The sequence below is a fragment of the Nicotiana tabacum genome, chromosome 14 (assembly GCF_000715075.1).
Source record: "Nicotiana tabacum cultivar K326 chromosome 14, ASM71507v2, whole genome shotgun sequence".
Lineage (NCBI taxonomy): Eukaryota > Viridiplantae > Streptophyta > Magnoliopsida > Solanales > Solanaceae > Nicotiana > Nicotiana tabacum.
Genome location: NC_134093.1, coordinates 60,651,250 through 60,723,338, shown reverse-complemented (window position 1 = coordinate 60,723,338; position 72,089 = coordinate 60,651,250). Strand labels below are relative to the sequence as shown.

Here is a 72,089-nt window from a genome sequence, read left to right as displayed (position 1 = left end):
GTTGAGAGCACTTTGTCTTCAGTGTGAGGAGATTATAAACTCTCATGTGTACAGAGATGACAATTCCCCTGCTGATTCATTGTCTGTAATCATCCATGATCTTGATGCACTGACACAGTTCTTTAACATTTCTAATCTAACTCTTCATATGGGGAGCCAAATCCAGCAAGATTTTCTTGACACCCCTTCCTTCAGACACAAAAAGACTCACAAAATCATTTCACCACCACACCTGGCTTTTACCTATTCTCATGGTTATGGTTGACACAACTAAATTAATGGGAGCATAACACTTTGTCCAAGTGTACATCAAGAAACACCATCACAGTAGCCTGAGTAGAAAATGTGGTTCAGATACTTAGGCCATCACAAGAGCAGTGCAGATGCAACATCTCCTGTCAAAAGTTCTCAAAAGCAGCAGCAATAGCAACATTCACAACATCAGTAGTAACAGGGATAATATATTGATGGAGCAATGCTATAACCAAATCCTTTTTCAAAAGGTCATGATTGTCTGATTTTTACTAACCTATTTGTTCTTATGTGCAGATACAATGGACAAACTCAAAGCATTGATAGGCCTCCAAGGTGTGGTATTAGCACCTTGGGTGCTCCGACTATTGGAGGTCTTTCAATACTATAAAAAGTAGTGTCCTCTTGAGCTCTTACATGTAGATAACTTTCAATGCAGGTAGCTGAACTTACTACACCAACAATTACCATCACAGCCCCCTAACAACAACACACCCCCATCAATCCTTTACAATAGTCACATTAAGATCTATCCCCACCCTTAGGAAACTCAGTCCTCTTCCCTAACCAACAACTCACATCTCACATCAGCTCTCATAACCCACAAGAACTTGGGAGTAGAATTACATGCCCACAATCCAAAAATAGAGGACAGAAAGATCCACATCTCTAACCCCTCTCCTCTTTTTTGTAGGTAACTTTTCCAGTGGCATGCTCAACTATTTGATTTATTCTCAGTGTGTATAATCAGCAATCCCAATGCTCATCCTGTAGAGAGTCTATCAAAGGTCACAAGCATGTTAGAATTTGGCTCTTTGCTTAAATGCAGCTCCATGTACTTATCAGACAATAACACATGAATCCATGGACTTTCTCCCAAGTTGTAGCTCATATCTTAACTCAACTCTTAGAAACCACAAGAACCTAAGAACAACCCACCAGAAAGAGAAAAACACAATGTTGCAGATCATAGTCTGCGGAAGCACATATTGGGAGCTGAACAACTTGTTTTCTCTCCTTGGAGAAGGTCAAAAGGGAACTCTTCCTTCTAACCTATTTGTTGAATTTTGCAGGTACAAAGGGAAGGCCTAAATCATTGGTGATTTTTCAATGTGTGGTATCAGTACTTCAAATGCTCATTCTATTGAAAATTCATCAATCATCTTGGGAATGCCAACTTCATCATGCCACTTTGAATCACATAAGACAATCATTTATGCATGTCATGTCTAGGGGCTCAAACCTAGTTGTCCAATATGGTACAACAACCGGCAGGTTCCAGATGTTCACACACAGTGGCTTATGCCAATTGAGCAACCAACTGGACACAACTAGGGAACAAACCTAGTTGTCCTAGTTTTCTCTACAAGCAATCACCATATACAACTTATGGAATGATACAGCACACACAAATGTTTTCAAGCAATGATTAACCTGGAAAAAGTTAGGGGCTCAAACCTAACTGTTCAGTTTGCAAACCCTACTACCAGTCTTCAGGTGTAGAGAAATACACACATACAATCGCAAATAATGGATATGAAGTGCATAACCAACTTCTAGATGCCATCAACTCAACCTACTTCCCCTCTACTTTCCTGGATGAAGGCAACGACCATTCACCACACAGTGCAAAACATATTAATGCACTGGTCACACACAGAAAATACCTCATGCTTAAGCCCTCCTGTCAGCCACCACAAACAGAGGCAGCATGCTGCTCCAACACCATGGACCTTTTTGTTAGTTATCTTTAGTTTGGTTATTGATAAAGCTATGTTGAAGATAGTCACTTTCATTGGATGGAAGTACCTACTTGTTAGATGTAGGATCTACTATTTTTGGAAAGTCTCCTTCTAGCTCTTTTGCATAGTTGACATAAGTTTATATTGTATAGTTGACCTAGGCTCACTTCACATTATCTTTTGTTATCCAAATGTCTATCAAATATGGATAGACAGTTGGAAATTCACTATAGGTCTAACTTCACATAGGCTTCAGGATCCTTTTGATTGTTATGCTTGTACAATCAATTGGTATTCCACCATAGGTTTGGAGGTAACATTCATGTCACCCTCATTTGTTGTACTTTTTTTCATTTATATATATAAACAATAAAAAGGCACAATTCCTAGTGGATTCGGCCAAAACAAACATAGTCAAAAATCCTAAAAATAATATTCCGAATTCCATTATTAAGGTGTAAATATCCATGGAAAATCAAGATATAATATCAAAATCAAGTGAAAATCATCTACCCTCTTGCCTTGTGTAAAAATCCTTTTCAAAATCGCCTTTCTCCAAGTCTATGGTTCAAAATATGAGATAATGGGTCTAAGTCCCGAAATACTTTCTTAATACCTAGCTGCGGATGTCACATTTGCGACAAGGGGTTCCCAAATGTGAACAGGTTCCCCCAGCAGCTTTCCTTGCAAATGCGACCACGAGACCCGAAAATCCGACCAATGGTCGCAAATGCGGTTCTCCCTTCAGAAATGCGGATGTCGCATTTGCGGCTCTAGCTTAAGAAATGCGAAGCTGGCCTTCTCAGCCACCCTTCACAAAAGTGACCCCCTGTTTGCAATTGCGATCATCACAAACATAAGAAGACCTTCGCAAATGCGAGGTCTGTAGCACCAGCCATTCCTAGCTTCCCAAATTCAATCCAAAACCAATGCGAAACTCACCCGAGCCCCTCAAGCCCTACCAAACATCCACACAAGTATATAAACCTCACAAGAACTCACACCATAGGCTCAAATCATTTAAATAACATCCATAACCAAGAATTAAATACCAAAATGCATCATGTAAACCTTCAAGTTCAAGAACATTACATATTTACAACCAAGCATCTGATTCATACCAAATCAACTTGAACTAAAATCAAACTTTGCACACAAGTTTCAAACAATAAAACGGGCCTATTAAAAGTCCCAGAACAACAACCCAAACTCGATAGTCTCAAAGTCAACTCATGGTCAAACTTATGAACTTCGTAAACCTTCAAATTTCTAACTTTCGGCAAATGGAACCAAATCACCGTAGAAACCTCCAAATCTAAATCCAGGCATACACCTAAGTCCAAAATAATCATACGAACCTATCTTAACCATAAAAAAATAAATCTGAGGTTGTTTATATAGAATTCAAACCTTGGTCAACTGTTGTAACTCAAGCTTCCACAAATAGAACTAAGTGTTTCAATTCACTCAAAAACCTTCGCGGAACCAAACCAACCTTCCCCGTAAGTCATAAAATAACATTAAGCATACAAGAATAATCCAATGGAGAACGGGCCTCAAATACACAAAACAACTGACCAGGTCATTACAGGTACAAAACGAGAACAATGAGTTGATCTCAACTAGAATAACCACGGGTTGATGAATATGTATGGACAACTGGAAACTAAACAAGGCCACCCGAAGAGACCATTTACCCTTACCATTCATTGACCACATGTTAGATATATTGGCAGGGAGTTTCCACTTTTTCTTCTTGGATGGATACTCGGGTTACAACCAGGTCTCTATTGCCCCTGAGGATAGAGAGAAAATACTGTTCACATGTTTGTACGACATTTATGTCTTTTGGAGAATGTTATTTGGCCTTTGTAGTGCACTTGAAACATTTCAGAGGTGCATGATGGCCATCTTCATTGATATGGTCGAGGATATAATGGAGGTTTTCATGGATGATTCTCAGTGGTGGAAAATTCATTCGATGAGTGCCTTAAAAATTTGATAAGAGTGCTAATCAGGTGCATGGAGACTAATCTAGTGCTAAACTGGAAAAAGTGCCAATTCATGGTATAAGAAGGAATAGTCTTGGGACACCTAGTGTCAAGTAAAGGTATTGAGGTCGAACGTGCAAAGGTTGATGTGATAGAGAATTTTCCACTGCCCAAATCTTTCAAAGCAATAAGAAGTTTCCTTGGTCATATTGGCTTCTACAGGAGATTTATAAAAGATTTCTCTACAATTACTAACCCTTTATGTAAATTGGTAGAAAAAAATTACAGGGTAGCTTTTGAGGAGTTGAAGAAAAGGCTGGTGACTGCACCCATTATAGTTGCACCCGACTGGGAGCAACCATTTGAGCTCATGTGCGATGCAAGTGACTATGTCGTGGAAGCAGTTTTAGGGCAACGAAAAGACAAGGTCATGCACCCCATCTACTATGCTAGTAGGACCTTTCATGGTGCCATACTCAACTACATAGCGACCGAGAAGGAGATGCTAGCAGTGGTGTTTACTTTCGACAAGCTCAAGTCATACTAGATAGATTCAAATGTAATTGTTTATACTTACCATGCTGCTTTCAGGTACTTAATTGTGAAGAAGGAGTCAAAGCCGCATCTTATTCGATGGGAACTACTACTGCAAGAATTCAACTTAGAAATCTGTGACAAAAAAGGAACGAAAAACCAAGTGACAGATTACTTGTCTAGGCTTTAAGAGACTGAACAAAGGTGGAGATAGAAGAGATCTCGGAGACTTTACTAGATGAATAGTTGTTGGCGATGAGCCATGAGGTAGTGACATTGTATGCAAACATTTCAAACTACCTTGCGAGCAGTATTGTTCCTTATGACCTTTCCTCTATGCAAAAGAAGAAGGTCTTTCGTGATTGTCGTCAATATTATTGGGATGACCTTTTTCTATTTAGAATGTGTGTTGATAACATTATGCGGAGGTGTATCCCCGATAAATATAAAAATTATGTCTTGCAGGCTTGTTATGCATCACCATACGATGGACATTTTGGAGGAGTGAGACGGCGGCTAAAGTTTTAGAATCTAGCCTATACTGGATAACCTTGTTTAAGGATGCATACCACTAGGTGAAGAAGTGTGATGAGTGCCAAAGGGCGGATAATATTTCTCGCCATCATGAGATTCCAATGACCACCATTCAGGAGGTGAAGGTGTTTGACATGTGGAGAATTGGCTTCATGATACCATTTGTTAGCTAGTATGGAAACAAGTATATCTTGGTAGTTGTAAACTACGTCTCTAAGCCGGTCGAAGTTGTGGCACTTCCCACAAATGATGCTAAAGGAGTAATTCGACTCCTAGAGAAGAATATTTTCACTCAATTTGGCACTCTAAGAGATATAATCAGTGATGGTGGCACCTATTTCTGCAACTGAGCCTTCACAAAGTTGTTAGAAAAATATGGCGTTCGCTATAAGGTGGCCACTCCTTATCACTCGCAAATAACTGGACAAGTGGAGGTGTCGAACAAAGAGATAAAGAGTGTGCTCAGAAAGATCATAAATGCTACAAGAATGGATTGGGAAAGAAAGTTAGATGATGCACTCTAGGCCTACCGCACAACTTTGAAGACTCTAATTGGCATGTCCCCATAAAAATTGGTATTCGGGAAGGCATGTCACTTGCCGGTGGAGTTGGAGCATAGAGCTCTATAGGCATTGAGACAACTGAATCTTGATATTGTAGCCGCTGGCATGAGTGGAGTCACAAAGTTCCAGGAACTTGATGAATTATGTTTTTATGCCTTTGAGAGCACGAGGTTGTACAAAGAGAGAATGAAGTTGATGCATGACAAGAACATTATTAAGCACAATTTTAGGCCTAGAGACATGGTGTTTCTATATAATTTGAGACTAAGGTTGTTTGTCAGCAAATTAAAATCGAGATGGTCAGGATCATTTCGTATGGTAGAAATATATGTTGAATAGAAGGATGGAACTAACAGATTTCGAGTCAATGGGCAAATACTGAAGCAATAACAAGGCATTATTGGGGAAGAAAAAGTGATCTTAACCATTTACTTGAAGGATCCTTGATGAGGATTAGTCTACATCGTGTTGTGATCTCATCAGGCGTTGCATGGGAGGCAACCTATGGCTATAGTGTAATTCGCCGTATTGCGGAGTTAAATCAAGCTCTAGTTTGGAGGCAACCTATTTTTCTAGTTTTGTTTTTGTTTTCTTCTTTCTTTGATTGTAATTATGATATTTTGGTGTGTTGTTGACATGTTTGTGAGTGATTACAGGGATAGAATGATGCATATGAGCAAGGCTCGAGGTTGCGACCCTAAAGGAAAGTGGCCAAATTGGTGAAGAACAGAAGAAATTGGGTAGGCTTATGCTCGTTCAGGTCCTCGCTTCGCGCGAGACTACACGAACAAGAGCTCTAGCCAAAAGATTTTAGAAACGGTGAATTATAGCTAAAATGTGCGGCCACTGCTCGAGAGTTTTTTGGCTTCTATTTTTTGCTCGTACACCCTCTTACGTTGTGCGAGGGGGCACAAGAAAAGGTAAGTTCAGTTTTTTTTTAAATTCCTCTTTCCCTTTTATTTTCCACCACAACCAACTGTGAAAAAGTTATTACTTTGTTCCTGTACCTTTTTTCTTCTCTCACGCGACGCAGCAACACTGGTAAGCTATCCTCCTTTCTCTTTTATTCTTTTTTTTTCTTTTTCTTTTTTTATGTTCTCATTCAAATTCCCTCCCTCTAATAGATGGTAGTCTTTTTCCCCTTAGGTCAGACAGTTTTGTTTCTCTCTTTTTCTTCTAGTTAGGATTGTTTACTTGTTGCTTTGGGGAGTCGATTTGGTTTGAAAAATTGGTTGGCTGTAATCAAAGTGAGGTGAGAAACTAAAATTTCACCATCTCACTCAAATTGGAAGGGGAAACCATATACAAATTGGATTAAGCAAAAGAACTATGCACAAAAGGTTTTCGATAAATTGCCCGAATGGAACTTTCGAACTAGTTTTGCGAAGTCTAAGTAGCGAGACTAATCTTAAAGTCATTGTGAGCATCTCTTTAGTTTGGGTGGTCGTTTGGGGGTCTTTGCACTTGTGCGTGACTCGTACATTGCTTTTTCCTACATGAGAGTGGTCATAGTTCTTATTTTACAATTACTTTTCAGTTGTAATGGCTACTCGTGCTCCCTTTTTTGCACACTTATGCTCAAGATCTAAGTGGGGGGTACGATACACAGTATTTATGATTCGTGTTGAGATTTGAACTAATATGGATTGTTAGGTTTGTTCGCGTGTACTATGGTCGTGACCAGAGCACCTACTCGCATTCACGGAGCAAGAGGTGATGGAAAGCCTCCCCCAAAAAAGTCATCAACTGACAAGAATGTATCAGAGACAATAACTAAGGAGAGAAGGACAAAGTGGAAGAATGACTTTATGACACCTAGGAATTCTGAGTTAGCTACTAAGGCCACCACTATGAGCACTGAGCTACCCTCATAGACGTGACAAAGGGCACAACTACCATGGCCGTCTAGGCAAAGGCAATTCCATTCCAAATCCGAGAAGGAGCTTCTAAGTTGCCTCTAACTAAGAAGAGAAAAGGAGCTGAGAGGAAAGGAAATGGTAAAGAGAAGAAGAGTGCAGAGTCAGAATTTGAGTATGAATTTGATGAGTCTGAGGCTGAGATGGTAGTTCCATTACACAAAGGTGAAGACGATCCTAGTGATCCAAATGACAAAACAGTGTGGCAAGACAAGCACGTGAGTGAGAGATGCTTGGAAATTATGGGGTGACATTAAAAGGAAATATGAAAATCCCAAGATGTCTGAAAGACGGTTAAACATGAAGGCTACCGAAAAGGCCTATCCCAACATAATGACACAATAGAGTAGAGAGGGTGGAAACATTATACATAGGGACCAAAGGGCAAGGCCAACCTGACACTCCTATGAGAACTACATTCCAACTGGATCCTAACACAGGTGATTATATTTTTTGGGTTATAGGTCATGAGGTGGACATCTCAGTGGAGGCTATTATTAGGTTCTACAGAGTTCCAAAACGATCATGGCAAAGTATTGGAGAAGAGAGCAGAAACCTGATCGGACACATGTGCTAGAGGTTCTATGTGATCTATCATGTGGTGCTAGGTGGAGTAAGAACCAGGGCATGGATAAGAAGTACATGAATCAAGAGGCCAGATAATGGTTAAACTAGGTTTGCAATAGACTGATGCTCGCAACACACAAGACTATTGTCATATGGTAGCGTGTTTTTCTCATTTTTTTCTTTGATGATAGGTATTGATGTGAACATTGGTGAAGTGATGTGGAGCCATATGTACAAGATCTGGGATTACATGTAGTGGGGACTTTACTTCATGCACATACTGACTGCACTTCTGCATGAGTTTGAGCAAGCTATGAAGGTCGATGTCAAGTTGGCTAAGCAGGTCGATATGAAGCTGCATGTAATGGACAAGGCGTTACATAACATTTTAAGTGTGTAGGATCCATTTGTGGACGAAGATAAGAATAAAATCTCTTATGAGTGCTTGAGTGTTATGGAGGACGAGATCCATCAGTTGAGGGAGGAAATGGAGGAATGAGATTGTGCCTTGCTAGCCATGAAGGAGATGAGAGAGCAGTGGATAAAAGAGTAGTTTTCTTAGATACTTAAGGTAGCTCGTAGACTCACATTATGGAACATTGCGATCCTGACAGATTTTGAGGAGCCGTCAATTTTTGAGTTTATCGATGTGAGTACTACTGAGGAGCCATCTAGAGCTTGTGAGTAGGCTGTGGATGGTGTTATTATTAGAACTACCTCAACTAAGGAGGGTGAGATTATAGAGGCAGTCAACACATCTGGTGTTATATTGGAGGAGCCATCAACATCGAGGACCGAGGTTCAAGGCCGGTCCTCGCCACAGCTAGAGTGATTTTCAGGGAGTTTCATACACACACTCTACTTTTGTGCTTTATTTTATTTTTGTGATATTGTGCAATTGAGGACAGTGCATATTCTTAAGAGTGAGGTAGGGGTGTCATAATTGTAATTGTATAACTGTAGTCAGCTTATTATTGGCTTAATCCCAAGTTTATTTAAACCACGGTTCTTCCCGAGGATATCAATTTTCTTCAACTGGGTACTTTTAGGTAAAAATATTTAAACTTTGTAAAAAATATGGACTATTACCAGTGATGGACTTCCTAAGCAATTTTCTTGAGAGATCAAAGCCTAAGAAAATACAAAATAAATGCTTTTATTTTTAGAAATGATAATTGAATGGGAAGAGCTCGACTATTTGCACTTTTTGACATGTTTTATATCGGGGAGCAGAGCTGTTGCATTTGAACAGATTAACTTCTTCATTTTCAGTATGCTTATATTCCTTGAGAATATATGTGACTTTTTTTTTGACGCTTAAGCTCATTTGTTAACTCATATGATCACTTCCTATGTGTTAAAATTATTATGATGGTTGTGCTAGTTGCTTTAACCTGAAAGTCGGGTCTGAGTTGTACAGAGTGAGTCATGTACATTGTGTGAGGTAAAATCTTTAGTTGTACTCTGTGTCATCCCCTTCTAGTCAAAAACTTGCCATGTGTGTGAACGAAGCAAACTAATTAAGTCATGTGAATCTAGGAAATGACATAGGCATTTCTTTGATTGACCTATGGGCTACGAGCCTACCATTAATAAAATTATCCTTAGTTAGCCTACTTATGCCTATAAACCTTTTTCTTTGGCATCCGCACTATAAACTGAATCCCCTTTATTCTTAATTAAATCTTGTTGAATCTTTACCTCCGAAAGCACTTAAGTTGCTAGAAGACTAAGAAAAGAGATGGAGTAATCTCTAAGCGGGACTATAAAAAGGCCAAAAGATGCACGTATGTATTAAAAGAGCCACTAGCTGGAATTATCAACTTATGGAGGAAAAAAATAAATAAAATAAAAAATCACTAAAAACAAGAAAATACACCTCCATTTCATTTAATCTAGGCTAGTAGTTACATAAATGTGCTTAAAGAGGAATCGCACCTGCGGTGTGTGGTCGCAGAAGCGTGAGTGCAGAAGCGCTTGGTGGACCGCATATGCGGTGTGGCGCCAGTTGATGGGTTCTCGCAGGTGCCAGATTATGGCCGCAGAAGCGACCTTCTGACCGCAAAAGCAGAATTTCTGGCAGATTACATATAGTTCGAGGGTTTGCCCATTTTTATCATATTTTGAGTTGTAGAGGTCGGATGTGGGCGATTTTGGAGGGGATTTTCACTATTTGAATTGGGGTAAGTATTCATGACCTGGATTTTATTATATTTCATGATCCCATCTTTGATGTTATCATTTAATTAGTTATTTGAATATGAGAAATTGAGTATTTTAGTAAAAACTTTCTAAAATGTAAAAATAATTATTTAAAGGCAGATTTGATGTCGGAATTGGATAATTTTAATATGGTTGGACTCGTATCGGAATGGGTGTTCGGATTTTATGAATTTTGTCGGGTTCCAAGGTGCGAGCTTGGGGTTGACTTTTTGGTTTTCATTAATGATCAAAGATTTATTACCGAAATTGTTTCCTATAATTTTTAATTATGATATTAAGTTATTTTGGCTAGATTTGACCCATCTGGAGGTTGTTTCACCTGAGAAGGTCATTTTGGAGTATTGATTTAGCTTCTTTGAGGTAAGTATCTTGCCTAACTTTGTGTGGGGAAAATACCCCTTAGGATTTGGGTTGATTGTGTTATTTGACTTATGTGAAAGACATGTACGCGAGGTGAAGAGTGCGTACTTGGCTTATATGTGGAAATTGAACGGCTTAGACTCTTAAGCTTCTTTCATGTATTTATTTAAAATTATTAGTACATGTTACATATTTTATTTGTCATGATTACTATCACATGCTTTATTTGAGGTTGTTAGCACATATCATTTACTCTCACATGCTTTACTTGTCAAGTTTACTCTTATATGCTTAATTTGAAGTTGTTACCTCTTTTATTGTTAAGTGACCTCCTGAGTTATTATTAATTGAAATTGTTATTACATGATATCCTTTCGTTGTCAGGTTATTCTCATGCATTTAGACATAGTTGATAGTTCATGCCATCTCTTTCTTTGTTAGCTTATTTCACACACTAGAATTTGAAGTTTGTCATTTCATGAAAATACTTTCATTGTGGAGTTTATTTTTAAGCAATTAATTGAAGTTGAAGTTATTGAAAGTCATTAATCTGTTTTAGTTGAAGTTTTTGTTTAATGGGTTGTTATTCATTATTGAGTTACTTTTCCCGTTCATTTTATTGTATTGAGATTTTGTACACATCGTGTTTGAACCGTGGGCTATGTGATGTGGTGATATTGGTATTGTTGTTGTTAAGAGGTTGTGACCTATGGACACTTGTGATACGAGTTGATATGTCGTGATGTTGTGATGTTAGTACATGTGAATTTGTTGTGTAGATTGATTGTTGTTATGCAAAGCATAATGATGGTATCTCATTGTTGTCGTTATGCGGAGCATAAGGGTGGCATCTCACTGTTGATGATTGTGCGGAGCGATACGGGTGGCCATTGTATTATTGTCTGGGCAGAGTGATAAGGGTGGCTATTATGATGTTATCAATACGGAGAGATAAGGATTGCTATGTCAGGGATGATATGTGATGGCCTGGAGGCATTATGTTGATGATATTCGTGTGATGGTGTAATCTTCCTTGTGTATGTCATGCACCTTACGTGACTTGTTGTGTTACTTTCAATGAGTAACTCGATGTCTTTGATATTACTTGTTGACTTGGACTATGATAGTACACTCGTACAAGCATACACCGTAGCATACCACTTATACCAGTTCAGAAGTATGAAACTTGACATTCATTGATCATGCATATGTATTCTTATATTATCTGCTTCCATTGTGATAGTGAGCATGTGATCATGCCAGGTGGATTTTGGTATTGAGCCTGTGACCACGCCGAGCGGATTGTGATTGTGAGCCCATGACTATGTCGTGCGGATTGAGATATTGGTACGTGAATTGTCCATGCAGTTTGTGATAAATAATGTGGGCACGAGGTACCGTGAGTATATGATTTGTGGTTTGGGACTCGTGACCTGTGATTATGAGATAAGGTATCTCAGAGTAATGTTATTGTGAGACTTGTGTTAGAACGACTTGATTAATTGGTTTTCATTGTTTTCCTTATTTGGTTTCACTGGTGCTTTAACGGTGTTTGATTACTTTACTGCTTATATCGCATGTTATTCCTCATTATCATTTACTGCTTATTACTTCCATTATTAGCTTTATACTTATTTACTGCACAAGTTATTATGACTGGTAGATGTCTTGACTTGTACCCCGTCACTACTCCACCGAGGTTAGTCTTGATGCTTACTGGATACCGACCGTGGTGTACTCAACTACACTTCTACACATTTTTTACATATCCAGGTATTGGAGATATCGTACTTAGGCAAAGTTAGCTTCTTGATCGCGAGGATTCAATATAGAGCTGCTTGGTCGTCGCAGTCCCTTAGAGTTCTTTTCCCTTTTACTGTACTATCAGTTTGTTATCCGGACAATATTGTATTTTGATTTTTGAGATCTTTCTATATATTCAACTAGAGTTCGTGACTCTGTATTACCTAGTCTTGGGAGGTTGTTGTGATTATTGCCACGTAGGCTTGTTTCAACTTTATTTCAGTTTTTATATTAAATTTTGTTTTAAAATATCATTATTAAACTGGCTTAATTGTTGTAAAACTAGGTGTCATCACGACACCTAAGGCGAAATTTTGGGTCGTGACACCAATGCCAAATTTAAGAACTTACTCTATTTAGTCCTATTAATCTAGAATTTTCACTTTCAAGTTTAACTCTAAATTCATAGATAGAGTTTTACTTTTAGTTACATAGTAAAAGAATTAAGCTCAGGAATAAATAAACAAACCAATATAATAGGTATGATAAACGTTAATTCAAGCTTCAAACGTAAATATTCATATAAAACCCATAACCCTAGAACTAAGACGACTAGCCACTCATAGTCATGGTAACAAGCACATTAGTGTTTAAAATTATAAAATTATTAGTGAAAGATGAAAGAAAGAAAAACTCAATTCTGGTGTTGAATCTGAACTCCAGCTACACTGCTACGTTTCCCCTATTTTCTTTGCATTCCACCATGAAAGTCCCCTCTTGTCACGTGAATTCTGTACTTTCCTTTTAATAGTGTAAACAACTGCTGACATCTAATTTAGCCTAGGACTTGGACTTCTATTCTTTTAGCACAAAACATGACCAAATTGCCCCTTAATTGTTTTTCCAGGCTACGCTAGGCTTCAGGACAAAGTTTACCTTCTCCTAAACTTCTCTTAATCTTCTTTGTCTTCTCCTCAACAATTTCCCTGTCAGACTCTAAACGTGAAGCTAATACTCCCTTTTGCAACTTCCAAATATTTCCTAACTTTATTCTTCTTATTTAAACCTCCAATTATTGACAATTACATCTTCAAGTGTGCTTAATAAACAAAACAATGACAATCAGTGTAATAACAAATATTTAAGCTAAGTTAAGTATATGCAACATAAAATACAGTAAAAATACGAGTGAAGTAATGTCGAAACACATGTAAATATGCCCAAAATTATTTTACTTCTTCTTATGTGTCATTTTTTTTGCATCGCATCTTGGTATATCTTGTGAGTCACTTGATGTGCCTGTTTATGTGTCCACACCTTTTGGGGATTCTATTATCGTTGATCAAATTTATTGTTCTTGCATGGTCACCATTAATGGGTATGATACGTTAGTTGATCTTTTCCTATTGGATATGGCAGACTTAGAGGTGATGTCATGGATTGATCATCTACGTATTATGTTATCTTGAATTGTCATGCCAAGACCGTTACTTTAGTTATGTCGGGGTTTCCTAGATTGGAGAAGAGAGGGTCACTCCACAAGTAAGTGATTGTATTCTTGAAGGCTCAGCATATGGTTGAGAATGGATGTTTAGCATATTTGCCTTTCATTCGGGATACAAGTGTCGAGACTCCTAGAGATTTGATCTCGTTGGTGAGAGAATTTTCGGATGTGTTTCCTAGTGACCTACCAGGTAATGTCAATAGATAGGGATATTGATTTTAGTATGTACTTATTATTAGGCACTCAGCCCATATCTATTCCAACATATCGTATGGCTGAGTTGAAGGCAAAATTACAAGATTTACTTGACAAGGGATTCATTAGACCGAGTGTTTCCTCGTGGGGCGCACTAGTATTATTTGTGAAGAACAAAAATCATACTACGATAATGTGCATTGACTACCAGTAGTTGAATAAGATTACTATCAAGAACAAGTATTCATTGCCTCGTATTGATGATCTGTTTCAATAGCTTCAAGGTGTTAAGGTGTTCTCTTAGATTGATTTGGGGTCAGACTATTATTATGTGAGGATTAGGGCTTCTAACATCCTTAAGATAGTTCAAGGACTCGTTATGATCGTTATGAATTCTTAGTGATGTCCATGAATGTCACAAATCAAAATCCCACCTAGTTGTGATGGCACCTAATCCCACATGCTAGGTAAGCTAAACGATAAATAACATAACTCAAATGAAAGATCATATAAGAACAATAAATAAGATGGCGGAAAACCATACAACTATCCCAAGGATTGGTAGTACAAGTCATGAGCCACTAATATTTAGATTTGTAAGCTGGTATAAAGATTATATACAACATATGTTTGAAGTTTGCATAAACAGAATTTTAAGTCCTAAACCACCCTGAACAAGCGGTAGCTTGAATCTGAAACGCTAGTAAATCCCTAATGCTAGCCCCGTCATCACAGCTACTCAGTTACAAAATCTGCACGCAAGGTACAGAAGTATAGTATGAGTACAACCGATCCAATATACTTATTAAGTATCTTTATTAACCTCAGTAAAGTAGTGGCGAGGTTTTTAAGTCAAAAAATACTCACTTAGTATTTACATGTACAAATAGTAAGCAGGATAACAAGGCAAGAGATATGAAAAATAATAGTAAGAACATCAACTAGAGAACTAAGGAGCACGAGGATTCATAACCAAACATCAATAACAAATACTATTGCGGTGTACAATCTAGTCCCAATATCAATATAAATACCCTTGCGGTGTGCAATCCTATCTCAATATCAATATAAATATTATTGCGGTATGCAACCCGATTTCAATATTCATATAAATATTGTTGTGACGTGCAACTCGATCCCAATGGACCAGTTCATATAAAACCATCCAACAACAACCAAGCATGGGAAAATTCACAAGATAGCACAAAGTGATCAAATATGTAGAATTCAATTAGGAAATGCAAACTCGAACAAAGTATAATAAGCAACCTAGTATCCAAGATCTAGCCTCACACATATATATTCACAAGGCTCCAACAAATCATTAACACGCAAACAATCTAATAGTTACTCAATCTGACATAGTATAGAAGAGTAGGAAATAAAACGAGTAAAGTGTGTAGCAAGTAAAAATAGGTATCAACTAAAGGCATTTAATAAGTAAAAGCATGTAAAAGTAAGAGGCGTGTAGCAAGTAAAGGCATGTAACAAGTAAAGGAATGTGGAAATTAAAGGCATGTAATAGGTAAAAGAATGATATAGGTAAGAACATGTAAAAGCATAAATTAAGTAAAAAGCATAGATGTAATGGTAACAAATAGGGTAGGGACATAGTTATGATAGTAACATACCAAATATGAAACATAGAGGTAAACTAAGTAAGAAACATATATGTGAAAGTAACATACAAGATAGAAAATATAGATGTAAACCAAGGTAGAGTGTATGTATGCTTGCCGGGTGTTGTAACCGGGTCGGGAGACCCATTTTGCACGTGGAACCAACAGAGTTTCATATGCTTGGTACATGTATATAAAGGTAATGAGGCTCATTATCTTTCATTTTTATAGGAGTATCACTCACTACAACTCAGCCCAAAGTGCTCTCAAATTTCCTTTGAAGATTCAAAATAGACTAAACTGAGTCCGAAGACGATTATATTATGATTTTGCTTGAAGAAACTTGGAATCATTGTTGTAACACCTATCTTTGGCGGTACTGATTTTGAAGAATCATTAAAGGAAAAGTTAACACTCATAGAAGCATAAACAGTTCTTCAACAAGGTATGTAAGGTAACTTTCATTCTTTGCATGACTTATTGTAAGTATCTCTCTCCCACTATTTCTCTAAAGGATTCATGTATTGTAAGGATTTTGGTTGTTCTAAGTCCCCCCCCGATGGTGTTGCCCCTATTCTTATACATTCTGGTTGGTAGTATTCTTTTCAAAGTCTATAATGTTTCAAGTTGGTATCCTGTGGTCGGAAAATATGATTCTTCCTGAGTTTAAACTTGTTATCCCTTGAAGCTGTTGTTGTATTGCACTTATATACATGCATCTATTTTACCTTATCGAGTCGCGCTATAGTCGGCCAGGTACAACACCTATCGTGCAACCACTGATTAGTTGGGTATGATAAGACATGATATTAGATACTACCGAGCCATTGTGTGCCCGAGTACGACTGACCCTTTGAGTGGCCGGATACGCCCGAGCTCTCTATGTAGTCAGGTACGGAATGATGTGATGTAAGATGCTACTGAGCCCTCATGTGGCTGGGTACGACTGAGACCTCTTGAGGCCAAGTTCAACTAGGACCTCCTGAGGTCGGGTACGATGAGATGAGAAAAAGAAACTTACTGATTCCTCTGCGAGGCCCGGTATATATTGAAGTGATATGCCCCAAACGGGGCTAATGAATTTTATATTGAACTTAGTGCATGATCTCCACGAGTGGCTTAACCCCTCATAAAGTTTGTATGTTTTTAAGTCTATAGTTATATAGTTTACGACCCAGGTTGAAAGCATGCCCTCATATCTCTTATGTTATATCTCTGATTTACATGTTTAGCCTTACATACTCGGTACATTTTTCTTACGGATGCCCTTCTCTTTTTGGGTGCTGTATTCATGCCCACATGTGTAGATAGATCTGGTGACTCCCCTCCCCAGTAGGTGTACAATTCAACTATTGGTTGATACTCCGGAGTAGCTATTCAAAGGCCGATAGGTACTGAAGCATGTGATCTAATCATTTTGGGTATGGTGGGGCCCTATCCCGACCACGTTGTGTAAATGTATGTTTCTTTTGGTACTCTTAGAGACATGCAGGCTAGCGTTAGTGTTCGGTTGCATGTAATAGTTGAACATGACTATGTTGGTGACATCAATAATCATGTATAAAATGCCAATGTTTCTTTTGCTAATCAGTAGTACACATCTTAACCATGGTGCTTACTACTTGGAGGCCTCAATGGCCTAAATTTTGTGAATGAAGAGATATAAGAGCATACATCGGTTCGCACGGGCCTTTGCATATCGTGTGCCGGTCGCACCTCCTAAGGTTGGGATGTGACAAACTTGGTATCAGAGCAGGTCATGCCCTAGGAATTCTGCAAGCCGTATCTAGTAGAGCCTTGTTTATGAATATATTGTGCACCATACTTATAAACAAGAGGCTACAGGATATCTAGGATGAATATCCTTCTTTCTGATCTAGATCGTGCGATAGAGAAGGGTCGTAAGTATTCGTTTATGATCCCCATCTTGTTTATGTTGATAGAGATGTCTACCACGAGACATCAGGCACTTGTTCAGGGACTGAATGAGGAAGCAAAAGAAAGTACCACTCATGTGCCACCTACCCCTATGGGTCAACATGGACCTCACGATGAGGCTGGAACTCGGGCTTCGAGGACAGCACCACTACCCCCCGAAAAAACATAGAGGAGTTAATGTACGTCTTATTCCTCCTCTGGTTGCTATTGACCAAGATTTAGATATGAGAAGTGCGGTGCTGTTGTTAACTCAGTTGGTAGCCTCTCAGGCCCAACGTCAGGCCCCTACCACCATAGATAAAACATTCAGTACAAGTTTTTGAGATTTCATAAATTTGGACCCCCCGGTATTCATAGGAATAAATCCAAATGATGATCCTCAGAACTTTTTAGATAAAATGTAAAGGACTTTACGAGTGATGCATGCCACTGATACAGAGACTGTAGAGCTTGCCTCTTACAGGTTGAGGATATAGTTATTGTGTGGTATGAGACTTGGAAACAGTCTAGGGGACCCCTTGCCCCAGCAGCAGGATGGATGGAACTTTCTGAGGCATTCTTGTAGCAGTATATGGCCGTTGAACTCCGCCGAGCTAGACAAGATAAATTCTTGCAGTTGGAGCAAGATAATATGAGTGTCCGGGAGTACAACATGCAATTTAACTCCTTGGATAGGTATGCTTCATTAGTGGTGGTCGAGATGAGTAACCGGGTACATCGATTCGTGGCCGCATATGATAAACGAATGTACCACAGCTTCTCTGAACCTGATTATGGATATTGCTTGTATTCAGGCCTGCACACAGAACTTGGAGGATTGCAAGAGGCTGGAGCAAGCTACTCTAGAACATGACCAGGGTCAATCTAAGAGAGCCCAGTCCACATGATCTACATGAGAGTTTCGAGGCGGGTTTAGGTCCCTATTTCCTCGGCAGTCACCTAACTCGATGGCTAGCGTTCCATCACATCCCAGAGCCAGTATCGAGAACGGGCCACTTATTCCAGTCAAGGCTGAACCTTCCGAGGGCAGAGTTCACAAAATAGTAGGGATCTTAGCAGGACGAGACCCCCGATGCTATGTTGTGGATGATATGGTAGGAATAAATTTAGGCATTGCCGCTAGGGTTCGGATTTGTGTTATTCTTGTGGGAAACTCGGTCACATCATGCGCTTTTCTCGAGTGAGAAATGTGGGTGGCGTGATCCCACTAACGGGATCAGCAGCAACTTCTTCATCAATAGCATATCCTCGTGAGCATGGTATGCAACCTCTGATGGGAAGGGGTAGAGGTAGAAGTGGACAGTCAAGTCATCAGAATTTAAAGTCTTCACCAGACGTTGTCATAGGTATATTATCTGTGTTTTCCATTAGTGTATGCTTTGATAGATCTAGGTTCAACCCTATAGTATATTACTACATTTGTTGTTGGTAAGTATGGTAAAGTACCTGAATTGCTACGATAACCATTTGAAGTGTCCACGCCTGTGGGCAAGTCTATGATAGTTAGACGAGTGTATCAAGATTGCAATGTGATCATTCATGCTCTCCATACCTTGGCTGATTTGAATGAATTAGAGATGATAGAATTTGATGTTATTATGGGAATGGATTGGCTGGCCTCTTGTTATGTTGTAGTAGATTGTTAGAAGAAAGTTGTTCATTTTATATTTACGAGCCCGTTGTCGAATGGAAGGGTGATGTTGCAGCGCCAAAAAGGAAGTTTATTTCTTACCTTATGGCCCAAAAGATGATCACGAAAAGATGTTTCTATCATTTTGTGTAGGTGCAAGATGCGAAGGCAAAGCCTCCTCCCCTTCAGTTGGTTTTGGCCGTTAGTTAATTTCCCGATGTGTTCCTTGATGAGCTCCCGGGTATTCCACCTGAAAGGGAGATTTAGTTTGCCATCAAGGTGCCACCCGACATGCAGCCGATATCAGTTCTCCCGTATAGGATGGCTCCTGCTTAGTTGAAGGAACTAAAAGACTAGTTGAAGGATCTTCTTGAGAAGGGCTTTTATCCGACCCAGTACTTCTCCGATGGGAGCCCAGTGCTATTTGTTCAAAAAAAATATGGTTCGTTAAGGATGTGTATTGATTATCGATAGATGAATAAGGTGACCATCAAAAATAAGTATCCGCTTCCAAGGATCGATGATTTGTTTCATCAATTGCAATGTTACTATGTGTTTTTCAAAGATCGATCTTGGATCTGGGTATCATCAGTTAAGGATCAAAGAAGAAGACGTTCCAAAGACAGACTTTCGGACCAAATATGGCCATTACGAGTTTCTTGTTATGTCTTTTGGCCTAACCAACTGTCGCGACTCAAAATTTCGCTTCAGGCGTCGTGATGGCACCTAGTCTCTAAGACTATATAAGCAGATTACTTACCACAATTAAGCCAATTTAACAATGATCTTTAAATCAAAGAATTATATAAAATACCGAAAAAATCGTGAAATAAGCCTACGCGGCAATAATCACTATAACCTCCCAAGACTAGGTAATACAGAGTCATGAACTCTTGCTGAATACATGGAAAGATCTCAAAGATTGAAATACAATACTGTTCAAATAACAAGCTGACAGTACAACGTAAGGAAAGGACTCCAAGGGACTACGACGACCAAGCAGCTCTACCTTGAATCCTCACGATCAATAAGCTAACTCTGCCTGAGTCCGATATCTCCAATACTTATATCTGCACAAAAATGTGCAGAAGTGTAGTATGAGTACACCACGGTCAGTACCCATAAATTATCAAGACTAACCTCGGTGGAGTAGTGACGAGGTACAAGTCAAGACACTTACTAGTCAAAATAACATGTGCAATATAGAAGTATAATGCTAATAATGAAAGTAAAAATCAGTAAATGGAAACAAGAATCAACATGTGATATAAACAGTAAAGTAATAAGAACACCGTGAAAGTACCATTGAAACAAAATAAGGAAGACAAATAACAGCCAATTAATCAAGCCGTTCAAACACAAGTTTCACAACGAAATTACTCTGAGATACCTAATCTCATAATCACAAGTCACGAGTCTCAACTCACAAATCATATGCTCACGACACCTTGTGCCTACATTTCTAATCACAACCACACGGACAACTCACGTGCCAATATCTCAATCCGCCCGGCATGATCGCAGGCTCACAATCACAATTCGCCCGGCGTGGTCACAGGCACACTATCACAATCCGCCCGGCATGGTCACAGGCTCAATATCACAATCCGCCCGGTATAGTCACAGGTTCAATATCAACATGAAAGCAGATAATACAAAAATGCATGGGCATGATCAATAAATGTTAAGTTTCGTACTCCTGAGCTAGCATAAATGGCATGCTACGGTGTATGCTTGTGCGAATGTACTATTACAATCCAAGTCAACAAATAAAATCAAAGACATCGAGTAGCTCATTGAAAGAAACACAACAATTCATGTAAGGTGTATGACATACACAAGGAGAATCACACTATCACACGAATATCATCAACATAATGCCCCAGGCCATCACAGATCATCCCTGACATTGCCACTATTATCCCTCTGATAGCCACCCGTATCACTCCGTCCTGACAATATCATTAGCCACATGTATCACTCCGATAGCCACCTGTATCACTCTGCATAATAGCCACCGTTATCACTCCGTCCGGATAATAACATAATACACTTGTATCACTCCACACAATCAACAACAATGAGGTGCCACCCTTATGCTCCGCATAACAACAGTAGTGAAATCCCACCCTTATTCTCCGCATAACAACAATAGTGAGATGTCACCCTTATGCTCCGCATAACAACAATCAATCCACACAACAATTCTCATGTGCTAACATCACCATAACACGACATATCAACTTGGGCCACAAGTGCCACTATGCCACAACCTTTCCAAAAGAACCAACAATATCAATATTTCCATAACAATTATCCCATGGCTCAAACACAATGTGTATAGAATCTCAATAACAACAAAATGATCGGGAAAGTAACTCAACAATGAACAACACCCCCTTTAAACACTACTTCAATTCAAATAGATTAATGATTTCAACAACTTCAATTTCAATTAATTGCTTGAGGATAAACTCGATAATGAAGGTATTTCCATGAAATAGCAAACTTCGGATTCTAGTGTATGAAATAGGCTAACAATGAAAGAGATGTCACGAACTAGCAACTAAGTCTAAATGCATGAGAATAACCCAGCAACAAAAGGATATCATGTAACAACAATTTCAATTAAGAATAACTCAACAATAAAGGAAGTCACATAATGATAAAGAGGTAACAACTTCAAATAAAGCATATAAGAGTAAACTTGACAAGTAAAGGATATGACATGTGCTAACAACTTCAATTAAAGCATGTGAGAGTAAACATGACAAATAAAAGATATAACATGTGCTAACAATTTCAAATCAATATATGAAAGAAGTCTAAGAATCTAAACCAGTCAATTTCCATATATAAGCCCGAGTACGCACTCGTCACCTTGCGTACACAGCTTTCACATAACACAAATAGCACAAACGACTCAAATCCTAAGGGGTAGTTCCCCCACACAATGTTAGGCAAGATACTTACCTCAAAGAAGGTAAACCAATACTTAAAAATGACCTTCCCATGTGAAACAACCTTCGGACAGTTCAAATATAACAACAATAACTTAATATCATAAATAAAAACCATAGGAAACAATTTCGGATAATAAAGCTTCGATCTTTAATGAAAACTAAAAAGTCAACCAAAAACGTCAACCCCGGGCCCACACCTTGGAACCTGACAAAACACACAAAATCCGAACACCCATTCCGATATGAGTCTAACCATATAAAAATTATCCAATTCCGACATCAAATGTGCCTTCAATCCTCATTTTATATTTTTGAAAGTTTTTACAAAAATCCTTAATTTCTCCAATTCATATCACTAATTTAATAATAAAAATAAAGATGGAATCATGAAATATAATCAAATCCGGGTAAAGAACACTTACCCTAATCCAAAGTGTGAAAATCCCCTCTAAAGTGATAAAAATATCATAACCTTCGAAATAGAGTACTTTATATTCTGCCCAGTGATTTACTCATCGCGATCGCGAAATTACCTTCACGATCTCGGAGACAAAAATAATAGCTGACCAAACGTTCTTCGCGAATGCGCAAAATGTGTCGCGAACGTGACGCATGACCTACAGCAACTACGTGAACGCCTTGGCAACCACGCTATCACGGATAATAAGCATCTGATGCCCCTTCCAGGTTTTTGCTTATGCAAACGCGGAAGATGTATTGCGAACGCGGACCATAGCTAACTGGACCTTTGCGATCACATACAGACAGTCGCATCCATGATGAACAAAAATGCAGAGCTCCCAGAATCACTTCACGATCGCGGCTTCATCTTCACAATGGCGGAGAACAATAGACACACCAGTAAACTAGCAACTCTAAAACATGAAGAAATGACCCGTAGCCCATCCGAAACACACCTGAGGACCTCGGGGCCCCATCCAAACATACCAACAAATTCCATGACATAACACAGACCTGCTTGAGGCCTCAAACCACATCAAACAACATCTAAACTATGAATCGCACCTCAAATCGAACTTAATGAACTTTCAACTTCTACAACTCACGCCGAATCATATCAAATCAATCCGGAATGACGTCAAATTTTGCATGCAAGTCCCAAATGACACAATGGAGCTATTCCAACTCCCGGAATCACAATCTGAACCCGATATCAATAACGTTAACTTCTGATCAAACCTCTCAACCTTCAACTTTCCAACTTTTACCAAAATGCATCAAATCAACCTACGGACCTCCAAATCCAAATACAACGTTCACCTAAGTCCAAAATCACCATACGAAACTATTGGAATCATCAAAACACTATTTCGGAGTTGTCTACACAAAAGTCAAAATCCGGTTAACTCTTGCCACTTAAGCTTCTAAAATAAGAATCATTCTTCCAAATCAATCCTGAATCATCCGAAAATTAAACCCGACCACACACGCAAGTCACGATGTACAATATGATGTTGCTCGGGACCTTAAGCCACCAATCTTAAAATGACCAGTCGGGTCATTACACCAACGCACCAGCATCCTTCATGGATCTAATGAATCGTGTATTCAGACCATTCTTGGATATCTTTATGATCGTGTTCATTGATGATATTTTGATGTACTCTTGAACGTGGGTAGAGCACGCAGAGAAATTGTGAAAGGTTCTACGCACACTCCGAGATCACAGGTTGTATGCCAAATTTTCCACGTGCGAGTTCTGGCTAAGCTCGGTGGCTTTTCTTGGCCATATAGTATCGAGAGAAGGTATCAAAGTTGATAGTCAAAAAGTTGAAGCAATTAAGAATTGGCCAAGGCCCACAACTCCTATCGAGGTACGAAGTTTCTTGTGCTTGGCTGGTTATTATCGAAAGTTTGTGGAAAATGTTCATCTATAGCTGCTCCATTAACAAAGGTAATGCATAAGGCAGCGAAATTTTGGTGGACCGATGGTTATGAGTGGAGATTCCAGGAGTTAAAGGACAGGTTAACCTCGGCACCGGTGTTAACTCTTCCTGAGGGACCCAAAGGGTACGTCATATATTGAGATGCCTCTAGAGTGGGATTGAGTAGTGTTTTAATGAAACACAGAGAGAGTTATTGCATACTCTTCAAGGCAACTGAGGAAACAAGAGCAAAATTATCCGACTCAAGATCTGGAGCTAGCGACTATCATTTTTGCTCTAAAGATATGGTGTCACTATCTGTATAGAGTTCATGTTGACATATTCATCGATCACAAGAGATTACAATACATATTCAAGTAAAAAGAGTTGAATTTGAGGAAATGGAGGTGGATTGAGTTGTAAAGTACTATAATGTTGATATTTTATACCACCCGGTAAAGCAAACGTTGTGGCTGATGCGTTAGGACGGAAGTCTATGGGCAGCTTGCGGCATGTGGAGGAGCAGAAGTTAGAGATGACTAAAGACTTGTACCGGTTGGCAAACCTAGGTGTACGATTGCTTAATACTGAAGAAAGAGGAGCCACAGTTTTGAATACGGCCGAGTTCTCGTTAGTAGCTAAAGTAAAGGCACAACAATTTGATGACCCAGCCATGGTGAAGATAAGAGGAAGCATCCGCTTTCAAAAGAAGCAAGTGTTTGAGTTATCCGAGGATGGGGTCCGTAGATACGAGGACAGGCTATGTGTACCTAATGTCAAGGGTCTCCGGGAGCACATTATGGTGGAGATTCACCAATCTTGGTATTTCATTCATCCGGTGTCAACCAAGATGTACCAGGATCTTTGACGGCTATACTGGTGGGATAGAATGAAGAGGGACATTGCTGAATACGTCTCTCGGTGTCCAAATTGCCAACAAGTTAAGGTTGAACATCAGAAACTGGGAGGGTTGCTGCAACACATGGAAATTCAAACCTGAAAATGGGAAGTAATCAATATTGATTTTGTTACCAGACTACCATGATCACGCCAAAGATCGGATTCCATATGGGTCATCGTTGATCGACACACCAAGTTAGATTATTTCCTGCCAGGAAACACTACTTTCTTGGATGAAGATTACACTGAGTTGTATATTAAGGAAATAGTTCAACTTCATGGGGTTCTAATTTCCATCATATCAGACAGAGGTGCCCAGTTAAAAACTAACTTCTAAAAATCATTCCTAAAAGGATTGGGAACAAGGATCAACATTAGCATAACTTTCCATCCACCAACAGATGGTCAGGACGAGCGCACTATTCAAATGCTCGAGGATATGTTACAAACTTGTATTTTAGACTTCAAGGGAAATTAGGAGGATCATCTACCACTCATCGAATTTGCTTACAACAATAGCTACCATGCGAGCATTCAGATGGCACCATATAGGGCCCTATATGGACGAAGGTGCAGATCTCCTATCAGCTGGTTCAAAGTTGGAGAAACGAAGTTGTTGGGTCCTGACTTGGTGCAGAAGGCCGTGGAAAAAGTGAAAATAATTCGAGATTGATTATTGTCCGCTCATAGTAGGCAAAAATCTTACTCAGATAACCGACAGCGAGATTTGGAGTTTGTTGTGGGATACTGGGTGTTCTTGAAGGTGTCACCTATGAAAGGCATGATGATATTCGGTAAGAAAGGTAAACTAAACCGCCTGTACATAGGACTACACCGAATTATTCATAAGGTTGGCCAAGTGGTATATAAGCTGGAACTGCCCCCGAAACTGGAAGCAATGTATCTGGTATTCCACGTATCTATGCTTCGAAAGTGCTTGAGTGATCCATCTCGTATTACCCTTGTTGAATATATTCAAGTCACAAAAGATCTATACTATGAAGAAGTTTTGGTGGCTATTCTAGACAGTCATATCCGTAAGTTGCGATTCAAAGAAGTGTCTTCAGTTAAAGTACTTTCGAGGAACAACAGTAAGGAAGCAATTATGTGGGAAGCTGAAGAAGATATGAAATCTAGGTACCCCCATTTATTCCATACCATGGGAGACAACAATGACACCATCAGGATGGGCCACGATTCAATATTTGAGGATGAATGTTCACATGGGGGTGATGTAACACCCCATACATAAAATGAAGCTTGGTAAGTTTGACCTCTAACGCGGCCAATCTGCCAGTGACATATAGAGATAGAGGGGTCGAAAAGGGATGACACCTTTCAGTCGACTAACGCCAGTTGGTTTGCCGAGTGCTGCAACTAGGGCAGGGTGACCCATTTTTCATGTGGAGCTGAAGGAGTTTCCTATGCTTGGTACATGTATATAAAGGCAGTGAGGCTCATTTCCTTTTATTTTTCTAGGAGTATCACTCACCACAACTCACCCAAAGCACTCTCAAATTTCCTTTGAAGTTTCAAAATAGACTAAACTAAGTAAGAAGACGGTTCTACTAGGATTTAGCTTGAAGCAACTTGGAATCATTGCTGTAACATCTATCATCTAGTGGTATTGATCCTGAAGATTCGTTTGAGGCAAAGTTAATCTCCCAAGCGTAGATAGTTCTTTAACAAGGTATGTAAGGCAATATTCTTTCTTGGCATGACTTGGTGTAAGTCTCTCTCTCCCTCTTCCTCTAAAGGATTCCTATATTGCAAGGATTTAGTTGTTCTGCCCCCTCCCCCCCCTGATAGCGTTGCCCAAGTTCTTATACATTCTTGATTATAGTATTCCTTTCAAAGTCTATAATGTTTCTAGTTGGTATCCTGTGGTCAGAAAATATGATTCTTCTCTCTCTCTCTCTCTCTCTCTCTCTCTCTCTCTCTCTCTCTCTCTCTCTATATATATATATATATATATATATATATATATATATATATATATATATATATATATATATATATATTTTACCTTCTTGAGCCGCGCTATAGTCGGCTAGGTACGACACCTATTGTGCAACAACTGATCAGTTGGATACGATGTGAAATGCTACCTAGATACTATCGAGCCTTTGCATGGCCGAGTATGACCAAGTCCTTACGTGGATGAGTACGAACGAGCTATCTATGTAGATGGGTAAGGAATGATGTGATAAGATGCTAACTAGCCCTCATGTAGCCGGGTATGACCGAGACCTCTTGAGGCCAGGTTCAACTGGGACCTTCTGTGGCCGGGTACAATGAGATGAGAGAAAGAAACTTACCGAGTCCTCTGCGAGGCCGGGTACGATATGAAGTGATATGACCCAAAAAGGGCTAAATAATGTTATATTGAGCTTGGTGCATAATCTCCATGAGTGGCTTAACCCCTCATAAAGCTTGTATGTTTTTAAGTCTACAGTTCTACAGTTTATGCCCCAGGTTGAAAGTATGCCCTCATATCTCTTATGTTATATCTCTTATTTGTATGTTTAGCCTTACATACTTAGTACATTTTCCGTACTGACGCCCTTCTCTTTTTGGGCGTTATGTTCATTCCCACAGGTGCAGATAGACCCGGTGACTCCCCTCCCCATTAGGTGCACAATTCAACTGTTGGGTGGTTGATGCTCTCCACTTCTCCAGAGTAGTTGTTCAAAGGTGGATAGGTATTGAAGCATGTGTTCTAATCATTTTAGGTATGGTGGGGCTCTGTCCCGACCAAGTTGTGTAAATGTATATTTCTTTTGGTAGTCTTGGAGGCATGCATGCTAGTGTTGGTGACTAGTTACATGTAATGGTTAGGTATGACTATGTTGGTAACAGTGATGATCACATATATAACATGCCAATGTATTCTTTTGCAAGTTCGTTGTTCACATTTTGAATTATGGTGATTACTACTTGGAGGCCTCAATGGCCCAGATTTCACGAATAAATAGATATAGAGCATACGTACATCGGTTCGCATGGGTCTTCGGGCATCATGTGCCAGTCGCACCTCCCAAGGTTGGGGTGTGACACATAATCTCTTATTATGAATATACAAGCTCAAATCGCACAAGAATAATAGATATAGATATGTGTAATGATATAGGTATTGCTACGGCCGAATTAAATACATTGACAATCTCAAAAATAGTCCATCATATTCAGTTAAGATGTAATGAGCTAAAACAATGTGATCTCTAACATGGATATCGCCGAAATGAACGCTTTGGTCTGTACCAAAATGGAGAAGAAGTCTGAGCTCCTTCCCATGCTAAGAGCCTTTCTAAACTCTTGAACTTGTTACTCATTTTATCATAGAAATCAAGTAAAACATAAGTCAAGGAGATCACAAAGTTCAAAAAGGTACAAAGAAGCATATAATATACCCCGAGCATGGATATTCCTGGCACATGTATATACGCTCGTCACCTCGCATATGCATCACCCCCACATATATCAAATAATATCATTTATTATGAAAAAATTCTTCAAACCAAAGCTAGGCAAGACACTTACCCATATGGGCTAGTTTGCAACCTCAAATCGCGTCAAAACCTCGCTCTATCCATCGAATCATGCAAATCCAAGACAAACATCATCCATTGAAGTAAAAAAATGCTATCAGAATCGATCACAATCCATAAAGCTTCAATCTTTGAAGAATTCCCAAAAAACCAACAAAAGTCAACTCGGGCTCGCATGCTAGAAATCTGGAGCCAATACCAAATTCTAATGACCCATAACCTACCTAGTAAAAATATATAATTAGTTATCAGAATCGAGTCCAAAACAGTACTCAAATACCCAAAATACACTCTCTTAAAACTACACAATAACCACAAATTATATCTCAAAATTCCAAGTTTTAGGTGTAGAAATCCATAGGGAATCAATATATAAAGCTAAATCCAAGTGAAAACTACTTACCTACAAAGAAGCCAAAAAATCCCTCGTAAAATTCTTCTCCTCTCGTGCTCCCCAATTCAAGAATAGTGAAATTGAGCCGCTTCCCAAAATTTTAGACTAAAATTATCCCTTATAGAATTTCCTTCAACGTGTTTACAACCTCTCCCATGTGAACGCAAAGCACATTCTCCACTGACCCCTAAATCCTTCTCCGCAAATGTGACTTCCATCTCGCGAACGCGAAGAACACTCGCCAGCAAACCCACGCAAACATGTCTGACCTATCGCATCTGTGAAGACATATCATCTAAGCCACAAACACCTTATGCGAACGTGTTAACTAACCCGCAAACGTGAAACACAAAGGCACCAGCTCCCAAACACCTTTTGAGAATGCGGTCCCCTTCCCGTGAATGCAAAGAACAAAGTCCCCCCCTCCCCCCCCCCCAAGTCCATTCTCTTTTTTTCCGTTATTCAAAACTGACACAAACAAAACCAGCAATGCCCAACACTGCCAAAATAGTATGAAACCATCCCAAATTACACCCGAGTCTCTCGGGACACCGTTAAATCATACCAACAGGTCCAAGTACATTATCCAAACTTATACAAAGCCTTGAAACACCACAAATAACATCAAAACAGTGAATTAAAGATCAAATCATTCTCTTAACTTTCAAACCTTCAAACTTCGTTGAACGCGTCCGAATCACACTTAGACATTCCGGATCACAACCAAACATCGCACACAAGTACAATCAACTGAATGCACCTATACACTCAAAGCCACAATATGAGTCCAATAACACCAAAGTCAACTCCCGGTCAAACTTATGAACTCTCCAATTCTTCAAATTGCCAACTTTCAGCAAATAGAGTCAAACCCTTCTAGGAACATCCAAATTAAAATCCAAACATACGCCCAAGTCTAAAATCACCATTGAAACCTATTGGAATCATCAAATTACCAATTCGAGGTCGTTTACTTAAAAGTCAAACCTTAGTCAATTCTTTCAACTTGAAGCTTCCAAATTGAAAGTCACTCTATCAAATCCATCCCGAACCCTTCAAAAATCAAAATCAACCATACACGCAAGTCATAATATACCGTATGAATCCACTTGAAGCCTCAAATCGCAGAATGAAATGCTAGAACTCAAAACAACCGGTCAGGTCATTACATTCTCCCCTACTTAAACATATGTTCGTCTTAGAACGTGCTAGGAGTCGTTCCAGCGCTGTCCAATCATGGTACAACTCATTAGACACATCACCATGAGTGATATCACATCACCTCAATCAATATAAGCCCGTCAACACAATTCTAACTGAAGATTCTTACCTTAACCTTAGCTTACAATCCTTAGAACCAAATTCCAACTCCTAGAACTCCCTCTATGTTTCCCTTCTTGCATATATACACTGTATCCATCTTAAAAACATCCATCAAGCCATCACTATACTTCCTTGATCTCACCCCACGATGTACCACAACTTATGTACTCTTAGCAATAACTCTTAACCACAATAGCTGCTAATTACAAAACCCACCACCAATAATACACCTCATATCAAACAAAGGCTTGCTCCAAACCCTCACAACACTGCTAAAGATGAAAGAAATATGTAGAAACTCATAACCACTCATCGAATCCATAAGTTGTGGAGTTCTCCCGCTCGACAAGAACCACTTTCAAATTCTGAGCTGACTAATGACATTCTTTTTCCAAACATACTTTATCCAAATCTGATTGCACTAATTCCAAAACAGATAATCTCATATCGCCTAGTACAAGTTTCTCAACTATCAAGTCGTACTAAAGGCCACATGGAATCTCACACAATGTGGTCCGTGCACCAAATAAGCAATAGCTCGAATATGACCAATAATGGAAAGAAAACCAAATAAGAGAACTATACAACAAGTTTAACTGATATAACAACAAAAGCATAATGCCATGAACTCATCCCACAAAGGAAAAATCAAAATATACGAAATAAATACAAGGAAGGTTATCCCAAATAACTCCATTTCGGCGCGCAGCCCAATCCCAAACATATCAATCCACATAGAGATACCCATCGATCCATAATGCCCGTGCTCACTAAATACATGTGCATCGACATCAAGCATGATAGAGTGCACAAATACAACTACGGGGAGATGAATAAGCATAATACACCATGGAAAAGGTAAGCACGGCTAAGGTGCAATAAGCAAATCAACATTACAAGAGCCATCTCGCTCATATATCGCCAAAGCCTAAGCAGCACCACAATATGGGTACAAATATTCAAGTAGACTCACACCCATCATAGAATAAGAGAGTAGCATATGAAACAGATCAGGGCATGGATAACATGCATCCCGCCTGATGACATGCCCACAGTAGATGTTGCGCAAGAGTAAGCAAACTCAATCTGATATAGAATATTCATTCTCATTAGGCCTACCAGTAGGCACCAAATCAATTCTGATCATCCCAAAATAGGTAAGTAACCTTCCAAAAGTCCACAGTGACCGATACATAACACATACAATCAACTGTCTAATCCTTAACACACCTTCAAAGTTCGCAACCAAGGAATAATCTGCCTCTGAGAACATATAAGCTCTAAATCTCAAGAATACAGGAAATCTCCATATCTGATCTCCAACTCTCCCACTCAAATGACTGATATGTCACTCATGCACAGTCACCTAAAGAGAATTACTCCCATAAATCTTTTGTGACATGTAGTAAAACCTAAACATCAACAGTCACCAACCATGTGATTTCTGTAATACCAGTCAAGAATCTACAAATCAATACACAGTGCGTCTTCTACAACATGCGCCCCTCCGGTAATACAAGATAGAGCTAGCATACACTTAAACATCTGAAATCCCTCGTTTTGTCTATAACTCATGACCTTCCTTTCAAAACTAAACTGAAACCTTGTCCATTCAATCCCAATGCCTCACGCGGATCTCTGGATCTACCATGCTACAATACAAAAAATACGAGAATCTCATCATCAACTATGAATCACGAGTAGTATAAACATTCAATCAACCAGAAACCTTCCACTTTACTCTATCCAGGAGAACATCACAACACGTAACTAACCTTCGATACCCGTAGAAGACATCAACCTCGTGTCGTGATCAAAACCATCATGAACTCTTTGAAACCCATTAGCACATATCCAAGCCATAAGAATTGAATCCATATAAATCAACTAAGTCACACAGACTACCAAACCCAAAAGTAGCTCAAACCGAAATGCTCCCTCTAAAAAGACCTTCTGTGAATCCGAAGTTATTTATTCCATCTCTCTAATACTACCATGTAGAATCAATAATGATATAGAAACACTGCAAGTCTCAACATCATCCAAGACAAATCTCAAATCCTTAGCCACACAACGAAATTCGGCAAATCATTAAGTACCACCTCTTGGAACTTAAACCCACCAGAACCTCTCTCGAGAGTCATCCACTTTGCACAACCTCCGAATACATAGCCAAACATGCCGAATAGCAATTGCTCTATTAGGACATGAATACTCCAAAAGTAACTTCACCCTTTGGCAACTGAGTAAATCCTTTCCCTTGCACACCTCATCCCCGACGAATATCAAACCTGAGTCATTCCACAACCTTCATAGATTAATAAGGTCTATTACATCAATGCATCCTGCAAATTCCTTTCCCAAATCATCCTCGATGACCCTTTTCTCAAACCATATCCAATCCACAAATGTATCCTAGTCCAAGAACTATAACAACACATGCACATGTGACCCAATCATTGATGCTAGACTCCCCCACTCGGTTTGAAGCCACAAATATATCATCTTATAACCCACAACACTCTTCCTTCTTAACTGCCATGGCCTCACATTGTTATCCAGCAGAATCACCTCATAAGCTCATGTAGTACTAGTCATCGCACCTTCCAATCATTAGCCAAGTTCATACTCATCCTCGTGATAGTTGTGTGAACGTCCTTGAGTGATCGAAACTCTAATCATAATACGTTCATTCCACTAAATAGAAGGAAAATTCTCCACAAAAGTCTGATAAGAATCATACAACCTCAAGCCTTCTCTCAGGAGATAACCCACCTACTAGCCTCAAACATCCTTCTATGACCCTAACATGGCCACAACCATATGCATTCTAATAATCTTCACGAGTCTATACTCATCAACAAGATACAAGAATCAATTTCATCCACCGATGAACAGCTAAAAATGCTACCAACACATCCACATCTTAAGACTATACGACACATCGAGACAATAATCAAGCATCAAAAATCCTTCGCATCCCAAGCAAATCCTTCTTATCACATCCAAACTATCTAAGCGTAGTTCTCAATTACATAATACTCATCACATAGTTATTTTGCCGCTCACTGAGCCATCAATCCTTAAGACTGGCTTGCCTCATAACACAGGACAAATATCCGCAGCTCATCCACGACATCACAAGCCGTCGGTGCACAACTGGTATAGAGTACTCAACATTGCATATGAATCGAAGAGAAAAAAGCTAAAGACTTAGGTTTCAAGCTAAAACAAAGTCACACGATGATGAAAGAAAGACGATAAGTTTTCTAGATGCCATGTAGCCTATCGAAGATAGGTATGGACAACAACATACCGATCCGCAAGACTCTACTAGACATTTGCTCATGGCCCATAGAACCTATGAACCTAGAGTTGTAATACCAACTTGTCACGACCCAAAATTCCACCTAGTCATGATGGTACCTAACTCCATATGCTAGGTAAGCCAAATAATAAATAATAACCTGAATGAAAGATCATATAAGAACAATAAATAAGATGGCAAAATAATCCATACAACTATCCCAAGGATTGGTAGTAGAAATCATGAGCCATTAAGATTAAGATTTACAAAGCTTGTACGAAGATTAAATACAACATCTATTTGAAGTTTACATAAACAAAATTTTAAGTCCTAAACCGCCCTGAACAAGGAGTAGCTTGAATCTAGAATGTTGGTACATCCCCAATGCTAGCCTCGTCATCCACAGCTGCTTAGCTCGAAAATCTGCACGCAAGGTGCAAAGTGTAGTATGAGTATAACAGACCTCATGTACTAAGTAAGTATCTTGAATAACCTCAATGAAGTAGTGATGAGGTTTTTAAGTCAAAAGAAACTCACTAATATAATGTGTGCAGTTAAATTTGCAATAGAAACAACACTAGAAATAGCAAAGTAGATTAAAAGAATAAATATGAGAAGTAGTAAACGATTAACTAAAATAAATGACGATCAGGTTCCTCACTATCACAACCAATCCTTTTCTAATATTTCAAGTCATAAGGTTAAAGAAATAACCACTGAAACAACACAGTAAAACCATGAATCTTCATAATAAGAAGAACCTCGGATTCAACATCATTGCAGTTGATTATGGAGGTGTTGAGGGATTATGAGGTAGCTTCTGGCCAGTTAATCAACAAGGCAAAATCAGCAATATATATGCATACATCTACAAGTCTGGAAGTTGCTAATAAGGTGCAAAGAATTACGGGAATAGGCAGGCAGGAATTTCCTTTTACTTATCCCCGTTTTCTATGCAAGAAGAAGGCTAGATTATTATCATGGACTTATCAACAAAGTGGTGGATAAATTGTAATCATGGAAAGGAAAACTACTCTCTATTGGTGGTCGGGCAGTCTTGATAAAACATGTTCTTCACGGTATGCTAATACACCTATTATCTGCTATCAATCCTCCTCCAGATGTTATTAACAAGATTCATAAATTGTTTGCTCGTTTCTTTTGGAGCAATTCAGTTGCAGGAAAGGGCATACATGGGGCCTCTTGGGACAAGCTTTGCCTACCATATGAAGAAGGAGGTGTTAGGTTTAGATCATTACATGATGTATCCAAAGCTTTTTTTTGCAAATTTTGGTGGAACTTTCGAACCAAACCTACACTATGGAGTTCGTTCATGAGCCAGAAATATTGTAAGAAGATGAATGCTATAGTTGTGCCATGGAGAAATGGATCTCATGTTTGGAGGAAAATGCTTGAATGTAGAGATGAGATTGAACATCAAATAATATGGAAACCAAGAATGGGCTCTTCTTTATTTTGGTTCGAAAATTGGACAGGTCTAGTGCTTTATATTTCATTACTCCTCCTGATTTCTTTTGCGATGAATCTATAAATAATGTATATGATGTGGTGTTGGATAGTGCGTGAGATGAAGGCAAGCTACTAGAGATTCTTCCACAAGATTTGGCTGAACATATTATAAAGAATATCAATCCACCAAAAGCACATGACAAGCTTGATAGTCCATACTAGATGCTGGAACCTAGGGGCAATTTTATCGTGAAATATGCCTGGGAATATACAAGGAGGAGAAGGAGTCATAACGTCATATACAAAAATATGTGGGTGAAAGGATTGCCTTTTAAGATTGCTTTTTCATGTGGAAAATATGGAAAGGCAAGCTTCCATTAGATGACTACTTTAGCAGGTTCGATTATTTTATGCCATCTAGGTGTTGGTGCTGCCTTAATCCAGAAGAAAAAACTTTGGCCCATGTGTTTTATAGATCTTATGCAACTTGTACTGTATGGTTCTATTTTATGTCGAATACTGGAATTAATATGGATGGATTGTCACTGCAACTGACTGTGGTTTAAGTGCTGGACAATCGAGGTTTTATTTAGGATGAAACCTATTTTTCAAGCCTTGCCATCGATAATCTTGTGGGAAATTTGGAAGAAATGGAACAACATGAAATATGGGGAAACTGTCTCAGTCAGCAGAGTCATATATTAGGTGTTCTCAACACTCCAAGCACTAGTTACAGTAAGGAAGCCTAGTCTTCAAAATGTGCCACACAAGTGGCCGGAGTTACTGTATATGACGGAAATGTACACTCCAAAGCTGAAGTTTACTAAGGTGTTATGGGATTTTCCTAATCCAGGGTGGATAAATGTGAATACAGATGGGGTATCAAGGGTAACCCAAAATGGTTGATGGTTTGTTAGCATTAGCTGACATTTCCGAAGGATATTGCAAAGGTGGTAATAGTTCTCCTTGTGAGACACACATATGGTGCACTCTAGAATAGTACATTTAGATATGAATACTAGAATAATCATCCAGGTAAGAGTTCAATCGAATTTGTCTTAAGGGATGAAGCAGGAGATGTAAGGTTTGCTTTAGGAAGAGAGATTCAGGAGGTTACTAATAATGAAGCAGAGGCAATTACTATTCTAGAGGCGCTGAGATATTGCATGCAACATCGATACACACACATCCTGCTACAAACAGATTCCATGTTAATGAAAAATGTGATTGATGGTACATGGATAGCACCTTGGGCAGTCATTACATATGTGGAGGAGATCAAAGATATCATGGAGGAAAACAACTTTAGAATATCGCATATCATGAGGGAGGGCAATAAGCTAGCTGATTATTTAGCTAATTATGCTCTTGATTTGTGAAATTTTTGAAGAAAACCTAGAAATGGTATTTTTGGATACTGACCATGAAATTGTACATGGAATTGGGAATAAATTATATATTTAACTTCGTGGCGCTATGGGTAATATTTATCTTCAAATATTTTCGGAATCCGGGCGCGTGGGCTTGGTGGTTGACTTTGTTGACTCTTCGTGTGGAGTTGGGAATTATTATAAACTGTTAAATTATGGGTCCTTGGATATATTTTGATTGTTTTCACGTCCTTTGACTAGTTTTAGATCGGTTGGCAGTGGTTTGAGGTATTAGAGAGGCGTTGGAGCCGGTTATCAAATTTCAGAGCGAGGTAAGTTTCATGTCTAACCTTGGGAGGGGGAATGCACTCCGTAGGTGTTATATTTGTTACGTGTTACATGTTATGGTAGCTACGCACATATGAGGTGACAAATTTTAGTACGTATGCTAGAATTCCTGATTAGGTCCGGGTAGATTTAGACTCACGCCATGTTTTAATTGTAATATTTGAGTTATTCATTCATGTTTAAATGCTTTAATTTACATTTATGCCTGAGACTAGACTTTCATAAAGTATTAGACTTGATGTTTTAGATATTTGGCGAGCTACTTGATTAGCAGTAGAATTGTACTTCCTTTTACGAATTTCTCTCGCGTTGTACGAAATTATCCGAAAAGTTTCTAAAATTTCATAACTCACACATATATTTATGAGTAGGGCCAGTGACCCGTCAAGTTTCACTATTCCTATGGGATCAGGCTAAATACCTTAGCAGTACTATCATGGATCGGGTCGTACGACCGCAACAGTATTATGAGATACATCTATGGTTCGGGCCGGTCAACCATCGGCAGTGTACACGATTATTATAGGATTTGACCGTATGTCATAGCAGGAAATCATGTCATTACTCTTATGGGATAGGTCCATTCGTCTCGGCAAAATCGTGCGAAATATTTGATAAGGAGTCAACGTACTTATGAGTCTTACTAGCTTGAAATGTGACCTTTTATTTGGTGTTGACCAATATGTATTCCATTTGAGGAAGTATCCAGTATTTGAGAACTTTGTGTTTACTCTTCAGTTGGGGATCATATTATGTACCTATATTTGTTTTCACTGTTTTACTTGGCATGCCTCATGCCTATTTACTCTTATTATACTTGATTTATTGGACCACTAGTAAGTGTCGATGTTGACCCCTCGTCACTACTTTTTCGGGGTTAGGCTAGATACTTAATGGGTACGCATTGATTTATGTACTCATGCTACACTTCTGCATTGATTGTACAGGTATTGAAATAGGTACATTTGGTGGTCATCATGGCGCATAGGCACAACTACTGAGGAGAATCAGCAGCACATGGAGTCTCCATCTTATTTATTTATTTTACCCTGTCTATTTTATATATCCCAGAAAGAAGTTGTAGCACTATTATACTTCCTAGTAGATGTTCATGCACTTGTGACATCGACTCTTTTGGGGTTTCTAGTGGATGTTCACAGTTGTACTTATGATTATATTCACTTCATTTCATGTATTATTCCTATTCAGTATTTTGGTAAAGAAATCCGTATGTTTCCATGGGTTCTGGATTTAAATTCTAATTATTTAATGAGATTTCTAATTTTAAAGGATAAAAAGGATAATTAAGTTTGAGGTACGCTCATTGGCTTGCCTAACAGCATTGTTGGTCACCATCACGACCTATTATGAGATTTGGGTCATGATACTTTAGATTATTACAACTTGATTAAATATGATGGGCTATTTGTGACGCTACTTGGTGTGCTACACTTAGTCGTAGCAATTCCTATATCATGAACATATGTGTATGTCTGTTATTCTTGAGAAACTTGGGTTCCATATTTATGTTAAAGATCATGTTTGAGCTTTGTTGAGATACTTTCACAATGGGGTACTTGAAGTTTATTGATTTGTTTTTTGGTGCAAAATCTATGATTATCATTCACGTGGTGTATTATGCTTAATCACTCTTCTTGATGTTATTTATGCTTCATACATTGCTTGTGTTGGTGTGATTTAAAAAGGTAGTGCAGTCCTCTTTTCTCTCATTCTAGAAGATATCACCAACATCAGTTCACCCAATATGCTCTCAAACCCCTTTTGAATTCCTCAAACAATCTAAGGCTAAATCGGTGGTGAATCTAGTAAGATTTAGCGTGTGGAAGCTTTAGTCATCAGTGTAACATCTGTCATCTTACTGTTTTGATTCTGGAGGTTCGTTAGAGGCATAGTAAACCACCATAGAAGTGTAGCTAGTTCTTCAACAAGGTATATAGGACAGCTTTCTTTCTTGGCATGACTTGGTATGAACGACTTTTTCTCCTTCAAGGATTTCTGTGTTGTGATATTGGTTTGCTTTAAGGTCTCCTCAATGGTTTTGTTTCTATTTTTGTACGTTGTTCTTACCGGTGGCACTCCTTCCAATTTCAAGTGTTTCTAGATAGTACCTTGAGTTCGAAAAAAGATATGATTCCTTCTGAGTTCAAATCTTGGTATTTCCTTGAGATTGACCTTCCATTGTACTTATTTATATGTATCTATTTTACTTTACCAAGCCGCGCTGCAACCACAAATCAGTTGGGTATGATGAGACTTGATATGAGATATCATCGAGCCCTTGTGTGGCCGGGTACGATGATGTGTGTAGTGAGGTTACCGAGTCTTCTTGGGGCTGACTACGCCGAGTCCTAATGAGGTTGGGTACAACCGAGTCCTCTATGAGGCCGGGTATGGAGTGATGTGTGGTGTGAGATTACCGAGTCCCCTTGAGGCCGGTTACGCCGAGTTCTGCTAAGACCGGGGTATAGCCGAGACCTTCTAAGGCCGGGTACAACCGAGTCTTCTATGAGGCTGGGTAGGGAGTGAAATATGATGATATGCTCCAAAGAGTGGCTGAATGTGTGTGTGTGTGTGTGTGTGTATGTTGTAATTAATGCATGTTATGTGTTTTTATTTCTTATGGTATACCTTTGATTTACACACGTTATCTATTTTACATACTCAGTACATCTTTTGTGCTGACGCTCTTCTCGTTGGGCATTGTGTTCATGCCCACAGGTATAGACCCGGTGACATCCCTCCCCAGTAGGGTGTTTGTTCTAGACGTTGCTTGTCGCACTCCACTTCTTCGGGGTAGCTGTTCAGAAGTCAATAGTCACAGAAGTGTAGAATTCAGTTACTTTGGGTACGATGGGGCCCTGTCCCGACAAAGTCATGTACTATGTTTTGGCACTCTTAGAGGCTTGCAGGCCAGTATTAGGATGTATGTAATGGTTAGTTATGCCTTTGTTGGCAACAGTTGTGAAGTTGTGTATAATACTAATGTTTCTTTCACAGTCAGTTATGAAATTTTATCAAACACCTGATGTCGCATATGAGGGCCTGGTCGGTTCAAATTCGGTAGAAAGGATGTGAGTATGGATGTCAGTTCGCATGGGTGATACGCTCAAATTACACCTAAATAAATGGTGTAAGGCGGTCGATGTCAAATATAATAACCCAACTAGGTTGGGGTTGAATCCCACAGGGAATATGTGAGAAAAGGTTACTTGAATAGTGTGAAACTTGACTTAAGTCGTAATCCTACTCTGTTAGCTTAAAAGAGAGTGTTATAATTATGAGCTATCAAGAAAACTATTTTGTTATGAGAATGTAATTAATGTGATTAAGTAAACCAAGGTTGTGTCCCCATCAATGGAATGTAATGCTATCGATGTTAATATGATATATTTCTAATGGAAGGTCTTTTGATATGCAAATGGATTCTACGTGACTACCCAATATTTCCCAACAGTTGGGTAGTATTTTCTCTTTATGATTTTTCCAAATATAAAAGAGTTCCAATTAAGAATAACCAATCTATGTCAAATAGAACCCACTTATTCCTAGGCGAATCTATTAAACAAGGTTTAAAGCCTTGAGTTTTTTATATTCAATTCTACCGAACCCTAACCCACTTTTCCAAGTAAAGATAGAGTGAAATGGAATTAGTTAATGTTTGCAACCACTAACAATAAATGAAGCATAAGAAATAAACAAATATCAACAAACCATTATATATATCTTCAATGGTAAATACCCATTAACATTACACCCATTTAGGGTCCACAACCTTAGAATTTAAAACTAGCTACTCATACTAGAATTCAAGAACAAAGTAATAAATGAAGTCATAAAGCTTACAAAGATACAAGATTCTTTCTTCAAAAGCTTCCAAAACAATGGTGTATTCAATGTTCTAAAAGTAGCCTCTTTTTTAGACAAGATGTCCCACAAAAACCCTAGTAAATCTATTTATAATGGGCCAAAAGTCGGGGTCAAATTTAGACAAAAATGCCCCTGCAAAACACATCTGCGACCGCAGAATGGGTCACAGATTGTGTATGCGGTCCACAGAATTACAAGGTCACCGCATAATTGCATGCCCAGTTGCCCAGTTCCCCGTCGCAGATCCATTATGCGGTCCGCATATAGATCATGCGGCTGCAGATTGCATCGCAAAAAGAGCTCTCGTAGAATCTCATTTGCACTTATGTAGTCATTATGCGGTCTGCAGAAGCATCATGCGACCGCATAATGGACCGCATATTTCTCTCTTCAAGAGCTGGACCACCTGCTTCAGTCTGCGGTTGGTTTGCGGCTCGCACAACACTTCTGCGGTCAAAGACCTGCTGCATTTCTGCCCTTCTGTGGGTTTTTGTCTTCTTTTCCATGTTCTTGGTTCTTCAAGTCTGGTACACTGCAAAACACCAAAACTTGATAAGAAATAACTAAAAATGCTTTAAAAGATGAATTAAAGTCTATGTAATTTGTATCAAAAGTGCCGAAATTCTACGGCACATCAACACACCCAACTTAGACTTTTGCTTGTCCTCAGGTAACTAAAACAAAATCATCCTATCATACACTACTCTATTTTCGACAGATCACAAAACAGCAGTGACTGTAGATGGTGCTGACTGTTAGCTAACAAGCATGCAACTTCTTTTATTCACCCTTCGTGGAAGACAACGATCATCTAGCAATTTGACCAATCAACTTGTAAACTTCGAGCCTTAAGCAAAATGACAGAATGCTACCCATAGCTAAGTACACTTGTATCCTACTTCAAAAACCAACTTCTGCTAGATCTTGTAATTCATGCGTGCTCACAACAAAGAAAATCTCCAACTCACAAATATGTACAGGGGATATTATCAAACACACTTGCACTCAAAAAGAAAGCTAAATGCTACAAGTATCAGTCCATATGCTTGCCCTTATTTTAACTCGCTGCTATCTCAGGAATAATTGGTTATAGATCACCAAGGACTTAGCACGGGTTGTAGTGTAGGCTTCGGGATGGGTTGGACGATCATTTGGGATGTAGTGGCTATACCCTCCTTGAACTCTACATACACTTTGATTCTTTACCATATAGTACTTATTGACCTCGAGTTACCGACATAGAACCACCTCAAAGTATTTCTTCAGTTTTCACAAGACTCCACTCCATTTCTCTTCTCTTCTTTTTTTTTTATATACAAATGTTTTTCTTTTGTTTTTTTTTTTTGGGAGCTTGAGTATCCTCATACATACATCTTTGAGGCTTTTGTGTTTTTCTTCTACACACATTAGGCAACCTTATCAATTTCCACTTAACGCTGGCACCCCCAACTTAGGCTTTTAGCCTCATTCGTAACCGTTCAAGGAGGGATGGGTTCAAAAGAGGGAATTATTTCACAAAGGGGTAAAGGTTTGTAATGTGGTAGCCAAATAAAAGGTTAAAGGCTCAACGGGGGTAACTAGGGCAATTGATGTACCAGGGAGGTCAATTTGGTCAAAATTAGCTGGCAATCACAGAGAAAGCCTAAGATCATTTCAGCACCCAATCATTAACCTGAGAGTTGCATTAAGAAACCAACCGGGCAAGTTCTAGACATCACAAATTAAGCATATGCATAATTTATACAAATCCTCACTCACTCACAACACATGAACTGTTCGACTCAGCATAATTTCAGCCCTCAAGTGAATGTAAGGCAACTCAAAGCTTCATCACATGATATTTAAGATTCTTAGTAATCATAAAGTCAAAGAGCGAGCCTCGAGTGCACAAGAATGACTAACCATTTATTTACCAAATTAGAGGGATGCAATTTATTCAACAAAAACTTATCACATGCTTGAAGCTAGAACAACAACACCAAAAAAGTCAAAACATTTTGTGCTTCCGCCATGGTTCTACTATTACACCCTTGAAAAAGAACCCGGTGAAGAAAATATGGTTCTGCATCTACTCAGCATTCCTGGAGGCATCATAAGCAGCATAGAATTCCCTAACGAGCGTCTCGTTATATTCCCCACGGGACTTGAGTGAAGAACTCCCATTGCCTTTTTTTAATATTTTCAAGCACATGAGGGTAATGTTCTTTTAAACCGTTCAGGCCTAGCTGCTTCTCTTCAATGATTTGTCTCCTTGCTAAGCCATCTTTGTACATGTTCCAAGATCCGGGAACCCCAAACCGTATATCTTCACCACTTTTCCTTCAGCATGGAGATCAATGGATGGCATAAGATCAGTCTGTGCCTCCTCCTCTTTAGACTAGGAGGAGTGCTTAGATGTGCTTCTGGCTGTTTCAGGCCTTGGGTGTTTGGATTGTTGTGCTTGTTGACTAAGGGCAGCAGCCCATTTGTTTCCTCGAGCGGGAGGTGATCGTGATGCGAGAGACTTCTTTGGTGCCATTCCTATCAATGAATCAATGGGTGAGTAGTTGACATAGCATTGGAAACATATTGAGAGAATTTAAAAGAAGCAAGAAGCATCTGCGATGAGTTATGCGATCGCATAACAATTCTGCGTGCCGCAAACCCATCACAAAATTACACCACTCAGAAGCCAAAGCAGGAATGCAATCACAAAAGGGGCCGTATAACAAGTTATGTGACTGCATAGTGGTTGCATGTTTGCTCACCCGATGTGGCAAATTATCTGCCTCAGCCTGCGGCACTTCCGCGGTCCGCAAAATGATTCTGCGATCATGAACCCAACCGCAGAAGTTCTTCTCAACAGGCTACCTAGGGCATCGAATATGACGACTATGCGGACCACAAACCAATTATGCGGACCGCAAAGATCGTCATCCTTAATCAAAAGGTCGACCCACTCAATTTGCAGAGCTTCTAACATCCAAATTTGGACATTGCACACCTATGACATGGAAAATTTTCCTACCCTGTTCTTTACTCCTATTATGCAGATTAAATTCTTGAAACCCAGTTTACCCCCAGTATCAGTATCCCCCAAAACAATGATTCTTGCACCAATTATGCACATATGGATACCCACAGCAAGGGATTGAGAAGAAGGGGAAAAAAGATGTAGACACATATTTTTCTTCAACGTAATTAAGCAAGAGAGGGAGGAACATTTACATACCAGATATCTGAGCAGTTGAAGAATTTGTTCTGATATACGAACCAGGTGACCTCTTTCTGTGCAATTCTATTTATTTTTTTGTGATTTTGTGTAGTCAAGCCAATGTTTTTGGTATTTTCTTGTTCTTCTTTATTTTGTTGATCTCGTTTGTGTTGTGCGGTGCTTGTGTGTGAGTGAGAGTGAGGGTGTGCGACTGAACTGTGGAGGGGATTAGGGTTTAATACCTAGAAGTTCTGCGGTGGAAAAGTGGATCGCATAACACATTATGCGGTCGCATATGTGTTATGCGACGAGTTAGTGACGACTTGGCTAAGATCCACTTCGCGACGCATTATGCGGTCGCATAATTGTTATGCAGGCCGCAGAAATAGAAATCCCACCGCATTTTGGAGGACCAAAATTGCATTTTCTTCTGAGTGTGTCCGCAACCACTATGCGTTCCGCAAATCCATTATGCGACTGCATAGTTGCCACAGACCACAGGTCATTCTTTCCTTCATTCTTCTCAGTCCTTTGCACCCTGTTTCATTGTATTTTGGGCTACCTGCATTCTAACACACACGTCAAACTGCTCAACACTAACAAATAAACCTACAGAAATTAAAATCTAACGAAAGAATGTTACCACACATGGGTTGCCTCCCAAGAAGCGCTTGATTTAACGTCGCGGTACGACGATGTTGACCCCATTTGGGCTAATCAGTGGTGGGGACTGGTGTAGGACTATCCTTGAGTGAGAATTGTTCCACCAAGTGCCTTTCTCCTGTGGTACCGAGGTAATACTTGACCCGTTGGTCATTTACTTTGAAAGTTCGAGTCCCATCCTCCGACTCCAATTCAATAGCGCCATAGGGGGACACATTCACAACTTTGAATGGGCCAGGCCATTTGGATTTGAGTTTGCCCGGAAATAACTTGAGTCTTGAGTTGAAGAGTAAGACTGAGTCACCGGATTTGAATTCCCGCTTCTTGTCATGAACAAACTTCATTCTCTCCTTATACATGGCTGCACTCTCATAGGTATGGAGACGGAATTCTTCCATCTCATTGAGCTGTGTCATTCTTAGGTTAGCAGCTTCGGCCCAATCAAGATTCAACATTTTCAATGCCTACAAGGCTTTGTGTTCAAGCTCCACTGGCAAGTGACACGCCTTACCAAAAACCAACCGGTATGGCGAGGTGCCAATGGGAGTCTTAAATGTTGTGTGATATGCCCATAATGCATCATCTAGATTCCTTGACCAGTCAGTCTTGTTTGCATTAACAGTTTTTGCTAGGATGTTTTTGATCTCCCTGTTGGAAACTTCAACCTGGCCGCTCGACTGAGGATGATAAGGGGTGGCCTCCTTGTGCTTGACTCCATACTTTTCGAGCAGCCTGGTGAAGGCCTTGTTGCAAAAGTGAGAACCACCATCACTAAAGATGGCCCTGGGGGTACCAAACCGCATAAATATGTTCTTCTTCAAGAAAGCAGTTACACTTTTTGCCTCATTGTTGGGCAAGGTGATTGCCTCGGCCCATTTGGAGACATAGTCCACAGCCACCAAGATATATGTCATGCCATAAGAGCTCACGAAGGGACCCATGAAGTCTATCTCCCACACATCAAAGATCTCGACCTCCATTACAAAGTTCATAGGCATCTCATGTCTTCTAGAAATTGACCATTGTCTTTAACATTGATCATATGCCTTGACATTTGATTTGGGTCTTGGTAGATCGATGGCCAATAGTAGCCACATTCAAGCACTTTTGTCGCAGTACGGTTTCCACCATGATGGCCCCCAACCGAGGAGTTATGACATGCCTTGAGAATCTGCATTACCTCATCTTCCTGAATACAACGCCGAATGATGTTGTCGGCACAAATCCGAAACTGAAAGGGTTCCTCCCAATAGTATTGCCTACACTCCCGCAAGAACTTTTTCTTTTGATAAGCTTCCAATCCGTCGGGAATAAGGTCACTAACCAAGAAGTTAGCGATGTCAGCATATCAAGGGGTGAAGGTTCTAGACAATGCCAATATGTGTTCATCTAGAAAGGCATCGTTAATTTCAAGATCTTCTTTTGGTCTCCCTGCCTCTTCAAGCCTAGATAGGTGATCCGCAACTTGATTCTCTACCCCTTTCTGATCCTTGACTTCAAAGTCAAACTCTTGCAACAAAAGGACCCACCTAATCAATCTTGGTTTAGTATCCTTCTTCGCTATAAGATAGCGGAGAGCAGCATGATCGGTGTAAAGTATCACTTTGGACCCCAACAAATAGGCCCGGAATTTTTCAAAGGCATAAACAATGGAAAGAAGTACTTGCTCAGTCATAGTGTAATTCATTTGTGAGCCATTGAGTATCTTGCTTGCATAGTAGACAGGATGAAAGATCTTGTTATGCCGTTGACCAAGTACCACCCCAATAGCTACACCACTGGCGTCACACATGAGTTCTAATGGAAGGGACCAATTAGGTGTGACAATAATAGGTGTCGTCGTGAGCTTTGCTTTCAATTCCTTAAAAGCTTTGAACACTTCTCATCGAATTCAAACTTTGCATCTTTTTCAAGGAGCTTGCACATGGGATTTGCAATTTTTGAGAAGTCCTTGATAAAACGCCTATAAAAACCGGCATGGCCCAAAAAGCTTCAAACACCTTTTACTGAAGTGGGAGGAGGAAGCTTGGAAATGATTTCGATCTTTGCCCAATCTACCTATATGCCTTTCTTGGAAATTTTGTGGCCCAAAACAATGCCCTCGTCCACCATGAAGTGGCACTTTTCTCAATTTAGCACAAGGTTCGTTTCCTCACATCTTTTGAGCACTTGTCTAAGGTTGTCGAGGCAATGCTCAAAGGAGTCACCAACTACAGATAAGTCATCCATAAACACCTCTAAGAAATCCTCCACCATGTCCGAGAAGATTGACATCATGCACCGTTGAAAGGTAGCCGGGGCATTGCATAGCACAAATGGCATACGGCTAAAGGCAAAGGTTCCATACGGGCATGTGAATGTTGTCTTTTCTTGATCTTCTAAGGTGATGTTGATTTAGTTATTGCCGGAATAACCATCCAAGAAGAAATAGAATGACCTTCCCGCTAGCCGATCAAGCATTTGATCAATAAAATGCATAGGGAAATGGTCCTTGCAAGTAGCACTGTTGAGCTTCTGGTAGTCCATACAAACTCTCCACCCGGTCACCGTCCTTGTTGGGATGAGCTCATTTTTGTCATTTTGAATCACGGTTATGCCTCCTTTCTTTGGCACACACTGCACTGGACTCACCCAAGGGCTATCGGCAATGGGGTAGACTACCCCGACATCTAACCATTTTATGATTTCTTTCTTCACCACCTCCTGGATGGAAAGGTTTAACCTTCTTTGATGATCCATGCTAGGTTTGCTCTCTTGCTCCAATTGTATCTTGTGCTCACAAATACCAGTGGGAATCCCTCGTATGTCCGCTATTGTCCACTCAATGGCTTGTCTGTTCTCCCTCAGGGTATTCAACAACTGTTCAACCTGAACATCATTCAACAAAGAAGAAACGATCACAGGTAGAGTTTTATTGGAGCCAAGAAATTTATACCTTAAGTGCGGTGGAAGTGGCTTGAGCTCAAGTTGTGGCAGCTCGATGATTGAAGGCTTAGCGGGAGGAGTGACTCTATTCTCTAAGTCAAGAGAAAGATTCTTTGGTGCATAAGTGTAGGACCTAAGCCCTTCTAATGCATTTACTGATTCCATGTATCCTAACATGTCTTCACCATCAAAATTAACCAAAATAGCCGCCAATGCCTCACCCAGGCATTATTCTTCCATCTTCACCTCGACTGCATCCTCTACCTCATCAACAATATCAATGACTAAGATACTTTCGTATGCATGTGGCAATTTCATACTCTTACTCGCTTGAAAGGTAACCTCTTCGTCATTAACTCAGAACTTGATCTCATTTCGTTGCGAATACATGAGTGCTCTTCCGGTAGCAAGGAATGGTCTCCCTAAGATGATAGGGATTTCTTTATCAACAGCACAATCAAGGATAACAAAGTCGGCAGGGAGGAGGAACTTCCCCACTTTCACAAGAACATCATCAATAATTCCCACCAGTCTTTTTATTGAACGGTCAGCCATTTGCAACCTCATACTTGTAGGCCTCGGCATACCTAACCCCGCTTTCTTGTAAATATCAAGAGGCATTAAGTTGATGCTAGCCCCATTATCACAAAGAGCTCGTGCAAAATCACGCAACCCGAAAGTGCATGGAATGGTAAAAGCTCCCGAGTCTTCTTCCTTTTGAACGGTGGTTGTTGCAATGATGGAGCAAACCCGGTGAGTCACATTCACCACTTCATTCTTGGTGGTTTTCTTCTTGGTGATTAAGTCCTTCAAGTACTTAGCAAAACCCGGAATCTCTTGAAATGCTTCCACAAATGGAATGTTCACCGATAATTTCTTGAGAATGTCATAGAATTTCTCGAGTTTGCTATCATCAGCCCTCCTAGCAAGTCTTTGAGGGAAAGTAGGGGAAGGTCTAGGAATTGGTGCTAGAGATTTTGGTGCCTCCTTTACCTTTTCCTTAACCTTTTCACGGTTCACTTCTTGAATTTTCACATCCTTTGGGAGTCTTTCAGCTTCAACAACAATTGGCACCTCAACTTGTGCCTCAACCTCTTATTCTAGATCTTCCACTTCGACCACTTGTTCATTCTCTCCTTGAAGTATTTTCCCACTTCGAGTTGTGATTGCCATACAATGAGAAGTCGGACCATTCCCATTACCTTTTGGATTTGTTATTGTGTCACTTGGGAGTGTGCCCTTTTGCTTTGGATTTTGCTCTCTTGATAGATCTCTCATTTGCATTTCTAACTTTTGTATGGATGCGGCGCGAGAACCCACAAGCTCAGTCATGTTTTTCATTGAAGTGTCAGATATTTCTTGATTTTACAACACTCTTTCAAATATGTTCTCCAATTTAGACTCACTTGAAGAACTTTCCTTCCAATGCGAAGAGTTAGAGTGTTGCCCCTTTGGTGGAACATAGGGGTTTGAACTCCGATTTGAATAGTTGTTGTTGTTGTTACTCCAATTACCTTAATTTGAACTACCTTGATCATTTTGCTACTGTTGATGGCCTTGCCCTTGCGGGTTAGACCTTCATTGATTTTGTTGGCCAGGACCTTGGTAGGATTGTCTTTAATAACAGCCTTGAGCGTTGTTGACATAATTTGCTTCCTCGTAATCCTCGTTTGACAAGGGTTGCACATCTTCCACAACATTCACTTTTTTTGTTTGGCTTTTAGTAAACATCTTGGTCAACACATAGATGTTGGTAGCAAGCTCGGCAATTACTTGATCCCTTTCTTGGTTCTCCTTAATCATGTTGGTCAAGGAAGGAGTACCATATGCAATTCCACCCGTAGTGTCTTCCGAGTGCCAAGCTAGGTTATGTTTTGCCATCTTGTCAAGAATTTGTGTGACCCTTGCAAATGTTTTATCCATAAAGGATCCATCAGCTGCATTTTTGGCTATGGATTCATTCAAAGGATCCAAGCCCATGTAAAACTTCTCCAACAAGATGTTGTCCAGAAAACCATGATTCGGCGACCTCACTAAATATAACTTGAATCGATCCCATGCCTCATGTAGATGTTCTCCCAGTAGTTGCTTGAAGAAGAAAATTTTATCTCGGAGCTCTTAATTCTTGCTTTGCGGGAACCATTTAGCTACGAAAGCTCGAACGAGTTCGGGCCAAGTATGAATGGAATTAGGTGGTAGATTTTGGATCCATTTCCTTACCTCTCCAATTGGTGAGTATTTGAATACCCTCAGCCTTAGGGAACCATCTGAAACATGATTCTGCTTGTGCATCGTGCACACACCCAAGAAGTTTTTAAGATGTTGTGTCGGATCATCATCGGTGGAATTTCTGTAAAACCCCTCTGCTTTGAGCATTAGGACTAGACCGTGTTCCACTTTGAAGGTGGAAGCATCAACTATTGGAGGGACAGTGGCATTTGTATCCTCAATATACCCATCTATATCCACAAAAGTGTTCTCTTCCTCTAACTAGGCCATGTTTACCTAGTAACACCAAGCAAAGCAAGTAAAGTGTGAAGGAGTAGAAGAAGACGTAAAGTAAAGCACACACTAAATAGTAATTTCAAAATCGTATTCCCCGGCAACGGCGCCAAAATTTGATACGCTCAAATTACACCTAAATAAATGGTGTAAGGCGGTCGATGTCAAATATAATAACCCAACTAGGTTGGGGTCGAATCCCACAGGGAATAGGTGAGAAAAGGTTACTTGAATAGTGTGAAACTTTACTTAAGTCGTAATCCTACTCCGTTAGCTTAAAAGAGAGTGTTATAATTATGAGCTATCGAGAAAACTATTTTGTTATGAGAATGTAATTAATGTGATTAAGTAAACCAAGGTTGTGTCCCCATCAATGAAATGTAATGCTGTCGATGTTAATATGATATATTTCTAATGGAAGGTCTTTTGATATGCAAATGGATTCTACGTGACTACCCAATATTTCCCAACAGTTGGGTAGTATTTTCTCTTTATGATTTTTCCAAATATAAAAGAGTTCCAATTAAGAATAACCAATCTATGTCAAATAGAACCCACTTATTCCTAGGCGAATCTATTAAACAAGGTTTAAAGCCTTGAGTTTTTTATATTCAATTCTACCAAACCCAAACCCACTTTTTCAAGTAAAGATAGAGTGAAATGGAATTAGTTAATGTTTGCAACCACTAACAATAAATGAAGCATAAGAAATAAACAAATATCAACAAACCATTATATATATCTTCAATGGTAAATACCCATTAACATTACACCCATTTAGGGTCCACAACCTTAGAATTTAAAACTAGCTACTCATACTAGAATTCAAGAACAAAGTAATAAATGAAGTCATAAAGCTTACAAAGATACAAGATTCTTTCTTCAAAAGCTTCCAAAACAATGGTGTATTCAATGTTCTAAAAGTAGCCTCTTTTTTAGACAAGATGTCCCACAAAAACCCTAGTAAATCTATTTATAATGGGCCAAAAGTCGGGGTCAAATTTAGACAAAAATGCCCCTGCAAAACACATCTGCGACCGCAGAATGGGTCATAGATTGTGTATGCGGTCTGCAAAACTACAAGGTCGCTGCATAATTGCATGCCCAGTTGCCTAGTTCCCCATCGCAGATCCATTATGCGATCCGCATATTGATTATGCGACCGCAGATTGCGTCGCAAAAATGGCTCTCGCAAAATCTCATTTGCACTTATGCGGTCATTATGCGGTCCGCAGAAGCGTCATGCGACCGCATAATGGACCGCATATTTTTCTCTTCAAGATCTGGACCACCTGCTTGTCTGTGGTTGGTTTGCGGCTCTCACAACACTTCTGCAGTCGCAGACTTGCCGCATTTTTGCCCTTTTGTGGTTTTTTGTCTTCTTTTCCGTGTTCTTGGTTCTTCAAGTCTGGTACACTGCAAAACACCAAAATTGATAAGAAATAACTAAAAATGCTTTAAAAGACGAGTTAAAGTCTATGTAATTAGTATCAAAAGTGCTGAAATTCAACGGCACATCAATGGGCCTTAGGGCGTCATGTGCCGGTCGCACCTCCCAAGGTTGGGGTGTGACAAACTTGGTATCTGAGCAGGTTTGTCCTAGGGAGTCTACAAGTTGTATCTAGTAGAGTCTTGTTTATGGGTATGTTGTATACCACACTTATAAACAAGAGGCTACGGGATATCTAGGGTGAATACCTTTTCTTTCTGATCTAGATCGTGCGTTAGAGAGGGGTCATAAGTATTCGGTTCTAATACCCATCATGTATATGTTTATATCAATGCCTACCACGAGATGTCAGACAATTATTTTGGGATTGAATGAAGAAGCAGGAAAAGGTACCATCTAGGTGCCACCTACCCCTATGGGTCAACACGGACCCCTTGATGAGGCTGATACTCAAGTTTCAGGACATCCCCAATACCCCCGGAACATCAAAGAGAAGCTAATGTGCCTTTGATTCTTTCCCCGATCGTTCCTGAACATGATCTAGATATGAGGAGTGTTGTGCAGTTGTTGACTTGATTAGTAGCTTCTCAGGCTCAACATTAGGCCCCTGCCACCTCATATAGAGCAGTTAGTACGAAGGTTTGAGATTTCATAAATTTGGACCCCCGGCATTTACAAGAATAGATCCAAATGAAGATCCCAAAAACTTTCTAGATCAGATGCAGCAGACCTTACAATTTATGCATGCCACTGAGATAGAGTCTGTGCAGCTTGCCTTAAATAGATTGCGGGATATTGCGGTGATTTGCTATGACACTTGGGAACAATCTAGGGGATTTGTTGCTCCACTAGTAGGATGGAGGGAGTTTTCTGAAGCATTTCTGCAACAATATTTGCCTATTGAGATACGCCGAGCTAAACAAGACAGATTCTTACGTTTGGAGCAGGGTAACATGAGTGTTCGGGATTACAACATGCAATTTAACTCCTTGGGCAAGTATGCTCCTTCAGTTGTAGTAGAGATGAGTGATAGACTACATTAATTTGTGGGTGGTCTTGGACCACATTTGATTAACGAATGCACCACAGCTTCTCTGAGTCCGAATATGGATATTGCTCATATTCAAGCCTATGCACAGAGCTTGGAGGATCAAAAAAGGAAACAGCGAGTTGCTCGAGAGCATGATCAGGTCTAACATAAAAGAGCCCGATCTACAGGCGACATGGGTGAGTCTCGAGGTGAGTTCAAACCTCTGTTTCCCCGGCACCCATCCTATCCAGTGCCTAATACTACAACGCAGTCCCAAGGTCAGCGTCGTGATCGGGCCACTTATTCCAGTTAGAGTTAGAATCTTCGAGGATAGAGCTCGCAATGTAGTGGAGAACCGAGTAAGGTGAGGCCCCCAGCGCCTCTTTGCGGTCGATGTGGTAAATGTCAGTTTGGTACTTGTTGCCAAGGTTCAGATGTATGCTATTCTTGTGGGCAGCCCGGTTACATTATGCATTTTTGCCCATTGAGGAATGTGGGTAACCCGATGCCGCTAACGGGATCGGCAACAGCTTCGTCATCCTCAGTACACCCTCGTGAGCAAAGCATGCAACCATTTGTAGGAAGAAGTAGAGGTAGAGGTTGAGCATCTAACTGGGGTGGTCAATAGAACTGCATCTATGCATTGTCAGGATGGCAGAACCTAGAGTCTTCATCGGATGTGGTTATCGATATACTATTTGTATTCTCCATTAATATGTATGCTCTGATCAATCCAGGTTCCACTTGTTGTGTATCCCTCCATTTTTTACTAGTAAATATGGTAAAGAGCCTGAATTGTTACGTCAGCTATTTGAAGTGTCCACGCCCGTAGGTGAGTCCGTGATAGTTACACGGGTATATCGAGGTTACGATGTGATGATTGATGACCGTCACACCTTGGCTGACTTGAATGAATTAGAGATGATGGAATTTGACATCATTATGGGGATGGACTAGTTGGCTTCGTTCTATGCCAACGTGGATTGTTAGGCGAAAGTCATTCGTTTTAATTTTCCAGGAGAACACGTCATTGAATGGAGGGGTGATGTTGCAGTGCCAAGAGGGAAGTTCATTTCTTACCTTAAGGCCCGGAATGTGATTTTAAAAGGATGTTTCTATCCTTTGGTACTGACACAGGATGAAGAGGCGAAGAAACCGATAAACAATATCTTAGTGAATTTTCTGATGTGTTCCCTGATGAGCTCCCGAGTATCCCTCCAGAGAGAGAGAGAGAGATTGAGTTTGCCATCGATGTATCACCCGATAAACAACCAATATCTATCCCTCTGTATAGGATAGCTCCTACCGAATTGAGGGAGCTGAAGACTCAATTGAAAGATCTCTTAGAAAAGGGCTTTATCCGACCCAGTACCTCCTCGTGAGGAGCTCCCGTGCTATTTGTTCAATAGAAAGACGGCTCGTTAAGGATATTCATTGATTATCGACAGCTGAATAAGGTCACCATTAAAAACAAGTATCTGCTCCCGAGGATCGACGATTTACTTGATCAATTGCAATGCGCTAAGTATTTTTTGAAGATTGACCTCAGATCAAGGTATCATCAGTTCAAAATCAAGGAAGAAGATATTTCGAAGACAACCTTTCGGACCAGATATGACCATTACAAATTTCTTGTTATGTCCTTTGGCTTAACCAACGCACCACCGGCTTTTATGGATCTGATGAATCGAGTGTTCGGGCCATTTTTGGATATATTTGTGATCGTGTTCATAGACAATATTTTGGTGTATTCCCCATCAGATGCAAATCATGCAGAGCATTTGCAAAAGTCCTACACACACTTCGACATCACAAGTTGTACGCCAAGTTTTCCAAGTGCTAGTTTTGGCTGAACACATTGACTTTTCTTGGGCATATAGTGACAGGTGAGGGAATTAAAGTGGATAGTCAAAAGGTTGAAGCAGTTAAGAATTGGCCAAGGCCCATAACCCCTATCGAGGTACGCAGCTTCTTGGTCTTAGCCGGTTACTATCGAAGGTTTGTGGAATATTTCTCATCTATAGATGCTCCATTAACAAAGTTGACGCATAAGGAAGTAAAATTTCGGTGGACCGATGTTTGTGAGAGAAGATTCCAAGAGTTAAAAGACAGGCTAACCTCAGTGCCAGTTCTAACTCTTCCTGAAGGAACCGAGGGTTACGTTATCCATTGTGATTCCTCTAGAGTAGGTTTGGGCAATTTTCTAATGCAACATGGGAAAGTTGTTGCTTATGCTTTAAGACAACTAAGGAAACACGAGCAGAATTACCCAACTTATGACTTGGAACTACCAGCAATTATTTTTGCCTTGAAAATATGGCGTCACTATCTGTATGGAGTTCATGTAGATATATTTACCAATCACAAGAGCTTGCAGTACATATTCAAGCAAAAAGAATTAAATCTGAGACAGCGGAGGTGGCTTGAATTGTTAAAGGATTACTATGTTGACATTTTGTACCACCCCGGAAAGGCAAACATTTTGGCTGACGTGCTAAGTCGGAAATCCACGGGCAGCCTACGACATGTGGTAGATTATAAGTTGGAAATGACTAAAGACTGTACTGGTTGGCTAATTTAAGTGTACGATTACCAGACACCGATAGTGGAGGAGCCATAGCTCAAAATGCTGTCGAATCCTCGCTAGTAGCCGAAGTAAAGGAATGGCGATTTGATGATCTAGCTTTGGTGAAAATAAGAGAAAACATTCCCTTTCAAAAGGAGAAAAAGTTAGAGTTATCCGAGTATAGAGACCTTAGATACCAGGACCGGTTATGTGTGCCCAATGTTGGGGGACTCCGAAGGCAGATCTTGGTAAAGATCCACCAATCCTGATATTTTGTTCATCCGGGGTGAACCAAGATGTATTACGATCTTCGACAGTTATACTGGTGGAACGACATGAAGAGAAACATTGTTGAATACGTCGCTTAATGTCCAAATTTCAAACAAGTTAAGGTGGAACACCATAAACTAGGAGCATTGCTTCAGAATGGAAATTCCAACCTGGAAATGGGAAATAATCAACATGGATTTTGTTACTGGATTACCGCGATCATGCCGAAGATTTGATTTCATATGGATCATAGTGGACAAACTCACCAATTCAGCTCATTTTCTACCAGTTAAGACTACCTTCTCAGAGGAAGATTATGTTAAGTTATAAATCAAAGAAATAGTTCGACTCCCAATTTCCATCATATCAGACAGGGGCGCCAAGTTTATGGCTAACTTTTGGAGATCATTCCAAAAGGGATTGGGTAAGAGAATCAAACTTAGCACAGCTTTCCATCCATAAATAGTCGGCTAGGTCGAATGCACTATTCAGATGCTCGAGGACGTGTTACGAACTTGTGTTTTTTATTTCAAAGGAAATTGGGAGGACCACCTACCACTTATCAAATTTTTTTACAATAACAGCTACCATGCTAGCATTCAGATGGCACTGTATGAGGCCTTATACGGATAAAAGTGCATATATCCTATCGGATGGTTCGAAGTTGGTGAAACAAGGTAATTGGGTCCTGTGTTAATACAACAGGTTGTGGAAAAAGTAAAAATGATTCGAGGTTGTTTATTGACCACTCAAAGCAGGCAAAAATCTTACTCAGATAATCAACGACAATATTTGGAGTTTGCTATGGGAGATTGGGTATTCTTGAAGGTGTCGCCTCTGAAAGGCGTAATGAGTTTTGGTAAACGGCAAACTCAGCCCCCGGTATATTGGACCATACCAAATTATTCAGAAGATCGTTCATGTGGCTTATAAGCTCGAGCTGCCCACAAAATTGGAAGTAGTGCACCCAGTATTCCATGTATCTATGCCTCGTAAGTGCTTGAGTGACTCATCTCGTATCACCCCTATTAAAGATATTCAAGTAAAGGAGGACCTATCGTACGAAGAAGTTCCGATGGCTATCCTAGATCGTCAAGTGCTTAAGTTGCGAACCAAAGAGGTAGCTTCAATTAAAGCACTTTAGAGGAACTATGATATAGAAGAAATGACCTAGGAATCTAACAAGACATGAGAACTCGGTACCCCCATTTTATCCATGCAACGGAAGGCAACAATGAGACTACCATGGCGGGCACAACCCAAGAAGACTAAAGAAGTTTGAAAGAAGTGACTGCGATTTAACATTCGAGGACGAATGTTCCGAAGGGGGGATTATGTTACACCCCATGCATGAAAAATTAAAGATTGGTAAGTTTGGTTTCTAGCTCGGCAAACTGGTCGGCGACGTGTAGGAGGGCAAAAAGGGATTACTCATCTTATTAGGCTAACGCCAGGTGTCACATCGGGTGATGACTAGGGCAGGGCGACCCGTTTTTCATGTGGCTGCGGCGGAATTTCCTAGATTTGGTGTGATATAAAAAGGTAGTGCAACCCTCTTTTCTCTCATTCTAGAAGATATCACCAATATCAGTTCACCCAAAATGATCTCAAAACCCTTATGAATTCCCCAAATAGTCTAAGGCTAAATCGGAGGTTAATCTAGTAAGATTTAGCGTGAGGGAGCTTTAATTATCACTGTAACATCTGTCATCTTGCTGTATTGATTCTAGAGGTTCGTTAGAGGCAGAGTTAACCACCATAGAAGCGTAGCTAGTTCTTCAACAAGGTATGTAGGACAGCTTTCTTTCTTGGCATGACTTGGTATGAACGACTTTTTCTCCTTCAAGGATTTCTGTGTTATGCTATTGGTTTATTTTAAGGTCTCCTCAATGGTGTTGTTTCTGCTCTTGTACATTGTTCTTACCGGTGGCATTCCTTAATGTATGAAGTATTCCCAGATAGTATCTTGAGTTCAAAAAAAGGTATGAATCCTTCTGAGTTTAAATCTTGGTATTTCCTTGAGATTGACCTTTCATTGCACTTATATATATATATATATATATATATATATATATATATATATATATATGTATCTATTTTACTCTACCGAGCACGTTATAGTCGGCTGGGTCGACACCTATTGTGCAACCACTGATTAGTTGGATATGATGAGATACGATATGAGATATCACCGACCCCTTGTGTTTCCAGGTACGATGATGTGTGAAGTGAGGTTACCGAGTCCTCTTGGGGACGACTACGCAGAGTCTTGTTGAGGCCGAGTACTGTTGAGACCTCCTGAGGCCCGGTACGACTGAATCCTCTATGAGGTCGGGTATGGAGTGATGTGTTGTGTGAGGTTACCGAGTCCCCTCGAGACCGGTCATGTCGAGTTCTGTTGAGATCGGGTACAGTCGAGATGTCCTAAGGTCAGGTACAACCGAGTCCTCTTTGAGGTTGGGTGTGGACTGAAATGTGATGATATGCCACAAAGAGTGGCTGAATGTACAATCATGAATGTATGCAAGCTTTTGTAAAACCAAGCCACTCTTTTAGGGCCATATTTTACAAAATTTTGCGTGTACTAATGTTTCATGGTTATAGTAGTGCACGCCCCTAGTGGCTTATCCATGGTATCCAGGTTAAGCTTGTGTATTTCTATATCTTATGTTATACCTTTGATTTACGCGCGTTATCGGTTTTACATACTCAGTACATGTTTTGTACTGACACCCTTTTCTTTTGGTGTTGTGGTCATGCCCACAGGTATATAAAGACTCGGTGATGTCTCTCCCTAGTAGGGTGCTTGTTCCAGCTGTTAGTTATCGCACTCCACTTCTTCAGGGTAGCTGTTTAGAAGTCAATAGGTACCAAAGTTTAGAATTTGGTTATTTTGGGTATGGTGGGGGCCTATCCTGACCAAATCATGTACTATGTTTTGGCACTCTTAGAGGCTTGCAGGCCAGTGTTCGGATGTATGTAAGGGTTAGTTATGCCTTTGTTGTCAACAGCTATGAAGTTGGCAACATATATGAACTTTTAACAAACTCCTGATGTCACATATGAGGGCATGATTGGCCCAGATTCATGAGAAAGGATGTGAGTATGGACGTCGGTTCGCACGGGCCTTCGGGCATCGTGTGCCGGTCACCATACCTCCCAAGGTTGGGGTGTGGCACACACCTTCGCGAACTCGACTCTTCCGTCGCGAACGCGACTCCTCCGTCGTGAACGCATAGCACAAAACACCTCCAGCAAAGATCCTTCATCGTGAACGTATGCTTCCCACCGCATTCGCGAAAAACAAAACCAGAACCAGCAATCCAGCAATTTAAATCAAAGGGAATTGGTCAGAAACAATCCCGAAACACACCCGAGGCCCCTAGGACCCCGTCTAATCACACCACAAGTCCCAATACATTATCCAAACTTATTCAAAGGCTCCAAACACCACGAATAACATCAAAACCATGAATCGATGATCAAAACATTCTCTTAACTTTTAAACATTCAAACTTTGTCTAACGTGTCTGAATCACACTTAGATATTTCGGATCACAACCAAACTTCGCGCGCAAGTTCCAATCAATAAAATGAACCTATTCAGGTTCCTGGAACATCGTCCGGGGTCTAATAACTCCAAAGCACACCCCAAGTCAAACTTAGCAAATTTCAAACCTTCAAAATGCAAATTTCAGATAATAAGCGATGAAACCCTCCTGAACCATCTGATACTCAACCCGAACATACGACCAAATCCAAAATCACCTTACAAACCTCTAAAAATCTTAAAATCCCGATTTCGAGGTCGTTTACTCAAAAGTCTATCTTTGGTTAACTGTTCCAACTTAAATCTTTCGAATTGATGATTATTCTCCCAAACCAACTCTAAACTTCTCAAAGATCACAACCGACTATACGCGGAAGTCATAATACATAAAGTGAAGCTACTCAAGGCCTCAAATTACCTAACAGCGTGCTAGAGCTCAAAACAACCGGTCGGGTCGTTACGTTCTCCCCTAAATAAACATACGTTCGTCCTCGAACATGCCAAGAATCATTCCAAAGTTGCCGAAATCACTGTATAACTCCTCGTGAACCTACCCGTGCCATCATAATCCATATGAGCAACTTATCTCAACCCAGACGAAAGATCCTTCCTGCTACCTTAGCCCACAAGCCTTCGAACCAAATTCCATCATCTAGAATTTCCCTAAAGATCTAATTTCTTGCATACATACATAGTATCAATCTCCACCAAATGTACCAAAACATACATATACACCCAAGTCGTAATCGTACGATGCACTGCATAGTTCATCTTCCCGTAGTAATATCTTCCAACCACAATAGCTATAATTTTCGAACCCGGTGCCGGTAGTATACCTCATGACATATAAGAATCATGTTCTAAACCACATAATACTGCAACAACGAAAGAGATATGAAGAATCTTATAACCACCGGTCAAAAAAAATAAATCATGAAGTTCCTCCGCTCAACAAGAACCATTGCCTCTTTCTAAACTGGTTAGTGACATTCTCCCTCCAATATACATTATTCCACTCCGATTACACTGATTCAAGGCCCAAAATCCTCGTCTCACCCAGTACAAACTGTTCGGGCAATAAGCCACATCAATCACCAACTAAAATCTCATACAACATCATCAATGCGCCTACAAGCCACAACTCGAATATGACCAATAAGGAAAAGCGAACCCGAGTACAAAACTATGCAGCCCGCGTAACAAATAAAACAACCAAACAAATGCTATGAACCTATCTCAGAGATGAGAAGCAAAACACACAAAAGAAGTATAAGGAACCGTACCCAACATCTCATTGTTATGGCATGCAACCCGATCCACACATAATACTGTTGCGGCGCGCAGCCCGACCAAGCATCATATCCGTGGCGGCATGCCACCCGATCCACACATAACAATCAATAAGGGAATACCCATCAAGCCAAAATGTTCATACCCACTGGACACACGTATATCAACTACTAGCACGCTAAGTGCATAAACATAACTCTGGGGATACGGATAGCACCATGCGCTACAAAGGCGCAAGTATGACTAAGGTGCAACAAGCAAATCAGCATCTCGAGAGCCATCTCGCTTGCATAACACCACAAGACTACACAGCATCACAACACGTATGTGAATAATCAAGCCGTCTCACAACCCCTATGGCATAAAAGAGTAACACATGAAATAGATGACGACAAGAATAACATCCACCACGCCTGTAGACTCATCCATAAATAATGTTATGTTAAATAAGCATACCTGGTCTGGTGTAGAATATACATTCACATTAAGCCCACCAACGGACCTCTAAACCGATTCCCGAACATCTCAAAAGGTGAGTATTCTTTCAAGATCCAAAATAACCCTATTCAAGACACATACCAACAACTGTCAATTCCTAAATAAACTTCCATAGTCTGCAACCAAAGGAATAGTGCGCCTCTTAAACATAAACTCTCCCATCTACGACAGTACCAAAATCTTCGTACCTGACCTCAATCTCTCCCACTTAAATGAGTGACACATCACACCTACACAATCATCCCATAAGAGATACTCCCATAACCTTCAGCACTAAGTAACAAAATCTATACATCCATGGCTACCAACCATGCTATTTTTGTAGTGCTAATCAAGAATTCACAAATCAATGCGCAATGACTCTTACATAGAACACCATTCTAAGGCGGCACAAAAATAGTGCCAGTATACTCTAAACATTTGAAATCTCCCTCATTCCTCCGAGCTCATGACATTCTTGTCAAAACTGAACCGCAACCTTGATACTTCAATCACAATTTCCACCTAGCTCACTGCATCCATCATGATGTTACGCAAGAGTACTAGAATCCCATCATAATCCTGAGCCACCAGTAGAATAAACATTTCATAGGCTAGAAACCTTTTGCTTAACCATATTTCAGAAGGAAAATCGCAACATGCAGCCAACTTCTCATAACTGTTGAAGACACAACCCTCAAGTAGTGGTTGAAACCGTTATGACACTTCGAAACACATTTACACATAACCGGACCAATAAAACTGAGTTTGCTAAATCGGCCTAGTCACGCAAACTGCCAAACCCACAAGTATAGCCATAAAACACTTGTATGGCCTTATTATACCGAAGAAACCGATCATTCCTTTACCATGTCGATTAAAACCACTACTAAACTGACTCAACTCGGTTTTCTCTTGACTTACCTTCAAAATTAATACCTCTCCTTTCCAGCACACAATGGACCTCAATCAACAATCATCCCTAGTGACCCCAAACTGCAAGATCACATTGCCTCGATACCCATAACCCACTTTATACTCTCCTCATACACTCAATAGTATTTCCAACTGATACACTCATTTGGAAGATCTTATGCAAATCCGAAGTTGTTTTTTCCATCTTTCTAACACCGCACCGCATACCCGGAAGTCTCTTTTACAACCCGCTGCAATACTCAATTCATAGCCACACAATGAACCCGAAAATCCTTAGGTACCACACTTTAATTTCTTGAACCCACTAGAACCATTTCTAAGAGTCGCCCACTCTAAACTAGTCCTGATTATATAACCAAACAACTAGTGCTACGCTAGCACACGAATACTCCAAGGAAGCAGCCGAATGAATCCTTTTCCGTGCGCATCATATTCTCAAAGAAATACCATATCTTAGTCATTCCACAACCTTCACATAAATCGATAAGGCAAATATATAGCACACGTCCATCAAATTCCATGCTCGAATTAGCCCTGATGTCCTCCTCCTCAAGTCATAACCAATTCACCAACGTACCGATAACCAAAAACTGCAAAAACACGACCACACAACCCAATCATCGACGGTAAGCTCCCCCACTTGGCTTTAAGCCACAATCGCAAAACCCAAGGACCCACAATGACTTCTCATTCTAGCTACCATGATCTCATATCGTTACTAAGCCAAATTCTCACAAGATCTTGTTGCACTAGTCATAACCCATCCTGGATTATCAGCCCAAACGCACACTCAACCTCATGGCAGTCGCACCATCATCGTCGAATGATCTAAGCCCACATTGTAGTACATGCTTCCCGTTGGATAGATGGTAAAACTTTTCATAGAAACTCCATCAGAAACCATGCAACTCCTAACCTTCTCACAGGAGATAGCCCACATGTGTAACCCCATGTTGACATCCTCCCAACAACATTGACATGGTTATAACCACTTATGAAATAAGTTAGTCCTCCAGAGTCCACACTCGTCCACCAGTTGCAAGAGTCCGTTCATTCCATTAACATCAACTTAAGGTCCAACAATATGTAAAGCTATATTGCATCCCAAAATTACAATCAAGCGTTCACATTCCTCTACATTCCAAGCAAGCTCTTCTCATCACATCCGAACTTCCTGAGTACAGAAGCCACCACCTCAAACAAAATGCACAGATTTGTCATTTGTTCACCATGACCAAATCACACTAATCTTTCTCAGAGAGTTATCCTACCACAAAATTTGTATGATACGCTACAACTCCCACTCTGGTTCAGCCATCTCCTAAAGAAAACTACTCGATCTCTATTGTTCATACGTGACCTACTACAGTTCAACTACCGCAAGACATATCCAATAATGTCCTTTTTTTATCCTCTGCCACCAGTAATGCCGCCCCAATTCGCGATACATCTTCGTAGCATCCAAGCAAATAGAATGACATCAACTCTAAGCCTCCTCAAGGATCTTCTCCCTCGAACCATCAGCACTGGAAACACTGATTTTACCCCGAAGTCGCAACACACCGTCATCTCAAATAGCTGCTCCTTAGGTACCACTTTGCAACACCGTACCCTAAAGGTAAACAAATAAAAACCATCATACAGACGAGCCTTAGTACGCTCAAACAAGAACAACAACACATCAACACATACGAGAATCCCACCAAGTTCGGAAATATCAAATCTCGTCACTTCATCAACCAAAACCTGAACATCCGTAGCCCATTTGCCTCTCTAGTACTGGAATGAATTCCAAAATTTCCAATCATGAACCACATAATCCTCCTCATGAATCATTCACTGTCGCGACACATAAGCAAGCACCTTACCATTCACACCAGCACTGCATGATAAAAATGCATAAACATCACAATTCACTGTGTAAAGCCTCAAAACCATGGGCAATACTAACACTGAGCTGAAAGGACAGAACACCCCTCCAAAAAGTGACGGTAATATTCTGCCCGCATACGTAGAGAAAAACATCAAGCGCTACACCTGTAGCATCTCCACAACTCATCGGTGCCCAACTAATATCGAATGCTCGACATCACATACGAATGAGTAGGAAGGAACTGAAGACATAAGCTTCAACAAAATTAAATCGCACAATGAGGAATCAAGGAAGGGAATTTCTCCTAACATCCTTGTAGCCTCTCGAATATAAGTACAGACGTCTCTGTACCATTCCGCAAGACTCTACTAGACTTGCTCATGACTCGTGAGACTTAAGTGAACCTAGTGCTCTGATACCAAACCTTCATGACCCAAATCTCATAATAGGTCATGATGGCGCCCAACAATGTTGTTAGGCACGTGAACGAGCGTACCTCTAACCTAATTATCCTTTTTAGTCTTTAAAATCAGAAATTTCATTAAATAATTAGAATTTAAATCCAAAACCAATGAAAACATACGGATTTCTTTACCAAAATACCGAGGACGAAGAATACATAAAACAAAGTGAATATAATCATGAGTACAACTGTGAACATCCACTAGAAACCCCCAAAACTCGGTGTCACAAGTGCATGAGAATCTACTAGGAAGCACAATACTGCTACATATATCTGGAATATATAAAATAGATAGGGTAATATAAATGAATAAGATAGAGACTCTGTGTGTTTTGGATCTTAACATGAAATACATCTCACCACAAAGTCTCCTCAGCAGCTGCAGGTGTGCGCCAAGATGACCACCAAATATACATGTCTCAGTACCTGTACAATTAGTGCAGAAGTATAGCATGAGTATGTAAATCAACGCATACCCAGTAAGTATGTAGCCTAAGCTCGAAGAAGTAGTGATGAGGGGTCGACATCGATACTTACTAGTGGTCTAATAAATCAAGTATAACAAGAGTAAACAGGTATGAGGCACGGTAAGTAAAATAGTGAAAATAGATATAGGTAAATAATATGATCCCTAACTGAAGAGTAAACATAAAGTCCTCAAATATCGGATACTTCCTCAAATGGAATACATACTGGTCAACACCAAATAAAAGGTCACATTTCAAGTAGGAAGACTCATAAGTACCCTGACTCCTTATCAAATATTTCACACAATTTTGCGGAGGCAAACGATCTAATGCCATAAAAGTAATGGCACGATTTCCTGTCGCGACGTACGGCCCGATCCTACAATAATCGTGTACATTGCTGGCTGGCCTGAACCATAGATGCATCTCATAATATTGTCGAGGTCGTACATCCCGATCCATAATAGTACTGCTGAGGCGTTCAGCCCGACCCCATAGAAATAGTGAAATTTGACGGGTCACTGGCCCCACACACGAATATATATGTGAGTTATGAAATTTAAGAAACTTTTCGGACAATTTCGTACAACGCGGGAGAAATCCATAAAAGGAAGTACAATTCTACTGCTAATCAAGTAGCTCGCCAAATATCTGAAACAGCAAGTCTGATACTTTATGCATGTCTAGTCTTAAGCAAAAATATAAATTAAAGCATTTAAATAGACAAGAATAAATCAAATATTACAATTAAAGCGTGGCATGAGTCTAAGTCAACCCGGACCTAAAAAAAAACTAGCATACGCATGGACACTCGTCACCCCATACGTGCGTAGCTCCTGTAACTTGTAACACATAACAAATATAACACCTACGGGGTATATTCCCCCTCACAAGATTAGACATGAGACTTACCTCTCTCTGAAATCCGATAACCGGCTCCAACGCCTCTATAACACCACAAACCAATGTCAACCAATCCGAAACTAGTCAAAACAAACGTGCAAAACAATTAAAATATACCTAAGGACTCATAATTTAGCAATTTAAAGTCAACCCCCGGGGCCAACGCGGCAGGATTCCGAAAATATTTGAAGATAAATATTACACATAGCACCAAGAACTCAAATATATAATTTATTCCCAATTCTGTATCCAATTTCGTGATCAAAATCCAGAAATACCATTGATAGGTTTTCTTCAAAAAATCCACAAATTCTACCAATTTTCATGTTAAAATCCATGTATTTAACACACAATGAGTAAGAATCACTTACCTTATGATAGATGATGAAAATGGCTCTTCAGAATCGCCCCAAAATCGGCTCTATTGTGAGAAAAGAGATAAAAATGAGCCACGTCCCATTTGCAACCTTATAATTTGCCCAGGTGACCTTTCTTCGCGAATGTGGCACGTGCCTCGCGAAGCACCACTCAGCTCCAGCATAAAAAATCCTCTTCGCAATCACGAGACCAGGCCCGCGAATGCAATGCCTTACCAGGCCTGACCATCGCGAATGCAACCTGACCTTCGCAAACATGAAGGCCATTATCCAGACAAAGCCTCTCCTCCGCGAACGCGACGCGCTTATCGTGAACGCGATGCACCTCTGCCCTCACACCTTTGCGAACAATACTCCTCCATCGCTAACGCGTAGCACAAATAACCTCCAGCAAAAATCCTTCATCGCAAACGCGTGCTTCCCACCGCGTTCACGAAGAACAAAACCAGAACCAGCAATTTAAATCAAAGGGAATTGGTACGAAACCATCGTGAAACACTCCCGAGGCCCCCGGAACCCCATCCAATCACACCAACAAGTCCCAATACTCTATCCAAACTTATCCAAAGGCTTGAAATGCCACGAATAATATCAAAACTAAGAATCGACGATCAAAACCTTCTCTTAACTTTCAAACATTCAAACTTCACTAAACGTGTCTGAGTCACACTTAGACATTCCGGATCACAACCAAACTTCACGCACAGGTTCCAATCAATAAAATGAACCTATCCAAGGTCCTGGAACACCTTTCGGAGTTCGATAACACCAAATCACACTCCAAGTCAAACTTAGCAAATTTTAAACCTTCAAAATGCAAATATCAGATAATAAGCGTTGAAACACTCCCGGACCATTTGATACTCAACCCGACCATACGACCAAGTCCGAAATCACCTTACGAACCTATAAAAATATTCAAATCCCCATTCCGAGGTCGTTTACTCAAAAGTATAACCTTGGTTAACTCTTCAAACTTAAAGCTTATGAATTGAAGAGTTTTCTCCCAAACCAACTCCAAATTTCTCAAAAATCACAACTGACTATACATGCAGGTCATAATACATAAAGTGAAGCTACTCAAGACCTCAAATTGCCGAATAATGTGCTAGAGCTCAAAATAACTGGTCGAGTCGTTACATAAAGCATGGTCTCTAGCATTGATTTTTGTACGCATATTATCATAAAAACCAAGTAAAACATAAGGCAAAAAAATCAAAAAGTTCATCAAGGTGCAAAGAATCATATAATATACCTTGAGTATGGATAACCCTGGCACATGCATATACGCTTGTCACATCGCATATACATCACCCCGCATGTAGTAAACAATATCATTTTATTAGAAAACATTCCCTCAACGAAACTAGGCAAGACACTTACCTCTTTCCGAAACACATTCAACAATACAACACGGATTTTACTTTAGGACAAGCCTCCATACCAACTACATCTAGTCAATACTGTTCAAACAAGTCAAAACAAGCTTTAGAAACTACTCTCGCATAAAAAAAGGTTCAATTTTTAACATAACTGAAAAAGTCAATAGTCAACTTGGGCCCACGTGGCTGAAATCCGAAATTAAGACCAAATCCTGATTACCCATTCACCACTGAGCCCAGATATATGATATGTTTTGATATTTGACCTCAATTTGAGGTCTAAATCACAATTTTACAAAATATCTAAATACTACCCAAAACCCCCAATTTCTACTTTGAAATTCACAAATTTGATGATACAATTCATGAAAAAGTAATGGAAATTGATTGAAAACAAGTTAAAGCTACTAACCTATAAATTTGAGAATAAATTGCTCTTCAAAATTGCCTCAATGGAGTCTAGGTTTTAAAAATGGTGTAAATCGAGCTAAGTCCCGAAATTCCCAACCTTTACCCAACTGCAGATGTCGCAATTCCGAACTCTTATTCACAATTGCGACGTTCGAAGCGAACCACTCTTTGCAAAAGCGAACAGCTTTTGAGACCTTTGTTATCGCAAAAGCGATGAAATCCTTGCAAATGGGCAAACCCTGGGCAGTTCGCAAATGCGAAGCTTCCCTTAAATTCACAATGTCGCGAATGCGATTGCCTAGTCGCAAATATGAATCCCTTGTCCGCAAATGCGATACAAACATCGCAAATGCGAAGTGCCCAGCCCTAGACCATCTTCACAAATGCGAGCCATCCCTCGCAAAAGTGATGCTCGCATTTGCGATAAGAACCTCGCAAATACGAGATCTGCAGGTTCAAAGCACCAGCTATTCATCAGCTTCTCCAAAACCATGTGCAACCCATCTGAAACTAATCCGAGCCTCTCGGGCTTAAATTCGAATATTTACATAAGTATAATAACACCATACAAACTCACTCGCTAACTCAAATCATCAAAATAACATTAAATATCAAGAATCGATCATTAAAACTCAAGATTTTCAACTTCAAAACTCATTTTTCCAACTTTTCACATAATGTGTCGAAACGGCCTCGGGTCATCGGGGACCCTAACCAAATATGTGTACAAGTCCAAAAATATTAAATGAACATACCAGAATTGTCAAAACACCAATCCGAGATCGTTTATCAAGAACGTTGACCGTGGTCAACTCTAGCCACATTTAAAGTCAAAAATCATATTTTCTTCAAAATTTCACATACAAACTTTTCAAAAAATGACACAGACCACGCATACAAATCATGAATCATCAAATTGAACTATCAAAAGCCTTGAAATACAGAAAAGGGAGCTAGTTCTCAAAACGGCCTATCGGATCGTTACAAAAGCATGAATTTTATCTCATGCAATGATTGTGCTTATTCTATACGTTGTTTCTTGTTGTTTCTTTGTTATTGCATATGCTTATGAACTACACCGGCTATAAAAATATGAGTATCTTTTTTCAAAATCTCACCACTACTTCGTTGTGTTTAGACTTGATACTTACTGAGTACATATATTTTTATATTGTCATGCCCTAACCTCGGGGAGCGCAGCCGGCGCTCAACCAAGATAACCCGGTCAAGAAAGCCTGCTAGATACTTTCTACTCAACCTTGCCCATGAATAGAGTGGAGATGTACTCCATTAATTAAACATTGAAAGGATTTCATAAACAACACCCATTTCATTTCCATTAGTAGCTTCATTTAAAATTTCCAAAATATTACAAGTTTATAGATATAATGAAAAATATATTTGCCAAATACTAACACTTCTAGTTCAATTTCCAACATCAAGCACCACCCACAACCTGTCTACGGAGCCTCTAAGTACAACAGATGAGTAGTATGGAAGTGTCGGCAACAACGCACAATTATACCTCATAACACAACGTACAACATCAAATGACATCAGGCCCGAAATAGAGTAGGGCTCAGCAAAACCTACTGAATATGGAGTAACTGCTAACGAGATCCAAATATGCCCTTTGATGAACCACTTGCATCCATTGAAGATGCAGCTGTCACGCCCCAAACTCAGGGAACGCGACTGGCGCTCAACCGAGAGAACCCGGCCGAGCAAGCCTATTAGACTTCCTTCTACCCAAACTCATCCATGAATAAAGAGGAGATGTACTTCATTAATCAATCACTGAAAAGATTTTAATAACAACTTCCTTTTCATTCCCATTAGCAGCTTCATTCATAATTTCCAAAACATTACGAGTTTATAGAATTAATGAAAAATTATAATTTCCAAGTACCAACATTTCTAGTTCAATTTCCAACATCAACCATAACCCACAACCTATCTACGGAGCCTCTAAGTACAATAGAAGAGTAATATAGAAATACCGGTAAGAAGGCCCCGGCTATACCTCAAAACACAGTACATGAGAAACAAAAGATACATGACCCCGAAATGAAGTGGGGCTCACCAAACCAGCTGAAAAGAGTGTACTGCTATCACTGATCAATGTCGCCTGCTGAAGAACCACCTGCATCCATTAAAGATGCAGCGCCCCCGGCAAAAGGGATATTAGTACTGTCGAATAGCACTAGTATGTATAGCTAAAAATCCTCTTTCAAAATAGAATGCCCATATAAGAAAAGGCAACACATAGAAACAGCAAGTCACAATCAACAATATCCAAACGTCCAGTTAAAACATAATAATTTTCAAAATACGAACTTCATATATAATTTTGGTTGGGAGATCATTAGCACTGATATACCACTGTCTTTGTTAGCACGGAGTCCGATCACACCCGATCGGCTAGGCCATCTCCCCAAGAACAATGTGGTTTGACATGTGATGCAAAAGAAAGTTGTTACCAAGAGTAGTACCACCATATGCGCAATATAGCGTCTGATCTCCACCCGATCAGCTAGGCCGCCTTCCCACATATACCTTGTGGGTTGACTTTTCTAATCCACAAAGGTTCCAGTTTCATCCCAATTAAGGGGAATAATATCACAATTTCCAAAGGTTCTAATTTCATCCCAAATAAGGGAAATAATCCCAATCCACCCCTACACTGGTACGTGTAGTTTCAGGTGTGGGCCTTATGACCCACCCTTCCTCGGTATTGCTAATGATGCTCCCAAAAATAGTTTTGATTTGATTTGCAAACAGAAATATCATAAATACAATTGTACTCACCTCAATATCTTTCACATTGTATGAATTCTCATTAGTATTTCCAGTCATTCACAACGACAATATTTCCTTGGCTCATTAGGCCATTCACAAGATTCTTTATTCCTCGCACGATGGCCGTATTTCATATTCCACACTTTCACCTCTTTCAATTTCAAAGATCACCATCAAGTATCAACATATAGGATATTTCAGAAATCATATACTTCAAATCTATTTGAAATGGAAACTTCAAACACAAATGGTTTCTTCCCAAAGAATGAGGCATACCAACCAACAATAGAAATACACATGAAAAATCATAAACAGTCAATACACCATTTACTCTTGCAATACTCTTCCCCAGAAATGACAATGTACAATTTCAACACATGAATATATAGAACTCGAATCACACTGGATTTATTTATAAATCAAAGAATTAGTTAAAGCAGCCACTAATGGGCATGAATTTAGTACAAAAGCTTTTAGACAATTCTATCTTAGAAGTCATTACAAGCATTATACTATCAAGAGTGGTATCTTGAGATGAGTTGCACATATTTAAATCATAACACACAGAAGTACCTTTCAAATCACAATCATTTAACTATACACTCAAGTGGGAAAATTTTATTTCCTTAACACTTTTGCCCTTCCATGTGGTCTCCTCGACTTACAGACTATGCCATAACACATTAACGGAGACAATCTCAACTCCCGGACTTTTCTAACAAGGATAGCAAATAGTTGCTCCTCATAATCCCATTATCCCTTATCTTCACCTTATTAGACATAGACACATGAAATATCGGGTACACGGAGAACAATAATAGGGAAACAGCATACTCATAGTTTAGCCTATTTCCTTTCAAAATTCCATAAGGCCTAATGTGACTTCACATACTTTACCTTTATTAACAATTCACATAGCATCCTCATGCAGAAAATATTGAGAATAACCCATTCACTTTCTTCAACTTTAAATCTCCACGCCGAACACCCAAACTAAACCTTTGGCAACCTCCAACAATTTCTCTAAGATATGCTAGCTTGACTATGACCATAAAATTTCCTATCCCATATATTTGATCACAGGATGATGCTTCTTGTTTGACATGCCTGAACCTACAATACTCGATAGATTTGCTACAAATAGGAACAACGAGGTTCAAGATTTTGCTGGAAATATTCAAGAATCCATCAACGTGCTGAGCACGGCATTTCAGGAGGTTATATCCTAAGAGACATGAAGGTCACTACCAATAGCGCTGACATGGTGATTCGTTGTGGTGACATCATCGGTTCAACAAATGAGTCATAGAGTTGCCTAGTAGGCATTGATAACGTAGGAAAAATGTTCATGATTCTGAGATTTAAAAGAAATGAGTCATGAAAAGGACATCAACAATTGTTTCATTCCATGCATGCCTTATTTGGCAATAGTAGGCCTCAAAGAGAGCTAACACTTATGTGACACCAGTCGCCTCTTGGTATGTAGGGAAAAATCAGTTTAACTCAAAATGAGAATATTCTAGCACCCTGAATATGATATGGGTTTCAAGATACACAAAGTTACATTACACTCTTAACAGTAACTAGCACAAGGAATCTAGGCCACAATCTTACGAGGATGAAAAGAAGCTGAACACTTGTGAGATTATTATCATTCCCATAGCTTAACCTTTGCCAATATTTGATCCTATGTGAGAGGACTAGAGATACGACGAGTTTGTCTTTCAATTCAATATGCTCATCATAAGGCTGCTTAACTTTCAATCTCACACAAGTGGAATCATGTAGCTAGGACATCTTAATGTTGGGATGAACTCATGTATTAGTTAGAGAGAATGAACACTTTTCCGTGAG

General features: G+C 39.8%; 2 protein-coding genes across 2 annotated transcripts; both read right to left on the bottom strand.

Annotated features, from left to right (window-relative positions):
- Positions 1 to 44,614: 44,614 nt before the first annotated feature.
- LOC142168963 (uncharacterized) lies at positions 44,615 to 45,019 on the bottom strand. The gene has a single exon (XM_075230145.1). It carries the CDS (start codon positions 45,017 to 45,019, stop codon positions 44,615 to 44,617), a length of 405 nt encoding a protein of 134 aa, XP_075086246.1.
- Positions 45,020 to 47,846: 2,827 nt separating this feature from the next.
- Positions 47,847 to 48,821, bottom strand: LOC107814583 (uncharacterized). The gene is made up of 2 exons (XM_075230144.1): positions 48,692 to 48,821; positions 47,847 to 48,544 (listed from the first exon to the last, which is right to left on the bottom strand). The coding sequence occupies exons 1-2, from the start codon at positions 48,819 to 48,821 to the stop codon at positions 47,847 to 47,849; spliced, it is 828 nt and encodes a 275-aa protein (XP_075086245.1).
- Between the last annotated feature and the right edge of the window lie 23,268 nt (positions 48,822 to 72,089).

Bases quoted from the DNA above. Each gene is read 5' to 3' on its own strand.
- LOC142168963 (XM_075230145.1), bottom strand. From the start codon at position 45,019: ATGTTGAATCTTGATTGGGCCGAAGCTGCTAACCTAAGAATGACACAG.
- LOC107814583 (XM_075230144.1), bottom strand. From the start codon at position 48,821: ATGACTGAGCTTGTGGGTTCTCGCGCCGCATCCATACAAAAGTTAGAA. The intron at 48,545-48,691 runs GTAATGGGAATG...TTGTTGTTGAAG, and splicing joins CACAATAACAAATCCAAAAG to CTGAAAGACTCCCAAAGGAT.